At 45.4% G+C, this 72089-nt stretch overlaps 1 long non-coding RNA gene across 1 annotated transcript; it reads right to left on the reverse strand.

Annotated features, from left to right (window-relative positions):
• Positions 1-29779: 29779 nt before the first annotated feature.
• On the reverse strand, positions 29780-35735 carry LOC143267312 (uncharacterized). The gene is made up of 2 exons (XR_013042311.1): positions 35596-35735; positions 29780-35027 (listed from the first exon to the last, which is right to left on the reverse strand). It is a non-coding gene; the product is annotated as an uncharacterized LOC143267312 (long non-coding RNA).
• Between the last annotated feature and the right edge of the window lie 36354 nt (positions 35736-72089).

The following is a 72089-nucleotide window of genomic DNA, read 5'->3' on the forward strand; positions in this document are numbered from 1 at the left end:
CAGAACTCATGGAGGGGTGGCTCACAACTGCCTGTAACTCCAGCTCCAGAGAGTATCTGATACCTCTGGTCTCGACAGGCACCTGTACTCATGTACACAAACACCCACACAGACACATACACATCATTTTGTAAAAGTAAAAGGAGTCTTTTTGATTATACTTTCATGCTGGGTATTCAAGAGCACATTGATGTCTAAAATTAGCCATTTTTCATTAAGTCTGGTTGAGGTCCTCAGGGGTCATTTTGGTCTAGAGAGAAGTAGGCCTCTTTTAGCCACATGACTTCTAACCCTCTATTATCTACTTGACCTTAGAGGGCCAGGGCAAAATATAGCCCCCCTCCTTTTGTCCCTGTGACTATGTTAACATAGGCCTCCAGGTTATTGAACACCTAGAAGATAAGTTACACCAACGAGGAACTTCTAACTTCTGGGTAACATTTTAGGTAAAGCGTGGGCAAAAGCCAAACACATTTAAATAAATCCCGATTACACATACACTTTTGTTCTCTGTAAGAAATGGGTCTGCAATCTCAAGAAAATGGTCACACAACCCCACGTAGTTGGGTAAAACAAAAAAGCTTTACTTCTGCCAAAGGTGCCACGCCAAACCAAGGGAGCAAGGAAGCACAAGCAGCAGAGGCCCTGCGGGGTTTCTATTCCAAGTCCAAAGGGGTCCTAGCTCTGGGTGGTCAGAGCTCAGCCTCATATTCTTACGTGATCGGCTGGCTTCAAGAGGCCAGCGGATAAGCAGAATGCAATTTTTAGTCCCAAGTGCAACCTTGAGCACGTATTTGGATTTCAAGGAATGCTGACCCTGAAGAAATTTGAATTTCTGCCAAATGACTTCTTTACAATTCTTTAAAATGAAGCTTTGCCTCGTGTAATCCTCTGATCGAAAAGACAGTACATTTCTTTCCTACTGCTCACATTTTCTAAGCCAGTGTTAGCCAGCACATGCTGTCAAGAGCTGGTGCAATCGTGGCTCAGTGTTGTGGGAGTAACCAGCCACTCTCTGATTGGATGTAAGGCCCACTCCAAGAAATGGAGCCCATGCCGGCCACCCGACATCTGACACCTAACATTGCTTAGGTGGCTAAGAACCTGAGACTAGATAGGTCATGGACCTAGGGAAAAACCAAATACTATTGTTCTGCTAAAGGCACCTAACAATAGAATGACTCCTGACAACATTCTGCTATAGCCACAGATGAGTGCCTCACTCAGCCATCATCAGAGAAGCTTACTCTTCAGTGGATGGGAACAAATACCGAGACTCACAACTGGACAGTGTGCAGGGAGCGAGAGATTTTGGAACATTCAGTTCAGTTCTAAATGGGATGTCAACACCAACCCCCCCCACCCCTCCCCACCCCCACCCCCCACCCCACTCTCTCAGAGCTCGGAGAGCTATGTAGAAGATGACACAGAAAGATTCTAAGAGCCAGAGGGGATGGACTACACCAGGGAGAGGAGACAGTGTCTTTCAGACACAGCAGGACTGATGCACATTGGAACTCGCTGAGACTGTGACTGTACGTACAGTGCCTGCCTGGGTTCAAGCCAGATGGGGTCCCAGCGCTGAGCGGTGGAAGTGGACACAAACTCTCATCCCTAACTATGAAGCCGTCTCCAATTGACATTCACTTGCAAAGGAACAATTCGTTTTCTCCAATGGAGTCTCACTGGATGTATTACCACACTTAAAGGTAGGCCCCATGCCCAGGGCAGCACAGAATTACCCGAGTGGTGCTTTTGAAGACTTTTTGTCTTATGTTGCTCTGTTTGAACATTTCTTTTTTTGTCTTACTGGTCTTTTGCTTGTATATTGTAGTTTCTGATTTTGTGTTTTTATGGGGTTTGTTTTTATGTGTGTTTCTTGTGTTTTACTTTTTCTTTTTAATCTGTTTTTTGTTTGTTTGCTTGTTTTTTGTTTGTTTGTTTGTTTGTTTTCCTGAAGAGAGAAAGAGGGAAAAAAAAGGTCATGGAGTTAGATGATTGGGGGAATCGGGGGAAGCTATGATCACAATATGTTGCCTGGGGAAAAAAAAAAGTCTACATAATGAGTTCTGGTCCAGCCACGGCTACATAGAGAGAGAGGGTTGTTTTAAAGAAAGAAGGAAAGGGCCAGTACAGATTTGTCTAGATGTGTCCTATTATCTGTTGGATCATGGTTGGAAACAGAGATTGACAAAGGTCAATAATGATCTCCCTCCCTGCCTCAGGGTGCTCTCAGGGAGGGAACACTTAATTTGGGAGGGTCATGTTTTGATACCTTCACATCTTATCAGGTCATGGGTATGGATGGCTCCCATAATCAAGAAGGAACAAGCTGATAGAGGCATATGCCTTTACCTGTGCCTACCCACTGGCTACACTTGCTTATTTAAAAACTGGTAGCCGTAATCAACATGTGCCTTTAAATGGAGGCTGGGGACCTGGTAAATTCCACTAATACCCCCCCTCCCTCTCATAAACAGATAAAGTTGTGGCATGGATAATATTTGATATCTCCCTCTTCCCTCTAAAGGCCATTTTCCTTTCTTTTTTCTTTTTCTTTCTTTCTTTTTTTTTTTTTTTGCCTCCAAATTTAGATCAGGCTCAAGGGCAGAGAAAAAAGAAATGTCAAACTAACGTAGCTCAGGGGAGTCTAGTTCTTTAGGATGTATGTTAGGTTCAATTTTGGAGGCATTGGAATCCATCTGTAAGAGGAAATGAGGGGACAGGGCTGGAGAGATGGCTCAGCAGTTAAGAGCATTGGCTAAAAGCAGAGGACACTGGTTTGATTCCCAGCACCACAACTATCTATAACTCTAGTTCCAGGGAACTGGACACCCTCCTCTGGCCTCCTCCATCACCAGGCACTCACAGAGTGCACAGACATACAATCAGGCAAGACACCCATACATATGCAATTTTAAAAATTGAGAGGAGATGGAACTAGGGGCACTCCCTCCAGTTCTGGGTCCATTTCTGGAGGAGATTACTCTTAGTGTGGCCTAATACATCTCCCTGGGGGACCTTTACTGAGTGTTGGAAATATCCATATCTCAAGGGCCAGGCCCCTGCTGTCTTCGTTTGTAGTTTAAGTTGGCAAGCACTTTTACCTAATTAATTCTCATTTGCCTGTGCAGGACCCACCATCCATTAAAAAAAAAAATCTCTGGAGTAAATATAAAGCCTCACATGTCAGAGTAGTTAATCAGCTGTTAATGATTAGATGAGGGAATCTTCGCTTCCTCGTGGGTTGAGCATTCAACATTCCCCTCAGTTTCCCTCGGCCCTTTCTTTCAAACTTATTAACTCTTAGTCCATATGCATGCCCCAGTCTAGCTAGGATGTAATCAAAATAGAGCTTAGGGTGAATGTCTCATTAGAGATGTCAAAGGGGGGGCTACCTCAGGCTCCTTGGCCTATCAGGCTGCTTGTCTTAGGAGAACCTCTTTGTAATTTGCCGTTTGTATCTTGGATGCAAGAGCCTGCAATCTAGCAAAGAAAATATAAGCATAGGGGAAAAAAAATGCCTCCATGAGAACTCAGGTGGAAGTGGTATCGAAACATTTTTTTTCTTAGTCTGTCCATGTCACAGCACTGGATGTGGGCCCTTTTACTGAATGTAAAAGCAAGGGTACTCAAGGCATGATGGAGCAGAAGGAAGAGTGGGCAGTAAGGCTGCCACATCAAAGGGGACCATACTAATTAGATTTTTTTTGTCAATTTGATGCAAGCTAGAGTCATTTGGGAAGAGGAAACCTCTACTGAGACGATGGCTATAGTCATATGTCCTGTAGGCGAGTTTGTGGGGGAACTTTTTAAATTAATGTTTGCTGTGGGAGGCCCCAGACCATCGTGGGCAGTGGCACCCTGGGCAAGGGCTATAAGAAAACAGACAGAGGAAGCCATGAGGTGCAAGCCAGTAAGCACCACACTTCCGTGGACCCTACTTCAGTTCCTGCCTCCAGGGTACTGCCCCCGAGTTCCTGCCCTGACTTCTTCCCTCAGTCATGGATGTGACTTGAGAATTGTGTGATGAAATAACCCCTGGTCATGGTGTTTTATCACAGCTATAGAAAACAAGCTAGGCTAGGGAATGAATATACTGTAGAGTAAAAGCCTGCAGGACCAAAGACATTGGGCAGAGAGGGCAAATATCAAGTCACAGAAGAACTGGTCCCCTGCTTCTCTTTTCTGAACAGGCTGATCACAGCCCTCTCACTAGTGATGCTTGTCCAACATCCAGCCAATTATCTTTTGGGATCCCAGGCAAGATCTGTACCTAAACACAGATACCTAACCAGCTGTGGGGTTGAAGCCTGATATTAAGTCAGCATACCCAGGGTTGTCCCTTTCTTTTTAGTGACAAACTGGGCTAGAGAAGCTAGTTGGCTCAGCCCACCGCTGACTCATCCTTCCCACTAGCTCATCTATCTTTGAGGCAAGGGTCATTTAAGGGGGGGAGTGGGACTTTGGCTTCTAGTTGATGTCTCTGAAACTTCACAAATGACTAAAGTAGAGGTTTCCCTGGAAGCAGGTAAGATACAGAGAGAAATGGTGCTCCAGGGTTTGTCCTGAGAGTCCTTGAGCAGTGGCCTTATGCTTTAATTGGGGCCCGGGAGAGGACAAGAGAGCCAAAATTTGGTGTTCAGGATCTATAAGGGAGGCGACATGGTGCTTTTCCACTCACTGTCAAGATTGTATGGGATTCTTCAAGATAGATGGGCGAGACAGGACCCTGGAGTGGGGCTCATTGTTGTCCTTCAGGAAGAGAGGACCCATGGCAGAAAGACTGTGGGCACATCTGTCTAGCCTTCTCATGGTTCCTCTTGCAAGCCAGACAGGACCCAGGACCAGGGCTCTCTCTGCTCTGAGCTTCACAACAGAAGCACATTCTTGGGTTGGGATCAGCTCCTTGTATGGAAAAGACCTGATCTAGCAGGTTCTGTCTGCATGGTGGTCAAGAGTCTCCAATGCTGCTCACCCCACCCCGCACCTCCATCCCCACCTTTTCTTTTTCTGGTTCCAGTTGTAGAAAACTTCATGGCAGCTTGGACCAATGATTTGCCTGGTTTAACCATCAGTTTTTGGGGAGCTTTCTATGAATACTGAGGCAGACTAGGTTAACAATGAGTTATAGAGTTTATGACTCCTGGCAAAGCACCACAGACACAATCCAATTATAAACAAGTTTTTTATTCGATGCTAGCAGGACCAATGATCTCTGAGCCAAATTTAAGGTGACAGTGAAAGAAGGCTATGGGAAAGATTTTTTAAAGAGAAAACCACACAAAGACCTTCAACAACTGGGCAAGCAAGCAAAAACTATTCTGTTCTGCCAAGTTAACTGGTTAAGGCAACTCAAAATCATCTTTGGGTATCTGTGTAAGCAAGTTACAGAAGCAAAAAAAGCAGTTAGCCATATCATAAGAAGTAGATGGTCATGGCTGTACATTTTGGGTCAGGGGTCATTGAGTCAGGGTTCCTGGGAACTTATCTTCCAGGGACTGGAGTCAGAGACAAATGGCTGTTGGGTACCAAGATGGATGCCTGGGTTTCTTTGGCCATCACAAATGTCTTTGAAGAACAGACTTCGGACCAGTGTTCACCTGAGTCTATCATGCCTTATCTGCTCTTAGCTCATTGCAGCGTCTGGAGGGAAGTCACCCTCGGTTCCTTTTTCTCCTAACACATTGTCACAAGTTAGGCATGGTTTATGGTCATGATCTTCAATTTTTTTATCCCTTCTACAATGCAATATAATAAATGGCACCGGGCGGCGGTGGCACACACCTTTAATCCCAGCACTCGGGAGGCAGAGGCAGGTGGATCTCTGTGAGTTTGGGACCAGCCTGGTCTACAGAGTGAGTTCCAGGACAGCCAGGGCTACACAGAGAAACCTTGTCTCGGAACAAACAAACAAACCACAAACAAACAAACACACAAAAGAAATGATTCATTCTCTAGTCCCCATTGGCACCGTAGTGGTTCCCAGCTGAGGTCCTCTAAGGAGACTTGCCTGCTGGCCCATGGGAACATTGTCACTGGGCAGATAGTAATGTTGTTTGGACATATTGGCCAGGATTATCAGTGGAATTTTGTAAGTCCTTATTTAATTTCTTTGAGCTTAGATAGAGAAAATGAGTTATATGTTCTTGCTCAGGCCCCCAGAATCAGTCTCCTTACGAGGGTATATCCCCTTTGAGAGAACTTGGGGTCCAGAGTGAGGATGATTACAGCTTGGTTGGGAATCTCTATGTCGAGTGCAATGATATTACAAATTGTAGATAAGTGAGTCAGCATGTTGTACCCAGAGTCCCCCAAAGACCACCAAGGGACCGAATCCAATGGAAAAGTGAAGAGTCTTTTTTATTGTTTCCAGTTAACTCCGGCCTCTCCGTCTGTCTGACACAGCAGCAGAGCAGGAGATACCCTGAGTAGCAAAGGGGCAGGGTTTTTATTATGGTTAGGGTACGGGATCTGGGGGAATTCCAACTCTGTATAGGTACAAGGTCAGGATTAGTTAGATTGCTTACTTGAGGTTAGAGACGCTTGGTTGGAACTGATTGGTGAGTTGCAGTTGCAAGGAAATTGCCATCTCCTCTAGCAGTTTATGTCATTGCATCTACATCGTCAACAAATCCATATCCTCAGACAGTTAGACACCCCATGTTTATCTGTCGGAAACTCATTCCCTCCGGCAACTATGGTATATAATCCATAACAGCAGAACACATCCCACCGGGCATACCTGGTGCTCTGTTTATTATGCCAGTTATGCTATATCATATCCTTTAGGTTATGGCAGGCAATGCCTGGAACTCGTTTTTTGTGTAGCTCCTAATTGTCCGGGTCTAGGGGTGGAGGGCAGCACATCCTCCGGTGGGTTGTTTTTTATTTTTTAGAATAATTTATCCAAGGGCCTGCTGCCCCCTGTCTGACTCTTCTCTAAAATCGCTGCTACCCTGTCATCCTCTCAAGCAGATGCCCCAGAAAGGGACAGAAGTTGTCCACATTGGGATAACCGTGTATCTCTTCTGGTCCAGGGGATTGAATGTGCGGAAAGGACAAGGAACCTGAAGAGAGCAGACAGCCTTTCAAATCTCCAGAGCTGGCCTCCTGAGGACACAGTCATTAGAAGAAACTTAATATTTAAGATCGTAATAAAGTGGAAAATCTGCTTGGGAGTTCAGCTGAGACTCATTTAAGAAATGAGGAGGAGTATAAAAGATCTCAGGTTGGTAGGCTTTCAACTCCCTGTAGCTCATTATGGGAGAGAAAGAGAATCTGCCAGGAGCCCGTCGTGCTGATCAGTTTTCCTCCCCGGGTCTGGACCCCTAAAGAGAATGCTGGGCATTCCTGGTTGTTTCTCCTGATTCCATGTCAGTTAGGCTCAATCATTACCGATGACGACAACGATGTTGGTGTCCCAGATAAGCATCTCGGGTCCCTTGCTGAGTGTCAAGAGGACACTGGCTAGCAGTTGTGTTCTTATGCTCCATCAGTTAATGAATTAAAAACAAAACAAACAAACAACCCCCCCCCCCAAAAAAAAAGAAGCATTGAGGGCAAAGCAAAAGTAAAGTTACCAGCAAATACTACAGACTCCTTCAAGCTGGGGAAGGGTTCCCAGAGCTGACCACGGTTTTAAAGGGACAGTGTGGGGGGGGGGGGCGGGGGAGGCGCTACTCTCTTACTGGATTTTCTTCCAATCTCCTCTTGGCTCTAAGAAGCTCATGTGTCTCCTCTGATGGAGGGATTGGGTCTCCCACTTTTACCCATGGACATGGAAAAGTTACAGGACCCCCTGTCTTGGAGCACGGTTACAGAAGCAACTGCTGATTGGTTGGGTTAGACCAGCAGCACCCCGGATTCCCCATCACTCTCCCTTTCCTTTTCAGTGTGATGGTGAGACAGGGACTTGCTTCTGGGGAAATGAAACTTACCGGAGGGAACAGCAACAAGAAGGAAACAGACAGAGGGAACGGGTCACCCTTTCTCCTGTCTCTCCTCCTAGGGCCCCGTGGCCGCACTACGGTGGTGATCTTGGGTGCGGCCCCTTTTGCTGCTTGCAGGTCCTTATTAGGCTAGGGTCAGTCTGCTAACCTAGAACCAGGAAGGTCGGGGTTTATTTGTGTTTCTCGAGAGGCCGTATCTGGTCTTAGCCCATCTCCTGGACCCCTCATCTCTCTAGCTCTCCTTCAGTGTCCAGCACCAAGAACCCTGTGGCCTGGACCTGATCCACAGGTCCTTAAGTGACTTCTCTGAGAACGCCCACCACTCCAGCTTTGCCCTCCAGCAGCCCCTGGGGAACTACCACAGGTGCCCACATCCCAGTACCCTCATGGTGGTCCCTCTCTTCCTAGGGCTGAGCCCAGCCCCCTCCCACCCACCCAGAAATCAGCTATCTGTTATATCTAAACTGTGCTCAAAGCCCCCGGCTTTCACCTGAAGCTTCTGTGGGGGCTGTGCATTGTCCTAAACAACCCCTTGGACATCCTTTTTCTCCCTGTCCCTGAGGGCTTTTTTTTTTCCATTCTGGTTAGCCTCTGGCTGTTTATTCCAAGAAAATGTATGCCTGGAGACACTCATGTTGCCTAGTAGTAAGATCCTGGGGGAACGCTTCATGGGCTGGGAAGAGGAGAGCAGGTACCTGTATCACTGAGGTTCTTGTCAAGCTTTTGATCTGGAAATGAGGCATGTGCTCCTATTCTGGAACATTCCTGGCACTGTCTCATTGAAATCCTGTTAATGCCAAGTGACAATGGTAAGAACTAGGGAACCCCTCCAGTGCCTGGCCTCTCTCGGGTCCCCTGGGCACGGCTTCTAGTCATCCCGGTTGGTGAGTGAATGTTTGCTGAACCTGGCCCTCACCTGTTGCTGTGAGGACATGAGACGAAATGGAGCCCCGTGGCAAGGGTGCAGGTCATGTGATGAGATCCACGCAGAGCCCATGTATAGATGGCAGATTCAAAAGAGCTCCCCCACCCCTATCCCACCCCAAATGTGGAATCTCTCCTGTCACCCCTGAGCAGCAATACCTTGTCCTCATGTCACCAACCTCAGACCTCAGCCTCACCATTGCCCAGAATTGGTGTCAACTCTGCATCCACCCCAAGAGGAGCAGAGAAAGGACAAGCCAGTGTGCATGAGTGCCTGTGGCTGGGGAAACTGATTCAACAGCACATCTGGATTGGTGGTAGGGGCTTGGCGGTGGAAGTAAAAATGTCGGGAAAGCACTGTTTACATTGGAAATAGGACCCTGGTGCCTGTAATTTGGGTCTCCCAGCATCCAGTGGAGGGTCTTGCTTAGCATATCACTTTTATATCGCATGGGATATTTTCTTTTTCAGTAGCTATGGCCTGCCTGGCCTAGCAGGAAGGTAGGCTGTGGGACATTTACCCACCAACCCCACAGCTCCCTAGGGTATTCTTGAGTGCGAGCAGCAGGAAATATTAGATAGAAGGATTTAGATTGTGGAGATAAACAGATAGAAAATAAAGGATAGTCTCAAGAGGGCCTGGAACCTATTCCAATGAGCCCTAACTGTCTCTGCCCCAGGGTTTTTATAGAGACGCCAAGGGGTGACGCAGAAGACCTCCCCCCAGCACAGCCAAGTGCAGACCACCTCAGACACCTGCACTCAGGCCCATGGTCCTGATCATCCTCTCTATGTGGACCTGCTGGGTAAAGCCAGGAGGAACCTGAAAACGGGCTCCCATAGTAGGCCACATGTAGAAGTAGCGACAGGTATCTGCTGGCCAGCAGGGACAGAAGTTCCAGACACCCAGAAGGAAGCAGGTGTTCCACAGTAGCCACATTGTGTAGTCTGGGCCTGGCTTATCACTCAGGTAAAGATTTCTACCTGCAGACAGAACCGTTGGCCCTCTGGGTTTCCAGACACCCATCGGGAGGATGCTACAGGCCTTTTTCACCATGTGAGTCTCCAGCCAGCTGTGGCTTTTCTCTGCACGGCACATTCTTGCAGTACTTAAGGACTGTCTGTATCTTCCACAGTAAATATCTGAGAAGGAATCTCTGTTCATGAGTCAGTCCAAGATAATGACTGGGCCTATAAATCAGACTTCATAACCCTCTACCTGCTCTGAGGGCCTTATCATTGGTCCTACCCCTAAGTATAGAAGGTAGGTAGAGGAGGTCTACCCTGCCTTCCTTGCTTCTCAGTAAGTTTGAGTCCCTTCTGTTCCCCGATGCTGAAGCATAATGGGTCATCAGACAACCTCAGCAAGCTGTATGACACCACCATGGGCAAGCTGGGGGTAGCCAAAGACTACATTGCCCTGTGAAAAGAAGTATAGCAGGAAGGTCATCATGTATACCTCAGATCTGAGTTTCCTGGAGTCACTGGGGAGAGCCAGAGCCTATTGAAGCAGACAGAGATGCTGACCCTGCAGAGGGACACGGAGCTTTGCTGTGTACTCTTTCAGAGGAGGTAGGAAACCCAGGCTAGAAGGAAGAAGAGGAAGGAAGCCTAATAGGTCTTCTCTGTCCATTACCCTTATCCTTTATGGCTTCCGATCATCTTCACGGCTCTCAGTCACAGCCAGGGGGAAAACACACCTCAGAATATTGTGCTGGTTCAGTCACCAAGAACTTCTGCCCAAGAAACATTTTGTTTGGCCCTTAACCCATCTTGTATTTATGTACCTTTCCACCAAGCTGAGCTCCCTGTGTGTTCTGAGCATCCAGTCTCTTAGATCTCACCCAAAACCTTTCCCTCTGTAGTGGCTGTCCACCTAGTAGTTGGGAAAGCTAATTGTCAGAGTAGTGCATCTCCTGGAATTTCATTTCTATTCAGGAACATCGCCTTCAGAGATGTGATGCCCATCCTCAGGCCGTTTTACATACACTGAATTCCTACATAGACTAGGCTCTCCTCTTGGAAAAATTATTAGTGTTCCCCCTGAGAAGCATTCTCTAGGTAGGTATAGGCTTGGGGAACTGATAGCTTGAACCTTCTCAGAGCCTTCACTGGGGTGTCATGCAGCTGACTTTCCTAGAGGGCCAGGGTGCAATTTCCCAAACTCAAGTCCTCACAGAACACTACCATTTTTGATGCTGGACTCCATGCAGGATCAGTGCTGTCAAGCACACATTTGGGGAAATGCTGTTCTAAGTGCGTGGCAGTCTACATCTTGCATGTTGTCTGGGCACCTAGAACTCCGTAGCTGGAAGAACTAAAGAAAAACCTCCAAGACCCCCGTGTATATAAGGCTATATGCTATCACTGTCTGCAAAATGAGGAGGTTGGACAGTAAATCTGGAGAGTGGAGCAGATGTTGCCAAAGAGGGGATGCTTTTCATGGGACGAATGATCACCTGCAAGAGCGATACAAGGTGTTCTGCCAAGACAGAGCAAGCTGCCTGCCGCGTGTAGACAGGCAACCTTGAGCAAGAAGTCATGGGCATTGTACTTCGTGAATGTTTGAAAGAAAGAGAAGTTTTTTTTCCCTGATAAGTGCTGAGATACAGCCTCAGGGAATGCTATAGAAAATCAGGAAGAGCAGAACAGTCTAGGAAGGGAGTGAGGGTTATTTCTATTGCTGTTGCACATAACCACAGCACTTAAGCATCTCTTAGTATTCCTCAATGTGTGAACGCCTATAACGGACAGTTTTCCAAGAATGATATCTGTGAGACTTGTTTTTAAATCATGTGTGTGTGTGTGTGTGTGTGTGTGTGTGTGTGTGTGTGTTAAGACAAGGTCTTGCTATGTCTCCCAGGCTAGATTGAAACTCTTGAGCTCAGGCTATCTTTCTGCCTCAGACTCCTCCTGAGTAGCTAGGACCACAGATGAGCATCACTACACCCAATTTAACAATCTGACAGGAGGCAACAACTCCATAGAGGGTAGGCAGATCCTCATACCATACACGTTCCAGGCCACTTCCTCACCCAGCTTAGAGGTAATCCACCAAGAACTGACTAAGGCCATAGCCTACAATAAGGACCTGTTGTGGGAACTGGAGCTACTACAGTCAGAACTGACAGAGCTGGGGACCAAACCGCAGTACATCCAAATATCAGTACAGGTAGAGGAATACAAAAGAGGCGTGGGCACATGTGTATACATCAGATGCAAGCTCAGAACAAACTAGAGTCACCAGGTTATCCTTGAGTCAGGCAAAGCTGCAAACAGGGGTGGAGATCAATGATAATGTGACAAGGTATCCTAGGAGGACCAATGGAAGATTCTGGAAATTTGTCCAATAGCAGTGCAAAGTACTGTGCTGGAGGCTGAAGGAAACTCTCACCATACCTAGAGGTAAATATGGCCAAGTGCAAGGACTGGGCCTTTCAGGAGGGTGACATGTTGTTGTAAATCATGATAGCATGTGATACAGGTGCCCTTAGGCAGCGGTGGGCCTGCATCTAGTGGGAACATCACATAGGCCATGTGTCCAGGTAAGGAGGCATCCGTAGTTCTTCCCTTCTGTCCCCTAGTCGATACTTGCCTGGCCTCTTGGCTTTAGAGTTTGGAAGTACATTGTTTTCTGTGTATTTTCTGAGTACCTACTGTGCCAGTGTCTTAGATTCCCTAAGCAACAAAAGTTGGGGAGAGATCCCAGTAAGTCTGTGATGCCTATGAAGAGTACTGGGCCAAAGATCAAGATAGATGATGATAGGAAAAGAACAACGTGATGTTCAGGGCCTCAGTCAGGGCTGAGACTGGATGCTCCAGACACTCAGGGTGTGACGAGGTCTCCCAAGAACAGATGCCATTTGAGTCAGCACTTGAAGCATGAGTGGAGGTTCTGCAGACCAAGTAAGGAAAAACTACTTGGGGACTCATGAGATGACAAGGGGAGCCAGATGCACACAAGCACAGTTCACCGTAAACTCATAAAAAACCAATGTGACTGGGTCACCCTCTAGCTGGACAGGCTATGACTGGATGTGGAGAACAGAGTCACCGGGCAGTGGGCTTGAGAAAGCTTTGGAAACCCTTTGAAAACATTGCAAGACATTGTGTCAAGGACTGAAAGAAGCCCTGTAGGAGGCTGTTACAACCTGGCCCGTGTGTGTGTGTGTGTGTGTGTGTGTGTGTGTGTGTGTGTGTGTGTGTTAACAAGATTATTGCAGGTTGCTGCAGTGTCAGCCATGGCTACCCTATGGGTAGATGTCTGTCCCTCTCTTGTTCCAGCCACCTCCCTCTGGTTGGCCAAGAGGGTAAGACTACAGCCAAACAGCGTACTGAAGTTGGAGGTGGAGCTGTTGTGGTTGGAGCAGGCTGAATTGATGACCGAGCTGGAGAAAAATGTAAAATCTAGCTGGACAATGTGTTCCTAAGTGCCAGCAAGTGAGTGGGTAGCCAAACCAAGTCCTCTCAGAGCTGGACACTCTGCAGACAAGAATGGAGCTAACCAAGTTCCACCTCAAGAGCAGAACATCTGAAAAAAGTCAGGCGGTGAGGAGATGGAGGCTTTTGAGTTCATCTGCCTTAGTGCGGTGGGCTCCTTATTGTTGGCTGTGGGGCCTTACCTAGGTCTCTTCTGACCTCACACTTCACGACTGGCTTTAGTCTGGGTTCCAGAGGGGAAGTGGGTGAGTGTCCAGCCATGGTCCTGGACTTCTAAGAAGAGCGTCAGAGGGCTTACATGGTTGCTTATTACATTAAAACCTGCATTCCATAATCACAGACCATCTTGTGCTGAACAAGAGTCAGTGATGTCTCTTCTCCCATGGTCTCCACTTCAGTTTATGTCCCAGGTTCCCGCCATAGTCAGCTTGCTTTAGTGACAGACTATGGCCTGAAGATGAAATAAGCCATTTTTTCCTCAAAAAAAAAAAAAAAAAAGTCAGTGATGTCTTAGTGACTCTCTGTGAACAAGACCCAAGGCCCAGTTCTTGGCTCTATAGACCTAGTGGCTTCAAAAGAGCACCCTCGCCCAAGGCATTGTTTACCAGCCTCATGTGCTCTCAGTAGGTCTGCTCTTCTTTGACAGGGGTGTTCCAGGCTTTGTCTGGCACCATGGCTTGAGAAACAGCCCCTGGAGCGGCTGCATACTGTGTCTACATCTATTTCTAACATTTCTCCACCAGATGAAATGTAAGAGAGGCGAGGTCCTGGGTAGGGGTTGAATCCAAATTTGAAGGGAAGTTATATAGCAGAGCTAAAGACAATTGCAGGAGACACAGAACTCCATATGATGTCCTGAAGAAGCAGTGATCTTAACAATAGCCATGTGACCTTTATTATGTGTCAGGCATCCCCCCCCACCCCAACACTGTCTCAACAATCATTCCAACCCTGTAGGCTCCATTATCCTCCTTAAGGATGGAGATACTGAGGCACAAAGAGGCTGAGGAACTTGCCTCATGTCATACACACAGTAGCAGGGCCAGGGTCTTCACTGCTCTCCTAGGATGCCTGCCAGGGCAGCTAAGGTGGCAGCTATCCTTGGATGGCAGTGCGGAGCCTAGAAGGGTCCCAGCATCTTCAGAACGGGCCAGGTATGTTGATCCCCAGTGGCCACTGCAAAAGGAAGTCACAGGAAAGGAGCTACCCATCAGAACCAGGGCCCTGTCCTTGAACTCAGCTAGTCTCAATGAGGGACAATGGACTCTGAAGCGTGCCCATGACTGGCCCTTATGACAAGGGACCAGTTGCCTTTGCAGCCACCTTTGTGCTCCCATTACCCAGGGAGCACCGTCCTGGGCTGTCAAGGCAGTTTCTGTGCTGGCTGGCTAATGTCATGGTCAGAGGCCAGGGGTTAGCCCCCTGCAGCATGGGGGAGGCAGGGTAGCCATTAGGGAGTTGGTGTGGCACCGTGCTGTGACTCAGTGTCCTAGTAATGTTGGTGCAGTCCACATCCTGCAGAGTGAGAGGCCGTCCCAATCAGACCGCTGACGCAGTTAGGACAACAATGAGAGTTTAATTATCTTACAACAGGCACTCAGCTTTGGGCAGCTTGCTGGGCCTGATACCCTCTCCTTTCCTGCCACTCTAGTATCCTCCCCCAACAGTACTTGTTTTCACAGTGGGTACTGCTGACTGTCAGTGAACGAGGGTTCTAAATAGCTTTCCCACAAGCTTAATTCCAGAAGTCTGTGTTAGACTCTATTGGGCCAAGGTCACTAGCTATCCACACAGACAGGCCTTCTGGCTGTGGAGATGTTCTTTTCAAACTATCAACAAAGTTCCAGTATTCCAACACCGTGCTACTTCTGGGTATAGGTTGGATCCTGAGATAAGATCTTTGACTATAGGAGAATGCCTGGAGGAAAAGCCTCTCTTAGATGTCTCCATGTGAAATGAGAAGGCAGCCTCACCTTGCATGTCAGTCAAAAGTCTTGGGCAAAGTTCTGAGCTCATGGAGGCAGGTCAGTATGATTCTTCCTGGGAGGCAAGCTTCCCTTGGGTTGAGTCCTAGGCCTTACAGCTGAGTACCACAGCAAAGAAAGGTTACTCAGGGAGGTGATGCACTAAAGGGGCTTTGGCTGGTACCCCAGAAGAGCCGAGAAGACAAAGTATCAAAGGGACTGTGGTGCACTTTGTAATCTTGTTGGGGGGATCTGAACCATCAAGAACACCATCCTATTTGTGAGGAAGAGTTAGGGGTTGGCTGTTAGCGGTTGATGGTGAACCAGGAACACAGCTCCAAAGCATCTCTGGGTCGTATTCCCGGCCTAAGGCATGGCTGCTGAAATCTATTTACTGCTTAGCTTTTGTGCCAGGGGATGCAAGAGGCTCAATGATTTCCCCAGGAAAAACAAGGCTGAGGTATCTTTGGACAACTGAAGAACACCAGGGAGTCTCCAGGAATGCCCCTGGATCTGTGGACTAATAATTTTGTATGCAGAAGGCTCAGTGGCTTTAAATCAAACACAAAGTGCACGGTGAGGCTATGCCCAAAGTGCACAACTGACCCCCAAGTAATGCCACAAACCATTAAATGCCTCAAAGCATTTTAGGGAGATGAGTGAAACGCTCCAAATATCCAAAGTCCCATCAGAGTGCCTCCCCAGCTCCAGTCCAGTTCCTGTCTGGATTGTCAGGGGAACCACAAAGACCCTGGAGCACCTGCCTGCCTGCCCCTCACTGGCTATTTTCAAGTAGGCAACTCTTTTCTGGGATATGTGGCACTATACGTTTGTGCCTCACAGCCCTTCTGTTGTCTCATCCTGGCCATCCAGTGCCATTCCAGTTCTTCCAGCACTGGCCCCTGGGAATATGAGTTTGAGTAGGTTGAGACCAGCCCTGCTGGGAAGAGATCAAGACCATGTCCTAAGATGGCCGCTGAACATCATACATGTTACAACTAAAACATCGTCTTAAGTTCTAATTTAACTTTCATTTCTCAATGAAGTGATTGAAAAGCAGGAGAAATGGTGACAGAAAGGGCTGCTGGTGAGCTGCCTCCCAAGGCTTCCTGCCTGAGAGATCCACAGAGCCACACTGTGGCTTCCTCAGTAACTCTGTAAGCCAGTCTGGGAAGTTCCAGGGGGCTCTGACTGTGCCTAGGGCATGGCCACATCGGAACCAACTGCATTTGCTGCTTTGAATGTAGTATCAGAATTTCTTCCTGGTGCTGAATCCCTAGGGAGGCAGTGATGAGGGGTCCTCCTTGTGCATACAAGGAATCGGCTAGCTTGGGAATCCCTTCTGCAAAGACAAAACAAGGAATGCTTTCTTTAGGATGTGGAAAGGCCCAGAAATGCTCCCAAGGAGAGCATCCACTTTGTCTGGGGAGTTCAAGGCTGCATGGAGTTCACTGAGGAACACTTCTGAGGTGGCATCAGACTGCTTCCAGCTCAGGCTCTTTTGGCCTGCATGTGAATCACTGACAGTCAATGGGAAGGCAGTGATTCTCAGTCTGGTCTGGGTCTGGCTGAGGTAGGTTTCTGGGAACAGTTGCTCATGGGTGAGCTGGTAGCATTCTCAGTGTGCAGTCAGACTGGAAGCTCAATGTCTGCCTCTACACCCCAACTAGGTCCAGTGTCCCATACTCTGCTCCAGAGCACCGAGGGCACATCATTAGGTCCCCACTGCTTCTGCAAAAGACTCTTCCCATAACCTTTGTGAGCCATGGTGGGGCTTCTTCTCCAGTGGGTAGGCCCCTTAGGCCAAAGCAGAATAGAATCATGACTTTTTTTTTAACGACTAAAACAAGAACATTGGGCATTTTATAAAAACATTTCTCTGCCCAGACTATTCTGTCCAGCCTAGCAAAGAATAATCTCTGACCCAGGAGACAGTTTGTGTCAAACATTTCTCTCTCTGAACCCGTGGCAGCATAGCCTGAGTCCACTGGTTTTCCTTTTCTAATTTTTTTTGAAATGGGAATTTTAGACTATAATGGTAATATATACCTGTTGTGAGGAATTCAGACAACATAAAATAGAAAGAGCCAAAGGTAAGAAGTAAGTCCCCTGCTGTTCCAGAACCTTTCAGCAAACACCCTTCTTTCTCAGCAGGGTTGTTGAACCTGCCCAAATCTTTCTCAGTGTAGGCAGACATATTTTTTTCTATACAAACACAGGATTGTACTGTGTACACAAACTCAGTTTATGTGAACTTACTGCAGTAAGAGTGTAGCACTGTGGCAAAGTTTTGGTGTCTCAGAAGGAGAGAGACAGGTTAGATAACAGGAGCTTGCAGCGGAGCAGGGGAGTATCTGGGTTCGTGTGTGTGCATGGCAAAGGTCTGAGTAGCATTGTTTCAAATTGGTCAGCAGACGTGGTCTGGGTAAGCAAATGGCTTGCTCAGGTGTGTGAGCCAGTGACTTGGAGAAATGTTCCTCTCCTGCTCACACCCTGTTCTCTTGTGCGGATCCCTATTTCCATGTGATGTTATGTTCCTCCTGCCTGAACAATTTTCTTCAGTCTTTCCTACAGTGTAGGTCTTGGGCAATGACTTTGCTCAGCCCGTAGTCATTGGAAAGCTTTTCCTTTCATTCTTTTTAAATATATGTGTGGTGGTGAGTGTCTTCAATCCAGCACTGCATAGCAGAGATGGGTGGATCTCTGGAGTTCCATACCAGGCTCTCTACACGGGGAAGTTCTAAGCCAGCTAGGGAAGGCATCAAAAGACCCTGTTTCAAATATATATTTAGATTGTCTCCCAACTCTTTGATACTCGTTTGTGAGTCACTTTTTTTTCTTTACCAATTTAGATTTTCTTTTCTTCCCCCCCCCTTTTTTTTTGTGTGTGTGTGTGTGAGAGAGAGAGAGAGTGTGTGTGTTAGGGACAGACACCAGAGTGCTTTGAATGTTAAGCTCCTTCACTGAACTACACCCCAACCCCTCAAAGTAGATAATTCCCCTTGATCTAGTCTTAGAGATCGTGATTTCCTGCTTTCTTTCATGTCTTCTACTGATGAGCTGCTCAAACCATTCATCTCAGACATTAAATTTATGACACCCAGTATTTTTTTGGTTCTCTTCCCCTCTCTGAGCTTCTGGCAATACCCTCTTCTAATCCTGTACAAGTGGGTTTTGCTTGGTTGTTTCTTTTTTTAGACAGGGTTTCTCTCTATGTAGCCCTGGATATCCAGGAACTTGTTCTGTAGACCAGGCTGGCCTTGAACTCACAGAGATCCACCTGCTTCTGCTGGAATTTAAGGCCTGTCCTACCGTGCTGGGCTCAAGTGGATTATTTAGCACATCCCTCCCAGCATTTCCATATCTCTGTCTGATAGTTACAAGGAGTCAGTCACCTTGAAGTTCAATTCTGTTGATTGTTTTATCTTTTAAAAAATAAAAAAATGAAATTTTATTGTAAGTAACTTGCCAATAAAAAGCATCATGTATCAAGATTAGCTAGACCCAGTATCCATCCACCCACCCATCCATCCATCCATCCATCCATCCATCCATCCATCCATCCACCCATCCACCCATCCATCCACCTATCCATCTCAATGAATTTCTATTCAGTTAAGAGTAAACATTTAAAATTTTAAACCTTTTTTTTGTGACTGTGTATGTGTGTATATGGGGGGGTATATGCATGAGAATGCAGGTGTCCCCAGAAGTCAGAAGTGAAAGGTTCCCTTGGAGCTAGAGTTATAGGTGGTTGAGGTCCAGATGTGGGTACCGCGGACTGAACTCTTGTCCTGTGCAAAAGCAGTGCCTGCTCTGAATTGTCAAGCCATTTTTTCATCCCCCGAGTTATCTTTTGACAGTCAATTATCTTGTAATTGTCATTAAATGTGGCTCATCAATTTAGACTGGAGAACTGAAGAAATGGTGTTTGTGTCCTGAGATGGGCATGCCTCTTTTGTCAGCTGTTCGTGTGGTGGGCTGGACTAGCTTCCCCTAGTGTCTTCCCCTCAGCAGACCACAGGCTTCAAAGTCCAAGTGGCAGGCTGCTGTTAGCTTGTGCTTTGATGGACACTGGGGTGCGAAGGGCATCATCATGCACCCCAGCCTTCTGTAGCCCTGTTATACCTACAACCACACGTGCATGCTTTCTTTCCCTTCAGGGGCAGTTGGCTGCTTCCCCTTGCCTAACTCTGTCTAGTGTTAGGAGTACGAGTGGGTTCTCCCTGATCCTCTTGGTCTTAGGCAGGCAGGCCTTGTATGTATATGTCTTTGACTTGGCCTCCCCCAGCCCTGGTATTTCTGCTCTTCTTGCCCATGGTAGCCAATCTCTGTTTCGTATGTGTGACTGGCCATGGGCAAGGCTAGTTTCTGCTGTTCTTCCCATGATGGTAGACCTGAGTTTGGTATAGGCATAGGACCTGGAGTTCAAATGTTTTTATTTTTTTATTGCTGACTATTATACCAATAGTTTTGTGTGTTACAGTCTACTTAGTGGTTTCCCTGCTGATGGCCATGCCTGGATAAGATGCTACATTATTGGCACTCAATTCAAATAATTAAAAGAGCTCTGATTAAAACTTACACACAAAAAAAGAGGATTCCATGCCTTAAGCCTGTCTGATGTCCTTATCACATCTTCTGAAGCTCTGACTTCTCCCTTGTCACCCTCCCTGGTGAAGACTGAAGCTTCAGGTCACAGCCACAGCCCAGAGCCCAGAGCCTGGATCCTGCCCTCCACACACCTAGTTCCCTTTGCTTCCTTGTACTATGCTCTGAATTCTTCATGCCACATCTCTGTGACAGTGATGGACAGGTGCAGGCCTGATTAAAATCTCCCATGGTAGTATTTGTTACTTTTGCAGTATGGAGTATTGAACCCAGGACATCGAGCGTACTAGACAAATGCTGTACTACCATGAGCCACAGCCCTCAATGTTGTTTCTATGATTTAAACTAGTGATTTTTTTCAATTTATTTTATTTTATTTTTTACTTATGTGCATGTTTGTTTGTGTGTTTTGCTTATGTGTGTATGCATGTGAGGGTGAGAGTGCCTTGGAGGCCAGAAGAGGGCATTGGATCCTCTAGAGCTGGAGTTACAGATGGCTGTGAGCCGCTTGGGTTCTCTGTAAGAGCAGCCAGTGCACTGAACTGCTGAGTCACATCTCCAACTCCAGTTCTTCAAATTCTTAAGAGAAACCATAGAATGTCTTACTCATATAGAAGTCGAGAATATTTAGTGACACTATTTGTTTAGACAACTTTTCATTATCTGAAGTAGTCAAAAGGAATTGGAAAAAAAATGTTTTATAAGGGTTGAAAATGGATATTCTGAATCCATTTGTTAGATGAGATATTGCATACAGAACCCCTGCCAGGCCCTTGGATGGCATTTGATTCTTAGTGTTAATCATTATTTATTTGTTTCACATGCCAAAAAGTTGGGTGAGGTGTTGGCAAGGACTGTTTCGGGTTCATTCTAAGCTCTACAACAGCACTGTAGACAGAATGCAGACTAGAGAGAGAGACAATTCAGGCCCTCTGGCTTGCAGGGGACCTACCTGTTTGCACCTTGCTTACTTGCAGCAGGAGTGGTACCACTGGGGAGGTCAGGGTGGGCAGTGGCAGTGAGCACACATGGCTGCCTCTATTTGACCTAATGACAATCTAGTCAGTGCCTGCTGTCTTTTGTCTATTCTGGGCCTGTCATGTGCTAGGCATTGCACACATATTATTGCAGCCTCACAATGACTTTGAAAAATAACTGTTCTTTATTGTCATTTCATTAATGAAACCTATGGAGTCAGAGCTAACTTGATCCTAGGTCACTTCTTAGAGTAGGAGAGAGGTGTGAAACCAGTACAGGTTTCCCCTACTCTAGCACTGTGGTTTGGAAAAGGAAGAAACTGACTGAAGTGTTGTGGAATATTAGTTTAAGACGTCTTACATCCATTTATGCTGTGGCATGTTTGTTTAGTGATGCAAAGATGTGTTGCATTCTTTTATGTTGCGTTTGTTTAACTCTGTAAAGCTGTGTTACTGGCCTGTTTAAAACACCTGATTGGTTTAATAAAGAGCTGAACAGCCAATAAGCTAGGCAGAAGAGAGGGATAGGTGGGTCTTCCAGGCAAAGAGAATACATAGAAGGAGAAATCTAGGTTGGAGAGAAAAGTTAGGAGTGAGAAAAGGAGAAGGAGAGGAGGATACCAGGGGCCAGCCACCAACCACATAACCAGCCCTAGAGTAAGAAGAAAAAAAAAGATGTATGGAATAAAGAAAGGTAAAAAAAACCCAGAGGCAAAATGGAGAAGAAGAGAAATGGGTTAGTTTAAGTTGGAAAAGCTGGCTAGAAACAAGCCAAGCTAAAGCTGGGCATTCATAAGAAAGAATAAATCTCTGTATTTATTTGGGTGGCAGGCCCCTGGTTGCAGCAGGGTGGGGGATGATGGTGGAAACTCCACTGAAGGGTATCAATTCCTGAAATGGGGAAGCAGGGGCATCGCTTGGACCTGCAGGTAGGTCTCCTCAGAGGCCCAGATACTCTACCTAGAGGTCTGGACTTCTCTGTTTATTAGAGAGACAGCTACTGACTGCCTGTGCCCTTGTCCTGTGTCAGAGGCTAGGGAGTGGGAATAGACAGGAGAAACCTGAGGGTTTTTTTTAACCTCTAGAATCCCAGCATCAACTGTGAAGACAAGACAAACCCACAGGAAATACGAGGGCACTTACATTCTTTGGCTATTCGATTGTGTTACTTTTGTCTCCCAGCAAAAGGTCCTGTGTCCTTTCTAGAGACATGGGCAGTGGTGCAGGGCCTCAAGTAGATGGGCCCACGCAGGCAGAATGGATTCAAAGTCTTGCTCCACAGCCTTGTCTCAGACAAGAGGATCGGATGAGAGTCTGTTTCCAGAAAGGAAGCAGCAGAAGCCAATGGCCTTCTGCTTGGGCTCCTAGAAACCCTGACTTCATACTGAGCCAGTGGGTTGCTGTTGTCACTCAAATCCCCATCTCAGGATACAGGGAGTCACGGGCTTGACCTGGTCTAGCTGCCTTGACAGGCGAGCATCATAGGCTTTATTTTAGGTTAGAGTCTGTGCCTCCTGGGGTACCCTGTGCCTATCAGTTCCTGAGAAACTGTGGTGCTTCTTTGGGCAGTGGAGCATTTAGGCTGCCCGTGTTTCTCTGTGTTTCCTAGAAGTCAGTGAGCCTATCAAAGTTTGGCTGGACAATTAGTCTTAGACATTAATCTTGTGTACCTTGTGTAAATTGCAAATATCATCATATCCTAGTAACTACCATTGTATTCTGTTTCTGTTAAGGGTATAAGATGTCTGATTGCTTACAATAAACTTTTCTCAGTCTCAGTCTAGCTGAGGATCCCACCCCCCAACCCAGGCCTGGTTTTCATCCCCACCAATCATAATCAGGAGACCCTGGCCAGGTAAGTAAGTGCTGGCACTTACACCAAGGGACGGGGGCCACCTGGGCTATGTCCATTTCCACTGGCCACTCCTGGACCTTGGGTGTCATTTGTTGCTTTTCCCCCTTACACACATGGTGTGTGCCAGGTACAGGGGCCAAAAGTAAGTCATGGTCTCTGTCCTAAGAGGCTTATGGTCTTGGATAGGGGCAATACACCAGCAATTGGCTGTGCTTCCAAGGCCTAGCATCTGTCCCAGGCTCCCAGGCCTCTCACCTCCTCTATTTCACAGAGATCTTCAGCTTGGCATATGCTGTCTGGGATTCGAAGCTTCTTCCTCTTTCCCAGATGAAATGGGAGGGTCGTTTCTATTTTAGGGTTTCCATGCTCTTGCATTCTAGACATGGGACAAGTAGCCGAGGTCTAAGGTGGTCAATCTCAGGGATGGGGGTAGGGATGGGGTTCCCCAATGCTTATTGGCATAGGATTCAGTCAGAGAACCAGACAAAAGAGAAAACACTTTAGGGGCAAAGAGTGGTTGGGGAATGATGTGGCCTCCTCTATGGAGTCCCCACTTTGTTACCCGACCCCCGCCCCCCGCCCCGTGGTGGGCTCCACAGCAGGTGGGGAAGGGCTGACATGGAGTGTGGTAGTGAGTTGCTTGGCTGGGAAAGGACAGAGGCTCCTACTGTCATGTCAGTTGAGAGGGTCTTGGTTAGGGGCAGCTCTTGGAGCATTCTGATGCCCTGAGAAAGGCCACCTGTCAGGGCAATGTTGACATCATGTCTCTATTTGAAGTTGCACCATGGTCCTCCAGTGATGAGTTCTGTGTGAAGGGGATGCCATCCCCTTCATGACCAAAAAAAAAAAAAAAAAAACCAAAGGGAGTCTAGTAATTAGTCTTCGGATGTGGGGATGGATTCGAGGAAGTAGGAAGATCGGTGATGTTTCCACTCCTTCACCTTTTACTGAAAGTGGGCATGAAATTTGACAGCCATGACTTTATACAAGCAGTTTTGAGATTTGAGGGGCTTCTGGCACGGGGAGCTAATGCTTACATCTATTGAGATGTCACAGCTCATAAGTGCTCCCCCGTTTCCCTTCCGGCTGTGCCCCCTTCTCTTTCAGCCCCCAGTATTAAAATGGTTTTTGAAAGGTCTGTGTACAATTTTGTTCACAGAGCAACAATTGCTACAGAACTAGTCAGAACTAGTTGAGGGCGTCCCAGGTCTAGTGAGCATGGGTGCTTCTAGCAACAAGAGGCTCTGTGCTGCATTCCCACTACCCACCCTGCTGCGTTTCAGCCTCTGTGGGCTTCTTCATGTGTCTCTAAACACTCACCATCATCAGGGCCATCATGTCCATGACTGGAAATGCATGTGTAGGCATGTCAGTGGAGCAAGCTTGGGGAGACTAGTGTTATAGCATGAGTGAATCCTACCTCAGAAGAGCCTTGTGGGTGTGTGAGCCATGAGAGAGGTGTGTGCTGTCCACGGTACCTAATTCCAGGGTCTCCCAGGACTCTGCTAGCTCTGCTCTGGCTACCCATGGCTGTGGCATTCAGTGCTCTCCACTGTGTTTCAGTTAGCTCTCTTCTCCTCATCCCTGCTTCCTTGGATGTGGGTTTTCTGAGATGTATGTATGGGCCACACTGGGTCTGGGGAATAATGGCCCCATGCCTGGTGCTTCTCATCAGACTTGGTTTGATTGCCTGGGATAAACCTTGACCATCCAACAGTGCTCCTGGGCACCAAGTGCTCGAGAATCAGACATCAGCTCTGCCCTTCAGATGCTGACTGTCATCTAGAGATACCAATGCCCTCTAGGGAGCCCATCATTTCACACCCAGAGCAAGGGGTGAGCATCCAGTGTGTCAAAAAATGCACTCCATTTAACAGAAAGCTCCCAGCAAAATGAGAATGAGAGAAAGAGAGAGGCCACTTTCTTTATACTGTTATTTTTTCCTGTACCCTTTACGTTTACCATCTCTGGGCTTTTCAGATTCTGAGTGGTGTAAGAGATTCTCACTGGTCCTTTTTGGCCCACATTTTGAACCCCAGGATTCGGTCCCTATCCCCACCCCATTCTCTACCTGAACCATATATTCAATGAACAGTTAAATGATAACCATCCATTGAAGGTTATCAGTCTTGGGCATCAGTCATAGCTTTAAAGAGCTTGACTTCTCCCCAGAGGCTTTCTCTCAGACATGGTTGGCATGCTGTCGGAGAAGCAGATGGGGCTACATGCATCGTGTATGTTGGCTGAAAGAAAGAAAGAAGCAAAAATAAGTCAAAAGAGTAAGAGCTAGGAGGCTTGTACCCTAGTCTTGACTCCAGCATGAGGTGGTTCCTGGGCTTTCTCTGCGAGCGGCATCAGTAAACACGAGGCTACAAATGAGGGTCTGTGTTGCATATATAGTGACTCTATGCAGTCTGAAGTGCAAAAACATGTGTGGGAACTGCAAAGAATTCAGTGGCCCCTTTTGTGGAAAAAAAAAAAAAAGGAACACAATTCTTAAGAGTGGACTTCTGCTTTGTGACAAACACAGTCTGTACTGAGTAGCAATATCTACTTGGGAAGAAAATACCAGCCAAGGGTAGGTTATGTAAGTATGCTTCTTTCTCCCTGGGTGTGAGCTCCTGTTTAAGTCAGAGCTTTATCTGTGGGACTCCTGTGAGGCCAGGTGTATGAGTGGGCCCTCTAGAGGTTTCTGTTCACTTTTATCTGGCTCCCTAGGATATTATAACCACAAAGGACCCTCTCTGAGAGAGACTTCCCTACCCAGAACCCATGCTAAGACAGATACATTCTTATTTCCCCGTGTGAACCTTTAAAAATCTCTTTTTTTTTTTTTTTTTTTTTTTTTTTTTTTTTTTTTTGTCTCAGAGTATTGCTCTGATTGAGCTCCAACTTCACGTGCCTGAGTGAGGGACGTTTTAGCTCCAACAAGGCCCCACCCTACGCGAGAGGCTTTAGTCTTCTCCCCGGGTCTGTATTCAAGGTCAAGGACTCCATAATGATGGCTCCACTCCTGCACACTTCCTCTTTTCTTCTCTCCCGCTCTCCTTAGGCAGCTGTCCAAAGCTGCTTACACTGAGCTGCCTGTAGTTCTCGTTCCTTCTCCTGTCTGGCTCCCAAGTAGGTTAGCCATCTTTCTGCTCAGCTATGCATTGAAGTTATGTTATTTAAGTCATACCCCAACATTTGGCAGTCTTTTATTGGGGGAAAGATGAGAAGTTGCCATACCTGCCCTGATGGCAGAGCGGCAGCCTCCTGGGCTTCAGCAGCACTGGGACTGTAGACAGTGAACACAACTAGAAGAAGGAGCTAGTGACCTTTGCTAGAGTGATTTAGGGGGTGCATGGGCACTCAGTCTCCACAATCTTCATGTTCAATAAACAAAAGAGCCTTGTTATCTGACCAGGGCCCCTTTTTCTGTTTCCAGTTGAGAACAGCTGTAAGTATTTGCATACATTTCTATTTTGTGTTCTGACTTTACTGCTGGGCGATAATTCACCCACCAAAACCCTAGGGAGCTGTAGCCCCTTACTTCAGGATGGATGCCTTTGAACTTATTCAACACTTGGAATAGTGACTACCATTCCTGAAGACCCCTCCTGAAGTATCAAGGTGACTCTTGCCTTGTTACCAGTCCAACCTCTAGATATAGAAGTGAGTGGGAGGAAGTTTGCCCTGTCCACCTACCTGGCCCCCTGATAACCGTGACCCTTTTTGTCACCAAGGAATGAGACGCAAGAGGTCATCAGAGAGCTGTATGGTAGACCTATGGCCAGGCTGGAGGTGGTCAAAATACACTATGACATGCTGCTGAAGAAGGTTGCCATGGTTGCCAGGCACAACTCAACCTGAGCTGCCTGCATCAGACAGAGATGCTGACCTGAGAGAGGGACAAGCCATCCGGCTGCAGCACCAGTGTGCCCTCTTCCCAAGGATGTTAAGAGAGGGCTGGAGAAGGGACAGGGAGTCAAATGGGTCCTCTTTGCCTGACGCCCCCGTCCTGTGTGGGTGTCTGGTCATTCTGTAAGGCCCTCAGTCACAGCCAGGAAAAGAACGCCTTGGAGTATTGCACTGGTTCAGTGACCAAGAACTTCTCTCTAGGAAACAATATGTCTGGTACTTAGTGTGCCCCCTTCCCCACTTCTGAGCTCTTTGGTGTGTTCTGGGTGCCCTGTCTCTTAGGTCTCCCCTGTTGTGGCTGCCCACCTAGCAGGAGGGGAAATTGCTCAGGGCAGTGTCTCCTGAAATTTCACTTTTACTCAGGAACATCTTTAGATGCAATTCCCACCCTTAGACGGCATCACAGCACATCCTTGCAGAGCATAAACTTCTTGAAGTGTTTGTCAGTCTCCAGAGAGAAGCATTTTGGGTATAAGGTTTGGGAATCCCCAGGCTGAACCCTGGCAGATGTCCCTGCTGTGGGCTAAAGCAATGCTTTCACTGTAGCATTGTCCCAAGAGGACCAGGATGTAGTAGTTCCAAACTCAAGTCCTGAGGGGACATGTCCAGTTTTGTCTGGTGTTGGTGCCCCCGCAGGACTGGTGTTCTCGTGCACACATTGCATGAAATGCTGCACTAGAGTTACAGGCTCTGACTTAACGTGTTGCCTGGGGGTGAGGTGCCTCCAGGCAGAAGGACCTCACCAGCTTCAGGACCTGGCCGGTTGCCCGGGTTACAAAGCTCTAGCACTGCTGTCCACAGAATGAGCTGTTGGATAGCACATCTCAAGAAAAGCGTGGATGCTGCCAAAATCTTGCTATCAAAGACTCCTTTATCATGGGAGACAAAATGGTTGTGATGAGTCTCCAGGCCAGGACAAGCTGTCTGCCCCATGTAGACAGGGAACCTTGAGTGAGCAGTCATGGGTAGCATTTTTATGACCCCCCCTCTGTTCATGGGCATTGTGCTATGTAAACATTGAAATAATTTTTTCTTTAAAAAATAAAGTGTGTCCCTGATAGTGTTTAGATATCACAGCAGTGGATGCTGTAGAAAGTTAGGAAGAAGAGCAAAACCTAGGAAGTGAGATTTTTTTTGTATACAGCCATACACAGATTGACAATGGAAATCTCCTACGTGGTCCTCAATGTATGAGTGTCTGTGATAGTTCTTAAAAAAATGAGCAACCATGTGATTTCTTTTTCAATGTGTGTGTGTGTGTACGTGTGTTGTTCTTACTCAGACTCGAGCAGCCAAGATTCCAAGTGTGTGTCACTACGCTTGGCTTAAAATCTGGGAGATAGCAGCCCCTGAGCTGACATGGCAAGTCTCTACCCTTCCCACATCCCAGCTGCCTTCCTGGACCCAACTTTATATAATAGAGCATCTGAACAAGGCCATGGCCCCTAATCAGGATCTGCTTCAGTTCAGAACTGACAGAAACTAAGACCAAGCCAATAGACAGTCCCAAGGACTCACAGAGTACAAGGAGAAGCAGAATGCTGCATGTAGCAAGTACAAGATCATTGTGAGTGAGCGAGTGTGACCAGGTTATCTCCAAGCTGGATAAGTCGCAGAGAGAGGGGAGGTCAAAGACACACGTGAGTGTGGACTTCTGGCAAAGCTAAAGGAAGTGAGAGCGTTTAAAAAAAAAAAAAAAAACAATTCAAGGCACTGTGCCAGGAGCGGAAGGAAACACTCCATAAGGTGCCTGTGGCCAAGTGCTGGTGCAACGGGGTCTTTGGGGAGTACGACAAAATTGTGGCAGAACATGACAACATCTAATATGGTTGTTCTTGGGAGCGCATAGGCTTGCATTTCCCCCATGTGCACCAAGGACTGTGGTGTGTGGGGGGACACTTTGTTAGCTACATGTAGAGGGGACCTTGGTGCCTGTATGCAATGATGTTGGGGTCTGAACTATCAAGAACATCATCCTATTTGTAAGAAAGAGTTTTTAGGAGCTTGCTGTTCTTTGTTGAGAGTGAGCCAAGAACACGACTTAGAAGCAGCTGTAGGTCGTGTTGATGACCATGGCAGCTGAAATCTCTGAACTGCTCGACTTTCTCACTGTGGAAAGTAAAGGGCTCATTCTTTTTCTCCCCAGGGAAAATAAGACTGAGGGCCCTTGGGCAACTAAAGAGTCCTGGAGAGTCTCCAGGAATGATTTTGGACCTTTGTACTAATTGGGGACTAAGAAGGAAGGCCCAGTGGGTTTAATTCCAACAGAATATACTACTCAATGTAGAGTGCTGCTCACATGGGCATCAGCAATGAAGTTCCAGGGGCCTTGAGATGGCCCTCCAGTGGTTTTGAGCCACACAGACCCTTCAAGGAACCCTGTGATTAGGAATGAGATAATCACTACAAATACCCAAAGGCTCATCTGATCCCCTCCTCCATACTCCAGCTTCTGTCTGGGTCTTTCAAGTCTAAGAGATTCACAAGGGCTCCATTGCCTCCATGCTTTGCACTGCACTGACTATTTTCAAATAGACAACTTTTCACCAGGGATTCACGGTGCCTCCCTGTCTTACCCTGGCCATTCAGGGCAGAAACACAGGGCATTCCAGGTCTCCCAGCCTTGGAGCTTGGCAACATGAATTTGAATGGGTGGAGATCATCTCTCCTAGGAAGAGATCAAGACCATGTCCGAAATGGATGTGCAAGAGAGGGTACCATCTGAGTTAGAGCTTGAGGCATGAGTGGGGCTCCTGTAGAAGACCAACCAAGTGAAAACTGCTTGGATCAGAGGAGGAACAGGACAGACGTATGTATAAGTTCCTGAGGACTAAAACCAACGGGTCTCCTCCAAGCCGGATGGACTGCAGACACAGGTGGAGATCAAAGATGGTGGTGGTAACAGGCCCCGGGAGAACCAGCAAACAGTTTCTGGAAATCTTGGGAGAGCAGCGCACGGTGCTGTGCTGAGAGCTGCAGGAAACCCTCCATGAGGTGGATGTGGCACAGGGCCAGCAAAACTGGGTCTTTAAGGACTGTGACAGGCAGGACTTCTGCTGAGCACCACAGGTGATACTGTTTTGCTTTGTTGTTACTGTTTCAAAACAATGAAGCTGAACCCTGGGAGAAACTAGTGGAGTAGAAGGCATGCAGTCCTCAGTGAAACTTCTGGCATTTATTCAAGGTTAAAATAAAAAAAAAAAATCAGACCCAGGGCACAGTGACCACTCTCCCTTGAGGGTACAGACTCCAGCTAAAAGATCATTATTGGCCATCCAGCACTGTGGAGCTTGGTGGAGGTAAAAATTTGACAACTGACAAGACAGGCCCCCACCTTTCCCACATCCCTGTTGCCTTTCATCTAGGTTTTGGGACATTCATCAGAAATTAAGGCCACAGCCCACAACGATATTCTCTGGTTAGAGATGCTGCTGCTGCTGCTGCTGCTGCTGCTGCTGCTGCTCCTGCTGCTGCTACTGTTGCTCCTGTTGCTGTTGCAGTAGGAACTGACTGAACTGAGGACTGAGTTGGCGAAAAACAGCAGACAAATACAAAAAAAAAAAAATACAAACAACATCCAAAAAAAAGTAGACAGAGAAATAAAAGATCTCGCTGGACAATGTAAACAGCAAATGCAAATAAATTATGGGCTAGCAGGACCAAGTTCTCTCAGGTCTCCATACTGAGAATGGAAGAGGAGCTGGCTAAGTCTAAGCTTAAGAGTAGCACGTTTCAAAAGAAGATAGTCATCAAGGAGATGGATGCCCCTCGGCAAAGTAAACAGTGGCTCAGTAGTCCCAGAGTGCACCAGGGGCTGCAGGAGGAGGCCCAAGTCAGAGTAGGGGCTTCTCACTGTAGGCCAAATGTTCAATGGGCTATGAGACATCACCCAGGCTCAGTGTCTTTCTTCAAAGGGAGAAAGTGGGAGGCGGGGAGTGTGTCCATCCATAGTCCTTCCAGGAAGGCCTTCAGAAGACATACACAATTACATCCCAACATATACCTGAGAAATCACAGACTATTTTGAAGTCACTGATCTGATATCTCAGACAGATTCTCTGTGAACAAGATCCCAAGGCTAAGTTCTTATAGGTCTAATGGCCTTGTGGGTTTAGAAAAGCACCTCCAGAAGGCATTGTCTACTAGCCTCGGCCACATGGAAGTTCACTGTTAAGTGGCAGCAAGATGGCATTAGGGTACCCTCCAGCTCCAGGCTGCTTGGCCTGTGTGAGGGTCGCTGACATTCAGTGGCAAGGTAGAGATGTATTATAGCCTAGACTGGGCCTGGCTGTAGGGTCTTGGGGACAGTTGCTTGGAGGATGAGCCAGTAGCATCCTTAGTGTGCAATCAGGTCAAGAAGCTCAGTGTCTGCTCACAGCCTCGGCATGCCAGCTGGAGCCAGTGTCCAGTTCTCTGATTCAAAATAGCGGAGGCGTACCTTTCAGCCTTTACTGACTCCACTCCCTCCTTGTAGCCTCAGTGCAAAAGGGGTGGGACTTCCTTACAGGCACTGGGGACATTTTTTAGAAAGGATTCCAAACTGAAAGGGGGAAATTTCCAGTGACCTTTGCTAATGCTATATTGAGGGTGCTTGGCCCTTGAATACTTTCATATTCAGTAAACTAAGGGACCTGCTTGCAACTGAGGTCCTTTTCTGTTGCTGGTTGAGAAGAGCTGTAGGTGTGGAGGCAAACGTTGGTCTTCCCCAGAGGAGGGCGGCATGCTTTGATGTGTGGATGAGAAGCTTTACTGCGCAGATGTTGGACAAGGCTTCACTCACCAAATCTCTGGGCAACTACAGCCATTTACTTCAGGCTGGATGCCTGTGAGCTTATTCAGCACTTGGCCTAGGGAACACTACTCTTCAAGACCCCCCTGAGGGCCCAAGGCCCAAGGTGACTCCTGCCTTGTCACTAGTCCACCCTCTTAGACAGGGAGGGAGGAGGAGATCTGCTCTGCTCACCCTGCCTACCAGGAAGCTTGAGCCCTCTGGTTCCCAGGCACAGAAGAAGCACAATGATGATCGATAGATCTTCAAGCTATGTGACAAGGCCATAGTCCAGTCCTTTGATGCTGCTGAGGAGGCACACTGAGAAGGTTGCCGTGTACAGCTCAGACCTGAGCCACCAGGAGCAAATGGAGGGGAGCCAGTCTCTGCTGAAGTAGACAGGATGCTGACCCAACAGAGGAACAGGACCACCCAGGTAGCATCAATGTGTTCTTTCTCTGGAGTGGGTCCACTCTTCTCATCTTGCCCCTTGGTAGACCAGTGGCCAGAGCTATGTAGAGGGCCCAATGACCATTCATTCAGTTGACTTAAATATTTCAGTTGAAAATTTCAGTCACTTTAAATAGTCCATGAGGGACCTAACTGCGTGATTAAGATCCTTTTTTGTTTCTGGTAGAGCACAGTCCTAAGTGTTTGGTCTCATTTCAGTCTGCAGAGAGTCGACGTGGGATTCTTTGGTGTGAGAGCTTTTCAGTGATCAAGACAGAGTTTTGATGCATTAATAATGAACAGTAAGTCACTTGGCAAAACCCTGGGGGACTACAGTCCCTTCCTTAAGAGACTGAATGTCTGTGAGCATATCCAGCAGTTGACACAGGGAGTCTCAGTGACCCCAAAGCAAACCAGTTCTTCTTGCCAGATGGGCCCTCTTATCCATCAGTATAACAAAGGTTGGGGGAGAGGGGACTGTGACCATTTATAAAGATGACTACCAATCCAGTTCATGTTCTCCACATCCTATTATGTGGTGGTGGTGGTGGTGGTTAAGTGGGAATAAGCAGCCAGGTTAGCTTGATCAGTGTCTGTTTGCTCTATGAAGCCAAGGAAAATTCCTACAACATCAAAGACAGTCAAAAAGAGATTGGAAGTTACAACAGTACAGATTCGGTACCTGGGGGGTGAAAACCATCTCTAAGTTAGGCTTTGGAGCAGATTACAGGCAGTTTTTCTCAGAAGCATGTGACCTGCTGATTGGTGTCAGTTTATTTAAAAGGTTGTCAAGCCTTGTGAGATTTCAGATTAGTCTCAGTCACTAATTTTTAATCTGACATGCCTCCAATGAACACTACATAGCACAAACTGTATTATGCACATTCAGGCAAGTTCAAAAGGCTATTCTGAAGCATACAATCCCCTAAAAGGGAATGGAAGAATACGCTTTGGTGGTAGAAATTAAAATACACACACAACTTAAAGGATGTCTTCACAGGCAAGATGAGAAAAAAAGGTTTTCCATAGTTTGATGCCTAGAAAAGGTTAACACGTGGGGGTATGGGGTTCAGGTCCACTTGATTGTCCTGGACTTGTTGTCCATTCCTCTCGTGGCCAACCCACCTCTCTTCCACCCACCTCTCCTCCTGGCCTCATCCTCAACCTCCTCTTCATCTTCTGATGCTCAGTAAAATTCATCTCAGACAAAGTGTATAGTGTAAGGAAGATCTTAGGATCACTTGGGACCTACTCTCTATATCCTCCCTGTTAACACCACCAATGAAAACATGGTCCTCTAGGGAGGATGGGAGAGTTTCCCCTCCTGCCCCTCCATTATCTGGACCACTCGTTTTCCTCAAGGCTGCCTGACCAAAGGACACTGGTGACCTCTAAGGACGCTATTCTCTTCAGATGAGTCTGCTGTTTGCAGAGAAACACAGTGGAATAGGAGAGAAGAGGGCATGTGGTAAGTCAGGCCAGCCGTATACACACTGGAAGGATGGTGAGTCACAGAGTCCACAGTGCCTCTCCTGGATCAATAATTCATTTGCCCAGTGGCCAGTCGTGGGCCAGGTCCTACATTTGCCTCTGTCTTTTCTCACTTGAGAGCCTACATTTAATTCTCCAAAATGAGGTACCACCCATCTTTTATATCCTTTTTGATACCTAACATAAGGCTGAATATGCCAGAGGTTACCAACAAGTGTGTGTTGAATGAATAAATGAATTCCCCTCTAGCCCTGCATTCTCAGGCATCAGGCGACCGTCTCAAATGCCCAAGTGTCTCAGGTCATCTTATTCCAATTTTCTTTCAAATATGCCCCACTCCTCAACCTTTCTACTCTCCTAGTGCTTTAGTGATTCTCTGACACTCAGCAGGAAACCCACCATCCTGGAGTCCTTTCCCTTCTCAGTCCCCAAGCGCCCCAATCCCATGTACTTGGTTATTTTTATTTTCACTCACATGGCCACAATCTGGCTTTCCTCTGCTCTCTGAGTTTCAGGCCCTTCTCCTAGGCTAGTCTTTGTAATAAACCCATCTTGCTCCATTGCCTTGCATCATCCAATCAGTCTAACAGCTTATAAAACTTCTGAAAATCCAAATCACTGGATTACAGTTAAAAACAAGGTCCACAGCTCCTGGAATCAGCAAAATGTAACTGACACACATCCAGTCTGTTCAGTGGGTGTCAGGATCACCTAGCCTTCCTTGGTATAGCTGATCTTTAGAAAGTCTCCATCCGGTTGGTCTGGTTTGCTCACTGGCTCCCCTGTAAACCTCTGTTGTCCTTTAAGCTCTGTATTCCTCCTGCCACAGCTGCCCTTTTTATTTGGTCTTTCCAAATCCTCTGAGTCTTCTAGAGTTGATCTAGATGGAGTCTTATTTGATACCCTTGCTAGTCACCTGCTAAGACCAGTTTATTTGCCCTGAACATTCTTGTATCAACTGCCAGGACCCCATACTCCCCAAGTCCTGGATTTTATTTTTGTATTTGTATCACTATATGTTTATCATTTTTAGGGTTCCAATCCCCTCCACCATCCTCCAGAAGATCTTCCAGTATATGAACAAATTCCACAAAAACTTGTGCCCACCCCTGCTCCTGATAACAGTTGCTACTGATCACAGCAGTGTTGTAATTCCTTGTGTCTTCTCTGCCCACTTGGATCAAATTCCCAGCGGCTAATTGAGCGCATATCTTGTGCAAGATTTAAGACCTTCCAGATGCCGAAACAGGGAGCACTTGGCCCTTGGCATCAAGACACACATTTGTGGAGTGTTCTGTACCAATGGCTGTGTAAGGAGACCGAGACCAATGACTTTAAAGAAGTCGAAGTCAAAATATCTCCCAACCTAACTTTCCACATGCCATGTGCAGGGTACAGCACTCGCTGTTTTAAAATCCTCACTCGTGCAGGTGAATTGAGTCTCCAAACCCAATTGAAAGAAAAAAAGCTTTAAATATATAGAATTTGCCCAGGGGAGAGGCGGACACAAAAAGGAAAGAGACTCCAGGGGCCCCAAGTCTAGAGGTTTGAGGTCAAGGTTCATTAGCAATGAGGCCTTGACTTTTGATCAATCTCATTCTTTTGAGCTGAACTTTCTCTGTTCTTTGTTTGGTACTCAAACCAGCATCACTGTGCAGTCATCGTTCCCTTTGCGATAGATGCTGACCACTGTGTCTGGTGGGAAGAAACACAAGGGGAAGCCGTGGTTCATGCCTTACTCAGAACTCGGGAGGGTAGTTTCTTTTCCTTAAAAAAAAAAAAAAAAAAAGGTACCAAGGCTTCATTTTGCTAATCAAGGAGTCCAGTGTTACTCATCTGGTCTCGTCTCTGTCTTGGCTGCCAGTGAGACCTGAGCTGCACTCACTGTGCATAGCAACTTCCACCTCCTGAAGCTACTTCTTCAAACGCATTTCTCTACTCCCTCTCCACTGCCTGACTTTGATTTTCTGTTACAAACTTTGGTCCCATAGTATCTTAGAGTATTCTTATAGATCATATTCAAGCATTGCTGAATCCTCATGTCACAAACAAACTGTGGTGGACTAGCTTTCCCTTCAGCCTATCCTCAATTGTGGCCCCCGAGGCAGCTCCTCTCAGGCCTGTCAGTAGTAGCCCAGAGACCTCCTGCTGACCTAGACTCTGAAAGATGTCCCACAAAGCTTCGGTGTTTCCTGGATGGCTGTTGAGGTCTGATCCCCTAAACCCCTGAAGGTGTGTGTGGGGGAACAACTGCTTTTCCTACCAACTCAGCAACCTCCTTCAGGGAGGGGGAGCAGCACCCCAAACTCCCCTTGGTAGCTCTTTCTTGTCCTCTGCTCTTTTCTACATCCAAGCAGCTTTGCTTATGAACTTGAGAGGTGGTGCCAGTGCCTGCCAAACCAGGTTGCCCAGCAACAGAGGTGGGGCTAAGCCTACTAACTGCCAATGAATGATTAACAGTTATTCAAGAACTTTCAGTTGCTGGTCACCCTTCAGGAAGGTGACCAGGCAGTGACTGTTTAACTGTATCCTTTAGTCAAGGGGTGTGGCTTGGTCAGCATCATTTAAACTGGCACAGTGATAGCCTTTCTCTGAACTCATTTGTGGTCCTCCACATTCTATTCTTGGCCACTCCCAGCTTCAGTGCCACTCTCAACCCTATATTGGGAATGGTGGGTTTGAGGGGATCTCAGAGCCCAGGCTAGATGCATGAACTTGACTTGCTTCTAGATTTAGCGGTAGACATCACATAGGGCAAGTTTTCCAAAGTGTGCTCAGAAGGACCTGAGTTAGGTTCCTTCAAGATTGCTTGTTTGAAATCCGAGTCCCAGGCCCTTCTACATACCAAATTTGGGAAGGGGGAGGTGTTGAGTCTGAGAAGATGAGTTTTGAAACAGGTCCCTCAGGTGATACCATGATTATATGGAACAAATAGAGAAGGAGAAAGTCATATTTGTAGTTAACTTTTGTTCAACAATTTTTTGAAGTGTTGCAAACTAAACTCTTATCACTGAGCTACATATCCAACCCTTATTTATTTTTAGGGACTTTCTATGTAGTTCAGGCTGGCCTCCAATTTAGGATCCTTCTGCCTCAGCCTATTGAGTGCTGGTAAGGCATGTGCTACCATGCCTGGCCTATGTTTAAAAATGTTTTAAACATCAGTTTATCTGGGTGCAATTTATATACAACAAAATATGTCCATCAAAAATGTACCATTTGCTGGGAAGTGGTGGTGCACACCTTTAACCCCAGCACTTGGGAGGCAGAGGCAGGCGGATCTCTGTGAGTTCAAGGCCAGCCTGGTCTATAGAGCGAGATCCAGGACAGGCACCAAAACTACAGAGAAACCCTGTCTCGAAAAAAGATTAAAAAAAAAAAGGAAAAAAGTACCATTTGAGGGGGCTGGAGAGATGGTTCAGAGGTTAAGAGTACTGACTGCTCAGGTTTGATTTTTAGTACCCACAAGTGACCTGCAACTACCTGTAATTCTAGTTCCAGGGGATTGGACACTTTTCTGGCCTCTGTGGGCACCAGGCATGCAAGCGGTACCTAGATATACATGCAGGCAAAACACCCATACACATAAAATAAATCTTAAGAAATTGTACCATTTGAAAACTTTTGACAAATATTTTTACAACCCTCATCCCAATTGGGATAATCCCTTTGCAGTAATGTCCCCCAGCCACCACTAAGGACATTGCCCTTCCTAGGACCTCACAAACGGAATTATACAGTCTTTTTATTATTGACTTTTAGTTGATATATAAAATCTGGGTTTCATCTGTCAGAAGTTTTAAAAAAAAATTGTGTGTGTGCATGTCACATTTTCAACCAGATTTAATTGTATATGTAGGGGCATATTTTGCCTGCATGCGTGCCTGTCTACTGTGTGCATGCTGGTGCCTTCAGAGGCCAGAGGAGGGCATTAGGTCTCCTGGAGCTGGTGGTTGTGAGTAGTCCCATGTACACTCAGGTCCTCGGGAAGAACAGCAAATGCTCCTAACTGCTGATCCACCTCTCTAGTTCAGAAGTCCTCTTTTGGGTCTGACTTTGACATTCTTCATGTCACCTGTCAATAGTTTACCCCTTGTTTGCTAAGTGACGTTCTACTGATCCTACACATGGCTGTTTATCTGTTCACTTAGCGTGGCTTGGGGTGCTCCCAGTGTGTACAGCTATGAGTATAGTTAGAAACACATCTCAAATTAATGCTCATGTGAGATAAATAAAGGTTGAGATTAAAAAAATAATAATTCTGCATATGGTGTTCCAGTACCAGTTATTGAAGTATCTTGGTACCTTTTGCAGCACATGATTATACATATTTGGGGTCCATTTGGAGACTGTGTATTCTTCTAACTGCATGGCTATCCTCAGTCCTCTCTCCACTCTAAGTACTCTAAATTTACATTAATTCTCAAGGTCAGGTTGTGTAAAGCATAGCATGCGAGCTGGGGCCCGAGGTTCATAGGTTTGAAGCCAGCTTGGTCTACAGAGAGTTCCAGGCTAACCATGGTTACATAGTGAGACCTTATCTAAAATAACATAAAATAAATCAGTTAGTATTTATCTTCCAAATGATATTCTAGGTTCTTTATATGAATTTGAAAATCAGGTTGTTCATTACTACATAAAACCCTCTAAGGGTTTGGTAGGTATTGCATTGAGTCCATAGGTCAATTTGGGGGAAATTGATGACAAAAATTTGATCCTCTAGTCCATAAATATATTCCTAAATGTATCTATCTAACATTTTAAATTTTTTCATGGAAGTTTTGTAGAAGTCCAGTGTGCAGATCTTGCTTATATTTTAGATCATTTAGGAATAATTCCTGTTTGGCTGCTGTTGTACCGTTGAACACAATTGCTTATTATTAAATGTGTGTCACAATAAGAAATGCAATGGCTTTTTGTATATTGGCCTTGCATCCTGTAAACCTGTTTAACTGTAGTTGCTCTGCACATGTCCTTTAGGACTTCATCATATTCAAGCACACCAATGATGACTAAAGACAGTTTTCTCTTTTTATAATCTGATACCTTTTCATGTCTTACTGTGGAAGCCAGGACTTGCTGTGGACTGGCAAATGGAGCTGATGATCTCCCAATTTTAGGGAAGGGAACATTCTTTCACCATTGTATGGTGCTGTCTCTAGGCTTTCCAAACATAATAAATGACATAATTCAGGAAATTAACCTGAGTTCAGCACTATTCAGGAATCTAAGGCCTTATTCAAATTCCATCAGTTTCTCTTCTAATGTTATCTTTCAGATTCAGGGTCCCAATCTGTGACCCCATATTCTACCCAGTCATTGTACTTCCTTAATATCTTTTTACTTTGACCCAAGTGACACATTATTTTGCATCGTTCCTCAATGTGGCCTTGTCTGGAATTTTCTCATGATTAGACTGAGGTTACGCAATTCTGGCAAGAGCACCACAGAGAGTCACTTTGCGCTCCTCTCAGTGCCTCCTGTCAAGGGTACAGATGTCAATACTCAATACGTCAACACTGTGAAGTCAACTTTGATTTCTAATGATTGGGGTTTTAGTTTTCTGACATGAAGCCATTGTGCATCCTCCAAACCACATCCACTGATGGAATAAGTAAAACATGATCTTCCCCCCAAATAATAAAATGCAAGGAAAAATTTAGGTCACAGAAAAAAAAGGTCTTATACCTCTGCCAAGTGCCTGACAATAATGAACATTCCAAACCATGATACCAGGTGATGGTGGAAGTCATCACCCTCTGAGAGTCAGTGTATTATAGGTTATAGTCTGGGTTATAGGTTATAGGCTCAGCACTTTGCAGAATATTTAGCTCCCTTACCTTGGAGATTTGGGGGAAGGCTTGCCCTGGAAGCAAATTTAGGTCATAGGACCTGGAACCCATTAAAGGTAGTTGCTTATGGTCCCCTTCCCCTAGCTCAGCTACTAAAAGGTATAAATTCTTGAGTGGAATTGAATGTGAGGGATACTTTATGGGGGTATAGGGGCATTTCTGGAGAGGACTTTGGCAGGGAAGAAAGTACATTGAACTCTAGGAAGATGTTCTTCCCATTGGCTCATGCCTGCTCTGTACACCTGCTCTGCACACACACCTGCTCTGCACACATATCTGCCCTGCACACACACCTGCTCTGCACACATACCTGCTCTGCACACACACCTGCTCTGCACACACACCTGCTCTGCACACACACCTGCTCTGCACACACACCTGCTCTGCACACATACCTGCTCTGCACACATACCTGCTCTGCACACACACCTGCTCTGCACACATACCTGCTCTGTACACCTGCTCTGCACACATACCTGCTCTGCACACACACCTGCTCTGCACACACACCTGCTCTGCACACACACCTGCTCTGCACACACACCTGCTCTGCACACACACCTGCTCTGCACACATACCTGCTCTGCATACATACCTGCTCTGCACACATACCTGCTCTGCACACATACCTGCTCTGCACACCAGCCTTCACACACACCTGCTCTGCACACATACCTGCTCTGCACACCTGCTTTGTCATGTTTGGTTTGCTGCCATCTCTGGGTACGCTTTGGAACAGGGCTGCATTTGTTACTGCTTTCCTATTTGAAGGGGTTAGCCACCTCCTGTGGAGTTCTCTTGCTGCTAATTTCATGTAGGTCCATCAACCAATGGGGAGCTGTTGCATACAGTAATCCCCTCTGAGCTGCACTTCTTATTCTTGCCTTTCTTCTTTTTAAAAATTGCTGTTGTTGTAGGGTGGGGGCACTGGTATCACAGCACAGATGTGGAGTCAGAAGACACCTTTTTGTATTGGTTCTTTCCCTCCACCAGATGTTGCACCTGACCAACTCAGGTCACCAGGCTTGTCCGCACCCTTTATCCTCCCCACCGAGCATTTTAACCACCGAGAGATCTCACAGCACCCTCCCCCCATTGTGTTTATCATCAGTTTTTGGCTTTATCACTGGGATCCACTTGCAGTGTCACCAAAGGTCATCCACCTGCTCCATTTCTGCACTTTCTCCTGACTGCTGTGACCCTCCTAACAGCCCCTTTGGCCAGGCTCCTGGTATCTGTTGGAACCTACCTGCCTGCATGGTTTGGGCCAGGTAAGTAATGTTGTGGGTGGCATCCAATGATCCTACTAGGGCTCTCTGGAGCAAAATGTGCACACATCTGCTCACTCACACACTCATAGAATTTGCAATAACTTAAACATTCATATTTTTATTTACGTGTGCTTTTCTGTGTGTGCATATGTGTGTAGTTGCTCACAGAGGCCTGAAGAGGGCGCAGGATCCCCTGGAGTTGAAGTACAGGTGGTTGTAAGTGGTGCAACGTGGATGCTAGGCCTCAAATTCAGGCCCTCTACGAGGGCAGCCAGTGCTTTTAACCACTGAGCCATCTCTCCAGCCCCCGAAGTAATCTTTCTTAAATTGTGCAGAATTTATTTTATCTAGCTGAATGTAGCCGCTCTCCATTCTTAGAGCCAAAAGAAAGTGGAATCAGCCTATTTTAATACTGCGCCAGTTGAATAAAAAACATGCTGTATACATAATCTTTGATTTTAGTAACCAACACAAATTCCTAGAGTCAACATCTTATCTAAGAAAAGAGGAAGTTGGTACCTCCCACTCCCCTAAGCTCTCTTTCCTCTAACCCTTGTCCTTCATTACCCCACCCCCACCCCCAGTTTGTTCATGTAGATCTCATCCATTTTTCTGTCATTGGGCGATTCCTGTGTCTGTCTCAGGGTCCTCTTTACTAGGTAGCCTCCCTGGAGTTGTGAGTTGCAGTCTGGTTATCCTTTGCTTTACATCTAGTATCCACTTATGAGTGAGTACATACCATGTTTGTCTTTCTGAGGGAGGAAAGGGAAATCCATGGCTGATATGTGAAATCAAGTTAATTATAAAATAAAAATATATAAGAAATAAAAAAAAGAAAAGAGGAAGAATACCCTGGGATTTAGCCATAAGTCATTCCAATCTTTCTGCCAAGTGCAAACACACATTCATAAAATCAGCTAAATAAACTCCCGCAAACAACTCCAAAAGTTAGGGTTGAGTTTCAAACTAATGAAGTGGAACAATGCCAAGAATCCATTGTAAGCCTCGGGTCTTTATCAGCTCACATCTGCTCCATTCGATGTTGCATTAAATAGACCGAATGACTTTCATTTACTTAAGAACCCAAGATTTCAGATGGGCTCACTGACAATCCATGCCCTCTTAGGAACTTATCAGTTGTCTGTCTCCAGGGTGGCCCTGACGGGCAGGTACAGGTGGCCCATCGAGCAGGTGGACAGTTTCCAACTTCAAGTACAGGGAATGATTAAGGATACGTAGTGGCACATGATCACAGCTTACCAAAGCAGCAGATAAGCAGTTCTTCAACCTTGGCCATCAGCTGCCAGTAAAATCTTGTGCACAATCTCAGGGCATACATCAGCTCTTCTCTAATCCACTTGCTTCTGAGCTGATGCAGGGCAATGAGACTAGCTCTTGCTATCCTAGCTAACGAATTCATTAGATTTTTTTTTATACCAAAAGCCGGCAATAAGAATAGATGTTTCAAAACCATGTATCCCATGATATTGTAAAATTGTAGTAATCCTGTACTGATTGAGTCATTTTATATCATAGGAACCGACATAGTTACGGCTGTAAGCCAATGTTTATGACGAGGTGCAATGGTTAGTTTTAATTGTCCACTCAACAGTGTAGAATCATTTGGGAAGGGAGTCTCAACGAGGATTGCCTGGGTTGGGTTGGCCTGTGAACAGGCCCCTGAGAGATTTTTCCTTCATCAGGGTAATTGAGGTGGGAAGAGTCACCCTGAATGTGGGCAGCCCAGTTTCATCAGTGCGTCCTTGATCTGCACGAGAGTAGCAAAAGCAAGCTAGACAAGAAGCAGGCCTGAGTTCATTTCCCACTGCCCTTGACCGTGGATATGATGTAATTAGCTGCTGCAAGCTCCCACAGATATGACTGCCCTTCGGTGACTGACCTGGGATTGTAAGCTAAAAATGAACACATTTTGTTGGGATATTTTTATCACAGTAGCAGATAGGAAACTAGGATACAGGATGGGCTGAATTTTCAGTTTTCCGAATCAGAGCCTGCTGTACATTGCAAGGGCTCTTTTGCAAGAAGCCCCCAAAAGGAACAGCATAAAAATGAATGTCTCTACTGGAGCTCCTTTATCTCTGCTGATCATAGCTTGTTTAAAAAGCAGCTGTAGGCTGGGCATCGGTGCCGCACGCTTTTAATCCCAGCACTTGGGAGGCAGAGCCAGGCAGATTCTGTGAGTTCAAGGCCAGCCTGGTCTACAGAGCAAGCTCCAGGACAGGCACCAAAACTACACAGAGAAACTGTCTCAAAAAACAAAAACAAACAAACAAAAAGCAGCTGTAGTTTTGGAACATAAGGTCTGAGACAGTCCAAGAAGGTGTTATGAACTCATATGAAAATAACCTATGGTTGAACCCCAGCCAGGCCCAGAGGGAGTGGAATCTGAGGGTGCTTAACTCACAATACTACTCCCAGGTCTGAGTGGATGGCACCTGGTCCTACAGGCTGGGCAGGTAGATTTCAAAGCCGCCCAGACAGCCACCTTTTGGTCATGTCATTGCTTCCTCATCTGCCCAGCCTGCTTTTCACTATTTTCCTGCTGTGGATATTCTGTTGTCCGTGAGCTAGCTGTATCTGGGCTTGGACTGATGGAGAGAAATGGAGGAGGGAAGGAGGGGCCAGTGTACCCAGTACCATTTCGGCTTCTTTCCCTCTCCATGTAGGGGAAAGGGCAAGCTGGAGGCCAAACGTGCCTGCCTGGCACACTGGCTGCCCTGTTGCATTTCTTTTTAGTGTTTGTCTCAGCAGGCAGGGGAGAGCCTTACACACCAGAGGCCGCTGAGTTCCCGGTGCGCGGGCTACACGTGGTTGTGAGCTGCGTGAGATGGGAACAGAACTAGGTGTCTCTGCAAGAGCAGCAAGTGTTCTTAACCTGAGAACCATCTCTCTGGTATTCTCCTCCCATTATACTTTGATTGACAGATCTAATAACTTTACCCCACCTTCAGTCATACAGACTTCAAGGTTTTTTTTGTTGTTGTTGTTTTAAATTTATGACCTGCTTTAAGTTAAGGTTTGCACGCTTATGCTGGCTGGAGGCTATTCGTAGCCATCCTTCGCTGAGGAAGTTCCCTTCAAGTACTCGAAGAGCATCTATCCTAAGGGGAAACTCTGAATTTTGTAAAACGCTTTTCTCACTCCAGCAGATTAACAATGACTTCTGTAGCTGGTCTCAAAACAACAGACCCTACTGATTGATCTTCAACTATAGATCAGCTTTTGTTTCGGTGGAACGAATCCCACTTGATGATGCTGTGCATATATTTTTAACATTATTTAGTTACTTTTGTTACATATTTTTCTTGTCTATTCTGTGCAACAGTGTGACCAAAAAGCCGCCTTCTGGGCAGCCTTGAAATCTACCTGCCCACCCTGTAGGACCTGGTGCCATCCACTCAGACCTTGGAGTAGCGCTGTGAGTTAAGCATCCTGTTCTATAGTCTCTACCCATTTTCTCATTTTTTTTTTTTTTTGGTAATACCAAAGCAGTGCCAGTTTTATAAAAGGAATTAAGAAGCATTCCTTGAGCTTCTGCTTTCTGGAAAAAAATCATTAGTGTAAAACTGCTATCAATTTTCTTTGTTAGAATTCACTAGTGAAACCATCCTGGGCCTGGAGATTTATTTGCGGGGGGTGGGGGGGTGGGGGGGTAGGGGGGGTGGGGGTGGGGGTGGAGAGTTCTAAAGTTATGAGTTTTTTTTTTAACCAGTTATAGGACATTCAAATGACATCAGCTGAGTTGAGGTGACCTGTGCTCTGAGTTTGTTAGCCCTCCACCACTGTGACAAGTGAGGGGGACAGTTTTAAGGAAAATTTATTGGGGTTCACATTTCTGATGCTTCAGTTAATTGTGAGGAGCAGGGTGACTGGGAAGTGAGCCCCAGGGCCTATGCTGGTCTGGCTTTCTTCTTGGCCTCCATTTATTCTATCTGGTCAACTTGGCCTTAGGACAGTGGTGTACACACTCGGGGCATGCCTCTCCCTCGTATTGCCCCGTGAGAAGCTCACACAGACACACCCAGTAACCTCAGGGATGCTTCTCAGTCCAATCAAACTGAGAGCATTAGCCACCACAAATCCACCCCTTGTCAACTTGATACCCAAACACATGTCCTTAAACCATCACATTCCGCCCCTAGGCTTCAGAAGGCTCACGTACATCTTAAATGCAAAGCACAATTTAGTACATCTCCAAGACTCCCCACTAGCTTAACAGATCCAATGTTTCTCAAAAGCTCGAGTCGAGGCCTCTTCTGGGATTCGAGGCAAACTCTCAGGAACGTATTTTGTTATGCTCACCGTCAGAAGCATCACCTCTACCATCCTTTGCCCGCTCCCACTCCCTTACACTTGGCCCCTGCGGTAAAGGATCTTCTGGGGAAGGCTGAGCCTGGGCTGGACCTGGAGCCCTAAGGCCTGGGTATCCTGGCAGTGTCTGCCAGGTTTCCCACGTACTCTGACCACTTCCTCTTGGAGAATCAGGCCTACCTGTATGTCTTGGGTGCTTTTGACCTTGTCCTACTTCCCCATCTCGGTGACAACCGCCACGTGTTGGGTGTTGTGCCTGAAGCCACTGGCCCTCTCACATCTCTCCCAGGCAGGAAACAGCCTCAGACAAGCTGCCTGCGCCAGCTTGGGTGAAGATTTGGGATGGAAGCGAACCAGAGAGCGTCAGTACCTCTTTCTACCAGGTGGGGGAGCCAGCCTGCAGGCTAGATAGCGGCTGGAGGCAAGCTCACCAGTTTCTGAGGCAAACCATGGGGCAAGAACAAGGGGATCGGGCCTAGGGATGAGAGACAAGACTTTAGCAGAGGGTGTGGGTATTCATGAGCTCTGCTTCGAAATGCACCAAGGAGGCAAGCTTGGGTCCTGCTTTTTTGGGATAGCCAGGGTGACTATGAAAGCAGGACTTTCCAAATCAGCAGGACTCAGGGCTGTGCTACTCTGGGCCAGGCATGGGGACTTTCTGAGATTCAGATGTTCTAACACAGTGGACACTATGTATGAGGACAGTAAAAACAAATAAACAAAACAGAATAGACAAACAAACAAAATCCCAGCAGCTGTGGCTTCTCATAACCTGGAGAGGCAGGGACAGCTCTTCAAACAGGACCCCAGCTACTTAAATTTCGAATATAGTTTCCAGACCACAGCATGGGTACGACCAGGGATTTTACCTGATGGGATACGAGATGCACAGGCTAACACAATTTCACCTGTCAAAACACAGGCATTTAGAATACAGCATGGCAGCTGGTGTGACTGAGTGCCAGAGCATATTGTAGCATATGTGAAGCCCCGGGTCTTGTACCCCAACCCCCCTCCTCCCCACCCCTAACTCCATACAGAAAAAAATGGAAGGCATGCAGTATTCTCAGTAGCCGGTTACCAGAGTTAGCTTCAGCTGGCAACTTGACACAAACCCCGAGCCACCTTGAAAAAATTGGAACTTCAGATGAGGAATTGCCTCCGTCACTTCGGTTTATGAGCATGTCTGTAAGACATTTTCTTAATTGCTAATTGATGTAGGGGAGCCCAGCCCACCATGGGCAATGCCATCTCTAGGCAGGTGGGCCTGGTCTATATGAGAAAAGTCATTGAGCAAGCCAGCAGGCAGAGTTCCTCTACAATGAGAGCTTCAAGCACCTGCCTCGACTCCCTCGATGATGGACTGCAACCTGTAAGCCAAACCAACTTTTTCCATTCCCGAGTCTCTTTGGGCCATGGTGTTTATCACAGCAACAGAAGTCTACCTATAACTCCGGTTAAGATGATTCTTCGAATCTGTATTGACAGGGTGCCTTGGAAGACAAGAAGCCTGAGCCTCCAGTTACCTCTCAGAGCGTGCAGGACCAGTGCCCTCTGCTGCCCATCCCTTGCTCTGCAAAAGGAAACTGGAGAACCAGTGTTTGCCTGTATCTGTCTTCCCTGGGGACTGTAGCTTCTGTCACCTGTAAACTCATTCAAGTGACTTCTAAGCTCCCCTCCAGCTCCATTTTCTTAAGAATGAAGTGTTCAACAACAAAGGCAAAAAGAGAAAGGTAGCACTCTCCTCCACGATACGGGCAATCTGATAGCAGCCCACTGCTATTCATGTATTCTTTCAGGATGAGTTGAGCACCACAGCATGCCAGGTACCTCAGCAGCATCTAAAGATGAAGCAGAGGACCCAACAGACACGTGGTACTGATCCCGCAGCATCTGAGCCCCGGAGCACACTGACAATGAAGTCACAAACAAGCAACAGAGCCAAACTATCACTGCTTGTAGACAAAGGGGTTCCTCACGTACATGGGGAGCCTGGGTGAGAGCCTGTAGGTTAGAGGCAGGTGGTCCTACTGTCTCTATTTAGGCAAACATCTCCTCTTCCGAGCCATCGCCCCACTAACGGTTCATGTATTTCTGCTGACTTGTGTGTTTGAACTGACTGGTGTAGAGATGCCCAGGAGGGTGGGCGGAGCCCTGGCTCCTCTCTTTGCTCCCGGTAGGCTGGCTTATCTCCTGCAGGTACCTTTCTGTTTCTCTGTGAGCCACAACCCCCATTCTCTCCTTCCTCAAGTCTCCAGGATGCCATGGTTGGGTGACAATGGTTGGGGTAAGCTGTGTCTGCTGGTGTTCTTTATGCGGCAAACTCCGATGACTTCTCTGGAAGGATGACACATGTGGACAGACTCCCAGCACATACAGTCTTGGGTCATCACCTCAAGCATCCTCTCTAGACCTCAGCATTTAATCAGTGAGGGCATCAGCTGCTATGACTTCGGTGATGGCTAATTTTATTCCTTGGTGGGATAGGATTAAACAAAACAAAACAAAACAAAACACCCTGAGGGACTGGAAACACTATTCTATTGATGTAACTAACCGTCTTATTAAATAAGAAACACAGAAAAAATGTAAAGGAGAAAGCCGAGAGGTCAGAGCTCAGAGCTAAAATCTCACCCTTCCTCCTGCTGTCCCAGCTTCGCGAAAGAGACCTACTTCCTGTCTGTTCGTTTTTTTTTTTTAGTATGTTGTTCTGCCTTCTCATTGGTTGTAAACCCAAACACATGACTGCCTCGTCACTGTCTGAATGTACAGCCCCCTAGGTCTTAAAGGCATATGTCTCCAATGCTGGCTATATCCCTGAACACACAGATATCTATGGGATTAAAGGCGTGTGCCACCACTGCCACACTCTTGCTATGGCTCTAATAGCTCTGACCCCCGGACAACTTTATTTATTAACATACAATCAAAATAATATTTCAGTACAATTAGATTACCACCACATTTCCCCTTTTCTATTTTAATAAAAAGAAAAAAAAGCAAAAGGTTATAACTAACAAAAGAAAAACTATATACAAAAGTACAATAACTATATACAATATATACAAGTAATAAATACCTAAACAGGTATTTGACAAATCAGAGAAAATAATTCCATTATCTATCCTATTTTGGTAATTCCAAGATGTATCTAATGTACTTTCTATCCTAATTAATTTTCAACTATAACTAACTAATCTTCAACCATAACTAACTAATCTTCAACTCCCTCAGAGACCCAAGAAGGAAATAATATCAGCTAACAAAAATAAAAACAGGAAGTGCATGCAAGCAACTTCCAAAAAATTTGTGAGTTGACAGAAACAGCCAGCTGCCTGGGCAGTCACCTGAGGTTTCTCTGAAGTGTTGGGGCATCATCTTCAGCCTATAGGCTTAGTGTATCTGACAGACTCATTTGTGATGTAGAATGTACACAAGGTCAACAGTTCAACCTCACATTGGGTGAGAGCAGTCCATGTACCAGAAACACCTGAATTCCACTAGTGTCCTGTCATGATTCAGGATTTTAAATTCTGAAAATTGTTGACAGTTTTTAAATTCAGCTGTCCATTCTTCTTGGCTGTGTATATATGGCTTCATCTCAGCATCCCCTTCTTCTCCACATCCCTCTATTAAATGCCAGTCTACTTTTGAGAGGCATGAGCTTTCAGCTGCTGTTCCATTGTACAACAGAATCCATCGGCCCTCTGCCTGTTAAGCTGCCTTCAAAGAAAAGGGCACCGTACCTTTTCCGGATGCGAAGGCCACTTCAGGGATGGAGCCATATTGTCCTGGCCTCAGAAGATGCCTTTTGATAAAGCCATAACCACACTTGTTTTGGCAAGAATCAGTAGTCCCTTGTTTCGTGATCTGTCTGTCCATTTTGTCCTGTTGATTCGAGGATACTTTGTTGTCCAGTGGCTAACTTTTACCAAAATGAAAGTTGACTCCATATGCAGTTTCTTCAATGCCCATATTTTCTCTAAAGTAGATTGGTACTGCCAGGAGCCGACATGTCTCAAAAAAGAAAAATTTTCTAAGTTATTAAAACATTTTAAATGCCATATTCTGTAGATCTCTGAAGGGTTTGAAGATGACCTGTCTAAAACATCTCTGCTCAATTTTTAAAACATATCTAATATGACTACAAGTTCTATGATAATGTCTAACTACTAGCGTTCATTTCTTTATATCCTAATAGTTGATAATAATAACATTCAAGGATCAGAAATTTGCATTACATTGTTAAATGAATGGTATAAATACAATTAGAAATATACATATAGCATTTTCTAACAATATCAGTTTCAAATTTGTATACAATATAAAACAATCCAATCCAATGTAAAGTATTTAAAATTAGTAATTGTCTTTTTCTTTTCTTTCTTTCTTTTTCTTTTTTTTTAAACAAGAACCTTAAATCTAATTTCCTTTGCTTAGCCTTTTTCCTAACCCTTGACAATAACTTGTAACCAACCCCCCTAAACACTGAAAATTATCCCAGACCCAAAACCCATTAAAAAGACCAAAAAACCACCTGCCCCACATCACCTCTTTGGGAATGTGGGCGTCGTATTCTTAAAATTGCTTCCTGCTGGGTATGGGCGAAGTTTTCTTTATCCTGAAAGAAAAATTTTAGGTTAATTGTCAAATTCTAGGAGAGGTAACTATATCCTTCATTATCCAGTCTGTGTATAATGCCAAAGTTCAGGGTTTATCTCAAGTCCTTATTCAAGTAGTCTTTGAGACTGGATCATCTCAGCTAGTCATCTCAAAATTGCTCTGAGCACCTTGTAGTTCAAAGCTGATCTGTGGATGATGTTTGTCAGCTTAATGATATTATTATTGTCCACGTGGAATTGTTGTTGTTGTGGGGCCCCATCTTCTTTCTGGAGACTTCAGTTGATGTTAGGCCTGGCCGTGATTTCCTGCAGAAAACTGATAAGAGACTCGAACACAAAAACATATATATGCAGCTAGCCTTTTTTTCTAGAATTAGTTAGTACTCTATGTGACCATTCATATCTTAACAAAGTTTAAAATGTATATATATATATATTAATCTTGTAAATTTTGATATAAAATTTATACTTTAAGAAAAGTTTAAAGAATCAGAATAGAATCAAAAGAGTTGAGATTAGTAATAGAATAGTCCCTTAATTAATTTTGCTTTTGTCCTGTACCATAGCAGAAGATGGCTCTTATTCTGGCATGATACAGGGAGTTTGCATTTTCCTTTTAACAACATGCTTGAGTTTAAAGAAGGAGAGAGCCATTCTCCAACTCCAAAGTCAGCTTTAAATTTTAATTGAACTGGGACTATTAGAAAACCAATAGTGTTAAATCTTTAGAGAAAAGCAGAAACAAACATTTAGGAAGACATAAAAAATTTTTTAGATAATATATACCCATACACCGTTTCACTCTGTTACTTGGGATAGATGATTTGTCCCTTTTCTTCAGTTGTCTCATTTGTCCAGTGTTCTTCATATTCCTTAACCTTCATTCTCCTAAAAGACAAAAACAAAAACCTTTCCCCAAGACTAATTTTGGGGATGTTTCCTTTTGACAAGTTATTATCTGATTAAATGAAAAGGCATGTGTTATTGATACAAGTTAGTTTAAATTGGATGTTCATGATGGTTGATGAACTATCACCTCCTCTAATTAAGAGGTCTCTCTTGTTCAAATCGAACCTTTATCAATTTTGATGGTACCCACAGCTTATCTTCTCCTGTAGAAACAAAAGCAAAACCTCGTCCCCAATGTAATACATACCCTGGTTTCCATTCTGAGGTCAGCACATCCTTAAAGTATATAGGCTGATTTAATTCTGTAGTTTTTTCTATTATCCAATGTCTCTCTGCAGCTGTTGTTCCTTTCTCATTGGCATTCAGAAAATTCAAAGTTAGAAGAGCATTATGCAGTCTATTTCTGGGGGTTTTTGTTACCCATTTCTGTTTATTTAGCATATCCTTTAGAGTTCTGTTTGATCTTTCTATAACTGCTTGACCTGTAGGATTATGTGGTATGCCTGTAATATGCTTTATATTGTAATAAGCAAAAAACTGTTTCATTTTAACAGAGACATATGATGGAGCATTGTCAGTTTTGATTTGTGCAGGTATACCCATGATGGCCATAACTTCTAGCAAATGAGTGATTACAGAATCAGCTTTTTCAGAACTCAAAGCAGTTGCCCATTGAAATCCTGAATAAGTATCGATAGTGTGGTGTACATATTTCAATTTTCCAAATTCTGCAAAGTGAAACACGTCCATCTGCCAGATTTCATTTCTCTGAGTACCCTTTGGGTTACATCCTGCTGGTAATGGCGTCTGATTGTAGAAGGAACAAGTAGGACATTTCTTTTACTATTTCTTTGGCTTGTTGCCAGGTTATGGAAAAATCCTTTTTTAAACCTTTACTATTAACGTGATGTTTTTTATGAAATTCTGAGGCCTCCAGCACATTTCCTATCAATAATTTATCAATCTCATCATTGCCTTGTGCTAGAGGGCCTGGCACACCAGTATGGGATCGAATGTGAGTTATATATAAAGGATGATTCCTTTTCCTGATTGTATCTTGTAATTGAATAAATAGTGAAGTTAATTCTGAAGCATCAGGGATAAATTCTGCAGTCTCAATATGTAACACCACTCTTTCAGCATACTGAGAGTCAGTTACTATGTTGAGAGGTTCTGAAAAATCCATGAATACCAACAGAATAGCATACAATTCTGATTTTTGAACTGAATTATACGGACTTTGAACCACTTTACTTAAATTTTCTGATTTGTAACCTGCCTTTCCTTCTTTGTTGGCATCTGTATAAAATGTACGAACTCCAGATATGGGTTTTTGCCGTACAATTCGAGGCAAGATCCAATCAGCTCTCTTTATAAGATCAATTCTATTGCTTTTGGGATATTTACTGTTAATTTCTCCCAAAAAATTACTGCAAGCTCTTTGCCAAGGTTCACTTTCTGTCCATAATTTTTCAATGTCCTCCTTAGTTAATGGTACGACAATTTCTGCTGGGTCTATGCCTGCTAATTGACGAAGTCTCAGTTTTCCTTTGTAAATCAAGTCAGAGATTTTTTCCACATAAGTTTTTAATTTTTTATTTGGTTTATTTGGTAAAAATATCCATTCCAATATAATATCTTCCCTCTGCATTAATATTCCAGTAGGAGAACGCCTAGAAGGTAAAATAACCAAAATGCAATCCAGCTTTGGATCAATACGATCCACGTGTCCTTCATGCACTTTCTTTTCTACCAAGGCCAATTCTTTCTCAGCTTCAGGTGATAATTCTCTTGGACTATTTAAGTCCTTGTCACCTTCTAAGGTTCTGAACAAATTAGTCAGTTCATCATTTTTTACCCCAACAATAGTTCGTAGATGAGAAATATCTCCAAATAATCTTTGAAAGTCATTAAGAGTCTGTAGTCTATCTCTCCGAATTTGCACCTTTTGGGGTCTAATTTTTTGTAGCTCTATTTTATATCCTAAATAATTAATAGAATCTCCTCTTTGTATCTTTTCAGGAGCAATTTGTAATCCCCAGCAAGGCAAAATTTTCTTTACTTCTTCAAATATTATTTCTAAAGTATCTGCATTTGAGTCAGCTAGTAAAATATCATCCATATAATGATAAATTATAGATTTAGGAAATTTTTTACGTATCACTTCCAATGGCTGTTGTACAAAATATTGGCACAGAGTTGGGCTATTCAACATTCCCTGAGGGAGGACCCTCCATTGAAATCTTTTAACTGGTTGAGAATTATTATAAGTAGGCACTGTAAAAGCAAATCTTTCTTTGTCTTTTTCTTGTAAGGGTATTGAAAAGAAACAGTCTTTTAAATCAATAACTATGAGAGGCCATCCTTTTGGTAACAGAGTAGGCAAAGGCATCCCAGATTTTAGAGAGCCCATTGGCTGAATTACTTTGTTAATTGCTCTAAGGTCTGTTACCATTCTCCATTTACCAGATTTCTTTTTAATAACAAATACAGGAGAATTCCAAGGACTGGTTGATTCTTCAATATGCTGAGCATTTAACTGTTCTTCTACCAGCTCTTCTAAAGCCTGGAGTTTCTCTGTTGTTAAAGGCCATTGCTGGACCCATACAGGCTTGTCTGTTAACCATTTTAAAGGTAGAGCTGTTGGTGTCTTTGGAAGATCATCAGTTATTGTGCCCTGTTCTTGTATAATATGGATGGCTGGTGACCACTCATTAGAACAATATCTTCTAATATTTCTCTCAGTAACATGTGCTAGTTTATGATTTGTTTCTGAGATTGGAGGGATGTTAATCTGAGTATTCCATTGTTGCAACAAGTCTCGACCCCACAGGTTCATAGTTATATTAGCCACATACGGTTTTAATTTTCCTCTCTGTCCTTCTGGACCTATATATTTGAGCCATCTTGCACTCTGTTTCACCTGAGATAATGTCCCAATTCCTAACAGTTGAACGTTTACCTCCTGAAGAGGCCAAGTTGGATGCCAAAATTCTGGTGCAATTATGGTAACGTCCGCACCTGTGTCTACCAGACCAGACAACAAAACACCATTTATTTTTATTGTTAATTTTGGTCTTTGTTCATTAATAGAAGTTTGCCAAAAAATTTTCTTTATGTTTTCTCCTGAATTTTCTATTCTCTCTGTTTCATCATCCTGACCAGCATGATTTATTCCAATAGGCATTTGGTTATTTAATCGCTCTCCAGAGCAGGCATTTCCTCTATGGCTGCAGGAAAAGTTTGAACTGGATTTGCACTGGGGGCCTGCGCGAGGCCCCTCTGGGAGTTTCCCGAAGACTGAGGCAAAGGATTACCCTGTCTGTCCTTTGTTGATCTACATTCGTTGGTCCAGTGTTTTCCCTTACCACACCTTCTGCATACTCCAGAAGGAAGGGGCATTCTGCTGCCATTGTTCCTTGAAGAAACATTGTTTCTGGGAATGACCTGTCTACTGTCCCTTTTCAAATGTCCTTGCTTTCCACATCCAAAACATCTAACACTCCTCAAACCTTTTGAAATTACTTCTCCTACCCACGTATCATCATGCTCATCAGCTTCAACATTAATTGTTTCTCTAATCCAATCTTCCATAGGTGCAGATCTTGCCCTTAATGGCCTGATTATTCTTTTGCATGCTGCATTCGCATTCTCAAAGGCCAAAGATTCAATTATTGCCTTACCAGCTTCTGATCCCGAGACCATTCTCTTTACTGCTGAAGCCAGTCTTTGTAAAAAATCTGTAAAAGACTCTTTTGGGCCTTGCATCACCTTTGTAAATGACTCAGATTTTTTTCCTGGTTCCTCAACTCTGTCCCATGCATTCAAGGCTGCCGTTCGACATAAAATTAGGGTTTGGACATCATATAAACATTGTGTTTGTGCTGAAGCATATTGGCCTTCACCAATAAGCTGATCCTGGCAAACTGGTATTCCTTTATCCCTCCATTGGTTTTCTATGTTTTTAGCCTCCTCCTTAAACCAAGTCAGAAATTGAAGTCTCTGGCTGGGTTCCAGAACACCTTGTGCAAGGTCCCGCCAGTCCTGTGGTACTATCCTATTATATGTTGACCAAGAGTTTAACATTTGCTTTACATATGGGGAATGCATGCCATAAGATACTATTGCCTCCTTAAACCTTTTTAAATCCAACATTTCAATTGGAGCCCAATTATTTTGTGTAGCCATTTGATCAGGCATCTGCTGTACGGTTACAGGATAAATTAAGGGTGACTGTGTGAAAACAGGCTTTCTTTCTGCAACCTTATGATCCTGACTTGAAACAACTTCACTGTTAATTTCATCTGTCTGAATTTTTACAGGTTTAACAAGTTCTTCTAAAGCTGTTATCCTGGCACTTAAATTGACTATCTTTTTAAATATTAAAATGTGGATTAGTATAGTGATAAGGTGCATAATTCCACCAATACTAATATTATATAGTTGTTCCATTATCAGACTGCCTAAAATTTCAAACAAAAACCAATTTTCTTCCAATGTACACATAAAACCCATTTGTTTTTTAATGTGGAAAAAATTCTCTTTTAGATAGTTTCCTTTAAAACATCTGATATGTTATGACTTACCAAATCTGCGTAGAACAGTAGAAATCCGAGGGGATTTTCAAAGCAGCCACCTAGTGTCCCAGGTGTAAATCCAGAGAGAGAGAGAGAGAGAGAGAGAGAGAGAGAGAGAGAGAGAGAGAGAGAGAAAAGAGAGAATGCACAAGAAAGCATAGCCGGCTAAAGGTTAAATGCAGCCACGTGTTCCCTCTTGTGCCGAGTCAAGGCTTGGGTCTGGCTTCCTTAAGCTCCGACCACGTGCGTTGGCTTTACAGGCAGAGCCCTGTTTGGCAGGGCAGGTCTAAGTTGTTTGTAGCACCGGCTTTAAGCAAGCTGCTCACAGACCTAGGCCCGGGCTAGAAGCTGCCACCCGGACTAGGAAGCCGGCAGCTCAGACTAGGAAGCCGGCAGCTCGGACTAGGAAGTCGGCCGCTTCCTGCCGCTTCCTCCGCTGCCTGCCGCTCTTGCGGGAAAGCGGACCTGCCGTCAAGCCAAGCGGTTTTTAATGGATTCTTGTCACGTTGGGCGCCAGATATTGATGTAACTAACCGTCTTATTAAATAAGAAACACAGAAAAAATGTAAAGGAGAAAGCCGAGAGGTCAGAGCTCAGAGCTAAAATCTCACCCTTCCTCCTGCTGTCCCAGCTTCGCGAAAGAGACCTACTTCCTGTCTGTTCGTTTTTTTTTTTTAGTATGTTGTTCTGCCTTCTCATTGGTTGTAAACCCAAACACATGACTGCCTCGTCACTGTCTGAATGTACAGCCCCCTAGGTCTTAAAGGCATATGTCTCCAATGCTGGCTATATCCCTGAACACACAGATATCTATGGGATTAAAGGCGTGTGCCACCACCGCCACACTCTTGCTATGGCTCTAATAGCTCTGACCCCCGGACAACTTTATTTATTAACATACAATCAAAATAATATTTCAGTACAATTAGATTACCACCACACTGTTCCATGGCTACGAGCATTTGCTGTACAGCATGCGACCTATGTTCAAATCCCTAGCACCCAAAAAAGCCAAGCCAAGCCAGGCCACGTGTGCCTCTAATCCCAAAGCTTCAATGGTGTGAATGACAGAAGGATAGTTACGCCTTGCTGCCTGCTAGACGATCTGACAATCAAGGAGTTCCTGACTCGGTGAGAGACCCTGTCTCAAGAGAAGAAGGCAGGGGGACATTTACGAGAACACAGTCATCCTCTTCTAGCCTCCATATACACCTGCACACAAGCATACACCACACACAGGCACACAATACAGACACAGGTGGACACATGTGGACACACACAGATGCACAAAGATGAACACACAAGTACACATAGACTCACGCACACACAGACATGGACACAGGCACACAGATAGATGCAGAGGCATGCATACACACAGAGAGACACAGACACAAAGTCAAATGACTTAAGGTAACAGTATCCTGTTCTGACTCCATTTTGTGTTTGTGCTCCGTGGTTCTCCACCCTCCTAACTCAGTGACCCTTCAATACAGTTCCTCGGGTTTTGTTGCTACTTCATGACTGTAATTTTGCTGCTATTATGAATCATAATGTAAATATCTGATATGCAGACTATCTGATGTGTGTCCCCAAATGGGTTACAACCCACAGGTTGAGAATCACTGGCTTAGACAGTTCTCAGCCTCCCTATCTCCCTTCCTACAATAGTCATGTCTACCTAGCAACACATTTGACCTTTACATGGCCTTGACCACTATCCATATAGATTCACCAAAATAATTGGTAAGTTATGTCTAAAACAACTACTATGCTCTGTCAGGGACAAAGGTTTAAGGTTACTCTGACCTTCATCTAATTTTGATGGATCTTTGCCTTTAAAAACTCTGTATCCCTGAGCTTGGGTCCCAAGAGACATTTCAGAGGCTCAAGGCTGCTCTTGGTCTGACCATCAATGTAAAGGACTTTTCATTGGCTTTATCAGCATGGTTGTCAATAACTATCTCATGTGGATCAGAGAGAGAGAAGGCTTTAATGAAGCATACCTCCGTGTATGTCTGTTGGGGTGACTGAGGAAGGCAGAGAGCACTGTTCCCATGGTCTGGGGTCCTGGACTGAAGAGAATGGGGAAGAGAAGGTGAGGTAAGTACCACACATGGTTCCCACATCTCTACTTTCTGATCCTCTGAGAGGCACCGTCCCAGATGCATGCTCTCAATGCTATGGAGCCACCTGCCTCCACTCCTTCCCTGGCCTGATAACCTTACACCCCACCAAACCACAAGTCAAAACCACACCTGTCTTCCCCAAAGTTGCTTCTTGTCACCATATGCCATCTCAGCAATGCAGACAAGGTAATCATACCAGTCCCTAGGCTGCATCCAGCGAAGTGGCCTGGGAAGAATTGGTCAGAGGTCTGCCAGCCATGGAAGGCAGGAAAGAGGAACAGGCCAAGGGGCTGGTTGGGGGTGACGGGGAAGAGGGCAGCTATTATCACCAGCCCTCACAGAGGTGCCTCAGAATCACCCCAGACTTTGCTGAAAATGAGCTCCATCCTGATCCCCTGGGGGAACCAACCTGAGATGGGGAGTTACCCCCCAGGCGGTGGGCACAATGAGGGTGGAATCCAGTCCGAGGTGCAGTGTCTTCCGAAGCAGGAATTGAAACTCATCTGTTAACTATAAACACCTTTAGCTTTTGCTTTCTTTTCCCAGTTGGCATCGTTTTTACCTCAGGTGTGGTGGCTCATACTTGTAATCTTAGCACTTGAGAGGCTGAGGCAGGGGGATGGCAAATGTGAAGTCAGCCTGGGCTACATCTTAAGACTCCATTTCAAAACAAGCAAGCAAACAAACAGCAGGGGAATAAAGCAAAAACATAATTGTCTTTATGGCTAAGAAAAATCAGTGTAGAAATAAACTGAAATTCACCATCCAGTGAACAATCGTTAGCAGATGTCCTTCCAGAGTAACAATGCCCAAAGGTGTGTGTCTGTCTGTTATTTAACAGACATTTGGTCACAGTCTCTGTGGCGGTGTGTTATCTGTCAATTATGCATTCTCATTCTCCTTGGTAACAGGACTCTTGGCAATGTACCTAAGGGAAAAATTCATTCTCAGTGTTTCTTAACCGATAGGTGTGACCGGTACCATGTGCTTAGTGAGGTTCCTGCAACAGCAGTTGTGGCCTTCCCCCAGGATTCCCTTGTAATGAGGGCCAAAGAGAGCCCCCAAGATCGGGGTCCTTTAGAGTTCGCTTGGTTCCCGAGGGTCCCTCTTCCCCAGTCATCCCATGGCATCCTGGTATCCTTTCACACCTATGACAACCTTCTGGCTGTCACTTTCCCCAGACCAGGCTGGATTTCCAGTAGCCATAACTGGGCCTTGTAGGTGGTGGAGCGAGGGGACAAAGATCCTGAACTTCTGGTGAGTTCAAGGAGTTGACACAAGCTTGTGTCTATTTTATGAAGAGAACTAACCATTAGTTCATTTAAAACATGAGGCTTAAAAAATGTTCACCTGTGCATATTTTCTGCTAATACCTGAAAACTATTTTTTTTCTTTTGAGAGAGGGTCTCACTTTGTAGTCAAAGCTGGCTTTGGATCAGCAATCTATTTTTGGCTCAGTCTCCCAAGTACTGGGACTATAGATGAGTGCCACTACTCAGCAACATCAAAAAAATTTTAAGAGTTTAAATGCAGAATGTAATTCTGACTTCTTGAGATTATTAACATCCCAAAGTGATCATATTGGTCTTTAAAATATAGTCAGGAGGCCGGGGAGGCGGCTTAGTTAACCAAGTTCTTTCTGGGGAGGCATGAGGACCTGGGTTTGATTTCCTGGCCTTTAGAAAAACGGTCAGGCAGAGGAGTATGCCCTTGTCATGCCGGTGCCGAGGGGCAGAGACAAGAGGACCCCTGGTACCCTCTGGACACGCAGTTTATCCTGATTGGCAAGCGCCAAGCCAATGAAAAAAAATCCACTTCAGAGGAGTTATTGACAGTTGATAGCTTCTGGGGAGGGAGAGTTTTCTTTAGGGACACAGCCCGTAAGAGGCTTCCCATGCTCCAGTCCCACGTCCGTACTCATACAGGCAGTGACAGGTGTACCTCAGTGGAGAGAGGTAGGGAGAGTGGGTGACAGAGGGGGGCGGGAGAATGAATGAAGTTGGGAGGGAAAAGTAGAGGGAGGGATAGGAGAAAAGGGTGGATAAGATCCAAACACATTAATAAATAAATATTAAAACCATAGACGGTGCTTGATGAATGATACAGAGTTGTCTTCCATGGGAACACGTGTGCACAAGCCCCGTGTACACACAAGCACACAAAGTATTCAGAGAAATCTAGTATTTGTAGCAATTCAGTATTCACCATTGGCAATTTGACTACACACAATGTCTCAACAGCTTCATATTAAGCAGTTTGCATTCCTTTGTGAACTCTCCTGGAGTCTTTGTGTCATTGTGTATGTTATGGGGAAGTGTGTTTACATGTTTGTGTGTGCACATGTCTGTGGGGGCCAGGGGTTGATGTTAGGTGTCTTGAGCACCTTAGGTCTCATTTTTTTTGAGGCGGGGTCTCTCCCAGAACTGGAGCTCATTGATCAGGCTGGACAGGCTGGCCAGCAAGCCCCAGGGATCCGTTTCTACCTTCCCAGCACTGGGATTAGCAGGGTTTTATGTGGGAATCCGATCTCAGGACCCCATGCTTGCAGAGCAAGCGTTTTACTGATTGAGTCACCCTCCCCTCCCCCAGTACTCAGCCTCCGCATTTTACAGGATTCTTTTAGCTTACATTAGCTGGTGTGTCTGTAGTAAACCCACACACACCTGCATATTAAAACACTTTCCTAGTTCTTGAAATCATAAATCTTGAAGGATTCAGACTGTGTCTCAGGAGACCAGCAAGATGGCTCAGTGGGTAAAGGCAGCTGCCAAACCAGACAATGTGAGTCTGATCCTTGGGATCCACGTGGTAGAAAGAACGGACTCCCACACACTGTCTTCTGATCCCCGCCTGTACCATCACATGCATGTACACACACACACACACACACACACACACACACACACACACATGCAATTGAAAAATCCTTTTAAAAAGAATGTGTCTTGGATTGGGATATATTACAGCCTTCATGACTATACATAATCAAAACGATGTAAGTATATTTTAAAACTTTATTTAAAAAAAACCAAAAGAGGCAAAGTTAGAAAATGCATTGGCTAATCAGATGAGTGGGGAGCTTTCCCAAATACTGAGTTCATTTACCCTTTGTAGACTATAATTTGCTGCCAGACTAAGACAGGGTCTAGCTTTTTCCTCTTCCCATTGTTTTTATAGACACAAGCATGAAGAACCCTGCTCACAGAGAGAATGGGATATGCTTTGTCATGGCTGTATGGATTTTTAATCTCTATACTAAAATCACATAAGGTATCATTAAAACAGGTCCCTCAACTTGGTTAAAGCAAGGAAATCACTGATGTACAAAGCACTTATGAGCTAGTCAGAGTAATTCACACTCTTGATTTCTGGGTAGGATATCAAAAAGACTGTACACCATGTCTTGTCAAATGGCTACCAGTCACTCTCTCCTTCCTTTACAAAGAAGCACTGGCTTAGACTGCTACACACACACACACACACACACACACACACACACAAACAATGGTTGGGAAAATTCCAAACATGGATTTCAATTTGCTTTATCAGCATAGTATTTCTTTAAATGAAATGTTATAATGTGAGTGCAAGCCTTTTTTCTATTTCATCTAAACCTTGGAAAAAATCCACCCAATATTGTTGCTGGCAAAGCTAGCTCTCACGGCCGAGCCAGTTAGCCCTGTCAAGTTTGCTTATTTTGACAACTGGCACACATTCATAAAAATGCCCTAAGAAAACCCACACAGCTCAGTAAAGTGTGGGAAAGCAGCCACGGGCAATCACCTTCGTTTGCCAGCACCACACTAAACCCCTTTCATGTCCTTCAGAACAACACATATAGTCTTTCCTAATTGTGACCATTACATTTTTTTTGACGATTTCTTTCTAATTTTATGTGAGTATATGTGTTGAGGAGTATGAATGTGCACCACGTGCATGCAAGTGCTTGGGGAGGCCAGAAGAGGGCATCAGATCCCCTGGAACTGGAGCTACAGCTGGCTGGGAGCCGATGGCATCCAGTCTGCTGCTGGGAGGCCGCCTAACACTGTGGCTCTCTGTTTCCATGGATTCTGAAATACTAACTTTTTGTGTCATTGGTGACTCACAGCATAGCCTTTATAAAACCTTTTACTAGGCAATAAACTCACGACATAAATAGCCTTATTTATTTATACCTATTGCTAAACAGGAGCAGCAACACTGTGGTTGGCGGTGACAAACTCGATGGGCAGCTATGCTCACGACAGCCACCTGACGCCTAGAGCAATTCAAAGGTTTCACAGAATTAAAAATCCAGAACCGAGCTTCTGTGGATTGATAAAATATAATGTGTACTAGTATAATTACAGTAGCATTTCAATAACAAAAACCTCAAGTCTCTCATAGTGGCTAAGTTAATAAAGGAGAGTACCTTCGTAAGGGGTGTTGAGATTGTGTGAACTGGGGTAGAGATATATCCACAGAGGACTGTGAAACCAAAAGTTCTCAAAACAGAAAATCAAGATGTGGGGCGGGGGGAGGTGGTAGCAGAGAGAAATTAAGTATTTGGGTGCTATCCTGAAGTGTTTTTTTATTTTAGATACATCATAGAATGATGTCAGTTTTCACATACTCATTGTGAAGGTTAATATTGTGAACTCAGGGTCTAGAATCACCAGGAGGTAAGCCTCTGGGCACACCTGTGAGGGATCATCAAGATTAGTCTAGCCTCTGGGCCAGCCTATGAGGATTATCTAGATCAGGTTAATTGAGCTAAGAAGACCAACCTTAGCTGGGGGTGGTGCTGTAATATGGAGTCCCGGACTGAACGGAAAGTAGAAAGCCAGCCGAGCACTAGTATTTACATCTTTCTCTTTCCTGACCTTCTCCCTGCATCCCCTCCCCTCTCTTGTATGTGTACATGCATACGCCCACAGCACATATATGGAGGTCAGAGGACAATCTCTGTTGTTGATCCTCACCTTCCAGTTTGAGCATGGGTCTCTTGGTTGTTGTTGGTTATTTATAATGATAATAATAATAATAATAATAATAATTATTATTATTATGCTACCATGCCTTATACACAAGGCTAGCTGAACCATAGTGTATATACCAGTCTAGCTGGACCACAGCATGTACACCAGGCTAGCTGGACCATGGTATACACACCAGGCTAGCTGAACCAAAGTGTGTACACCAGGTTAGTGGGACCACAGTGTTCAGGGACTCTCCCATTTTGCTGGAAGGACACTGCTTTAACTGATTCTAGAGATTCAAACTCAGGTTCTCATATTTTGCATGGTGAATGCTTTACCCACTGAGCCATTTCCCCATCCCAGGACACAGCATTTTAAAGGTGTATCCAAAAAATGTCTTTAAAGCACGTAAGAACAAATTAGTAAAGGGGGAGAAAAACCCTAACCAATATGCAGATAAGACAGAATTCTAGAGGTGTGTGTGGTCCCTGGATATTGACACAACCCTCACATCTAAGAACAAAATACCCTATTTCAGTGTCTGTCTGTTCCTGTGTGTGCTGTGCTCTCCAGTGCATGCACGGGTAGATGTCAGAGGCTGACCTCAGGCATCTTCATCTATCATTTTCTACTTTATCTTTTGCGTTTTGTTGTTGTTTTGTTTTGTTTTGTTTTTCAAGACAGGATTTCTCTGTGTAGCCCTGGCTGACCAAGTTAGCCTTGAACTCAGAGGTCCGTCTGTCTGCCTCTGCTTCTGGAGTGCCGGGACTTAAGGTGTGCACCACCATGCCCTGCTAGTTAACCTTATTTTTCTGAGGCAGCATCTTTCAATAGATCCAGAGGTCACTGTTTCTGTGACATATATCAGCAGTTGGGATTTTATAGGTTGTGTGTTACAACAGCTAGTCTTATGTATTATTAAGAAAGAATATGAGCCCCCTCCCCCGGGGACCCCCAGTCTCTGTCTGGGGTGACAGGTGTGCACCACCATGCCTTACCTTTATGCAGATCTTGGGACTCCAAACTTAAATCCTCATGCCTGCTCTGCAAACGCTTTGCCCATCAAGCCATCTCAGGCCTGGGCTGTTTTATTTTTTATTTTTTACAAGAAGTCGATACACACAGCTTAACACTCCTCTGTGGTGATAAGAGGACAGAGGCAGATGCAGTGACTGGGACCTGACCTGACACAAATCAAGGTGGCTGTAATGTTTAAGTCCCTCAGAGGGTTAGGCCAAGTGGTACAACTTGATGGTGGCTATTTCTCAAACCCTGCAAGGTATTCTCAGATTCCAGAAAATTGTTTCCTCTGGTGGATTCAGATCTGACATATTTGTGAGGCAACTCACCTCCGTCAATAAATCTAAGGCTCAGGAAAAGGTTTTTTTTTTTCCCTCTCCTCTGACCACTCTGCAGACATTTAGTATTTCATCTTGTCACATTCATCTTAATGGGACTATGTTTAAGATGGTGTAAAGCAGTAAGTTATTGTCTGCGAATAGGAGCATTGGTTTATGGTACTTTGATGAAAAGAGACTTCATGAGGTTAGGAAGATAGCTTCGGGGGTAAGAGCGCTTGTCTGGCAAGCTGGAGGACCTAAGTTCAAATCCCTAGTCTCCTGTTAAAACTGGGCATGGCAGCCGGGCAACAGTGGTGCACGCCTTTAATCCCAGCACTCGGGAGGCAGAGGCACGTGGATCTCTGCGAGTGTGAGGCCATCCTGGTCTACAGAGTGAGATCCAGGACAGCCAGGGCTATACAGAGAAAGCCTGTCAAAAACGAACAAGCAAGCAAGCAAGCAAACAAACAAACAAACCTGGGCATGGCTACAAACAACCCCAGTAGTAGTGGGTGGAGAGGCAGGTTCTTGCAGCTTACTTGTCAGCCAACAAAGGCAAAATGGTGGGCTTCCTCCAGCCTCGTGAGAGACCCCCCCACTTCAGTTTCTGGCTCCAGGTTCCTGCCTTGGCTTCCCTCAGTGATGGACTATAAGTTGACACCTGAACTAAACCCTCCCTTCCCCAAAGTTGCTTTCGGTCGTCACAGCGACAGCAAGCAGGCTAGGGCATGGAACCAACCCCCGTTTTGTAGGGTTGTTTCAGAGGTGTAGTTCGACAGTGCCTCTAAGCCTCTTAGCAACTACTCCCTGGCACGTCATCAGAACACAGCAACTCAGCTGCAGATGGATGACTACTCATGGAGCCACTCATTCTGTGTTTGATGGCATCCTCCGCTAAAGTGGTGAAGAGGGGACTGCTGGCAGGGGCCAAGAAGACAAGCTGGCGAGGCCGGCTCCAACCTCGGCCCAGTCCTTGGCAGTTACGATGCTCTGAGCCTCAGTTTCATCATCATTGGTTTCTCTTTTCCTCTAGATTAGTCAAGACCTCGGGTGAATACATCATCACTCTGAAGTGCCTCAGAGTGTACAAAGAACCCCTAAGACATGTTTCCAGCCCCTGGCACTAAGATTGCTCCTCATATATTGGTCTTGACCCTCTACTGATCTTTCTCTCTAGTTGGTCAACTTGCCCTCAAGTCACAACTTGCTGACACACTGTAATTCTCCATTACAGGGTTGGGGAGGAGTTGAAGAAGGAGCTGGGGAAACGAGAACAGAAAAGCCCCTTGGAGCAAGAACAGCCCTCTCCCTGGAAGGGGCACTCTTTCCCAGTCTCCCAGGACACTGCTGCTTGACCACCCATTCCCAAATCTTTTGTAAGATGGTTCTGGGTAGCAGGCAGGAATAGCGTGAAAGAGTGTATGAGATGAGTCAAGTGATTGACTCTCATTGTTTATGTCTTTAGTTACCACCTACTCCAAGTCATAGTTAACCTTCCCAAGCTCCGTGTGGTTTTGTGTGATGGATACTTTCTGATTTGTCTCACATGTTATCTTTAAAGCCAGCTATCCTATGGAAGATATGGGACTACTGAATGAGATGAGGACATGACTGCTCCGAGGTCTGGTTGAGGAGAAGGTTTTTATTGTAGATATGTAGTATAGCCAGAGTCATCTGGAGGAGTCCAAAACAGGGAGAGAAAATTGTACACTGAACATGGCCAGCAGACTGAGCCAGGCTGGGTGTGGTGGGGTCAGGGACAAGAGAGGAAGAGAGGAGAGAGGGAGCAAAGGAGAAAGAGTAGAGCAAGAAAGCAGATGGCCAAATTGGCACTTATATAGGAATGAGAAACTGGGGAAAAAGAAGCCCATGGGCTGGAGAAGTTTAAGGTAGAGGGCAGGGAGAGAAGATCTGAGAGGAGCCAGGATGCCAGCATGGGACTATGTAACAAGTACTTGCTGAGAGAGCCAAAGGCCAGCTTGCACTTTGGTATGCTAACAGGGACCACAGTTAGCCATTTGGCCTTGAGTTTCTTTTGGACCTGATAAACTACTTCATCTTACAGATGTAGAAACTAAGGCTTGGAGACTTTTAGTAAATAGCTCTTTGTGGGAGGGCAAGAAGGGGCAGAGGGCTGTGAGCAGAGGCTCCTCACTATTCCTAGGACAAAGGTCCCTAATGAGCTGCCCTGCGCTAGCTGTCCAAGGCGGCCCATCTCCTGACAGGACCTGCTTCAGCACAGGTGGTTGAAGGGAATTGGCTGGGACCAGTATGAGTGTGCACACACACTGTGCTGTGGTTAGAGAAGCAGCATCTGGTAGACCACAAGTCATCACCAGCAACACCTCTGCCTCCACAAAAATCAAATACCCCTCGCTTCCTGTAGAAACACTTATGGACCACCCGCCCTGTGTTGAGGGCTGCTTGGAAGAGTCTCTGGAGGCTGTACTTCTGGAGATGGGCTCCAGAGAGCAGAGTGGGCTTTCAAGTTACAAGAGACAGAGCCCCCTATACTTCTTCAGCAGGTGGTCTGAGACCTAGAGAACAGAGTAAGGCAAGCATGGCTTCTCAGTTGAGCTCACGCGCTTGGGGGTTAGCAGTGGGGAACATGTTTATACTCATCTCTGTGGCAATGCTTACTACAGGGCTTGCTTACAGGTACCTACCAGCATGCCTGCAGTCAGGTTAGAGCTTTGGAAAGATGAACGGGTACATTAGACACTAGCTGTCTATTTGTCCATTGCATCTCTACTTCCTCGGATGTGGCAATGAGAACATACCTGAAAGTGTTATGCTGCAGATTTTATTGATGGGTCAGAAGGTGCCTGTTTGCCTGGTTCATCAGTGGGGGTATGAGTAACTGCTGGCCACTGTGCTGAATTGCAGGACTTTTAGAACTTACTTGACAGATGAGGAGAGTAGGTTTCGGAGAGGTGATGTGGCTAACCCAGGATATTTGGATGCTAAAGGATAGGGCGCCCCCTTCAAGTCCAGTGGCCTATATTTACCTTGGACCATGGGTCAAGGGTGTGACATGTACCAGCTACAAAATGCAGTGATAAAGTTAACCACTCAGAGATCAGCCTGGGATTTCTGTAGCTCAGAGACAAGGGCATTTTAGATGATTTCTATCACAGCAAAGACAAAAAACGTTATATAAAATAAAAACAGGGCCAGCATCTTCTGTTAGGGGAAGGTACTAGTAAATTAAACAAAGAGAAACTTCCTTTACATCCACCAACCAGCTAAGTTTCAAAGGTGTATTTTGTGTGCGTGTGCCTGGGTTCCAATCCTGGCTATCACTTTTGAGCCTGGCGGCCTTCTGGGAGGCATCGGCATCCTCACATGTTGGCTGATGACAGTGGCATCAATGCCACAGCCTTTCTTTTAATTAAGGTGAGGCTAAAGAGAGTGTACTCCATGGGGCAGTTAGAAAAGGGGCTGGTAGACTGGAAGGACTCCACAATGGCAGCTGTCACCATCATTAATACAGAATCTAAGTGATATTCAAGAGAGCGCCATTGCTGACAGCCGAAATAGAAGCAGATCGCTCTTCCCAGTTGTTACCAGCTGTGGGTCATGAATGGCGGTTCAGTCTGGAACTTCCAGAAGCCAGCTCCCCATGTCCTGTCTGTATCCTGCGGCAAGTCACTTCTTCCTCAGGCCCAGGGCTCGGCCCAGTGGGGTTCCCCCTAGAACTGAACGTTCCACTCATCACTGGGGCGGGGGTTAGGGAGGTGGGCTGCAAAGAGCATGGCTTGACCCTGCTGGGGCACAGAGTCTAGGGAAAGGAAGGACATGGGGCCTCAAAAGAAGGACAGCTGGGTGTGACTTCATCAGTGCCTTACTTAGTTAAGGGGCAGGGCATTCTAAAGAATCTTTTAGAAAAGTTTTTAGAAAATCTTTGATGGAATGATTATATCTCAAGAGAGCGTGATGATAGCTGATTCTGAATTGGCCATTTAGTGCTTCTCTGCCTCAATTTCATATAAAAACAGGAATTAAGAATATGTGCCTCACGGCCGGGCGGTGGTGGCGCACGCCTTTAATCCCAGCACTCGGGAGGCAGAGCCAGGCGGATCTCTGTGAGTTCGAGGCCAGCCTGGGCTACCAAGTGAGTTCCAGGAAAGGCGCAAAGCTACACAGAGAAACCCTGTCTCGAAAAACCAAATAAAAAAAAAAAAAAAAAAAAAGAATATGTGCCTCACTAGGGCTTTATGTGTTTTTTTTTTTTAAACATTTATTTTATTTGGGGGTGTAGCCAGGAAAGGCTCCAAAGGCTCCAAAGACAGAGAAACTCTGTCTCAAAAAAAGAGATATGACTGCATTGAAACTCTTTGTAAAGTACATGTAACATCTTCTGTAAGATAGGTTCTATAGATTATACATGTGACATCTTCTGTAGATTGACTACATGTGACACCTTCCATAAAACAGGTTCTATAGATTATGCATGTGACATCTTCTATAGATTGACTACATGTGATACCTTCCGTAAGATAGGTTCTATAGATTATGCATGTGACATCTTCTGTAGATTGACTACATGTGGCACCTTCTGTAAGATAGGTTCTATAGATTGATAAGCTCATGATAAGGGTCTGGGGGAGGACTTGGTGTGGTCTCTGGTCAGGGCCACACATAATGTGCAAAAGTCACCAGGCTATTAATGGCTTTAGCTCTCAGCCTTCTGAGCAGATAATAGGTTATGCATCCCTCCCTTTGAAGGAACAACCCTGTGTGTTTAACGTTCCTGGTTCTCCTAGTGCTTATCTGTGAGTTCAAGGACCACTGTGCCTCTCACAGCCTTAACTGCCTTCCAGTGGGTGAGGGAAGGGGTACTGTCCAGATGGAGGTGGGGGCAAGTACCCAGGGAACAAGAATAAATGTCATTGCTCAAGGCTTGAGACATGCTGAGCCATCAAAAAGGATGGAGTATGTTCAACCCCCAGTGGGATAAGCCTCATCTACAAGTCCTGGAGTCTACTGTGCCCTCCTGCCTGTAGTCTGCTCACTTTGATGTGCCCTGATTGGATTGGCAGATGGACAGGATGAAAGCAAAAGACACAGGGCAGCTGAGGACTCTGCAGCCAGAAAGGATGAGTCCCAGAGGGGTGCAGTCTTGAGAGAGACTCAAGGGGCTGCTAGAGATAATAGGTAGGACCCCTGAGGTTGATGGGAAAGAAATAAGTGGGATGGAGCAGGATCTAAAGAGTCACTCAGTACCAGAGGACTGTAGATGCCCCTGAAAATGCAAGTTAGTTGTCAGCAAGGCCAGAAAGTGATGGGCATTCTTCTCATGAGACATTCTTCTCATGTAGCAAGGGAGCCCTTGTGGGTCCACTAGACAGGGCCATGTGTATAGCATGCAGCAGAGAAAAGCAGGGGCTGACCCTGGAGCTCTAACATACTTCTGTACCAGAGCCCATGCTTGCTACTTTTTATGTCAACTTGACGTAGTCTAGAGTCATTTGGAAAGAAGGAACTTCAATAAGAACCCTGACCCCCATACCTGATTGGCCTGTGTTGTATTTTTCTTTATAATGTCGGAGGGCCCTCAGGTCAGTGCCGCCTTTTGGCTGGAGGTTCTGGGTGCCACAAGAAAGTAGGCTGAGCTAGCCATGAGGAGCAAGTCAGTAAGCAGCATTCCTCCATGGCTTCTGCTTCCGCTCCTGCCTCCATGTTCCTGTCTTGAGTTCCTTTCCTGAATGATGGACTACAAACTATAAGATGAAGTAACCCCTCCCCCCATTTGGTTTTGATTAGGGTATTAGAAACCTCAACTAACACAGAAAATTGGTGTGGTGGTTTGAATAAAAAAAATGGCCCCCATAGGTCCATAGGGAGTGGCACTATTAGGAGGTGTGGCCTTGTTGGAGTAGGTGTGGCTGTGTTGGAGGAAGTGTGTCACTAGGGGGTGGGCTTGAGGTCTCAGAAGCTCAAGCCAGGCCCAGTGGCTCACTTGTTCTTCCTGCTGTCTGCAGATTCAGATGTAGAACTCTCAGCCACCTCTCTAGCACCATGATTCCTGAGTCAAGTTGGGAGGAATGTAAGCTGCTAAAGCTCCTAGTAGTCCTCAAACCAGAGGCCATGCTGAGTGGCAGGAGGAACAATAGGCTGTAGACTGATGGGGGAATCTAAAGAACAAGTGGTCTGGTGGCAAATTGGCATGGTGTGGTGGCTAATCTTTGTCAGCTTGATATACCTGGGAGGCGGGGAAACTCACCTGAAAAACTGCCTCTGTCAGATTGGCCTGTGGCCATGTCTGTGAGGTATTTTCTTAATTGCTAACTGATAGAGGAGGGCCCAGCCCACTGTGGACTGTACCATCTCAGCAGGTGGGCTTGGGCTGTGTGAGAGAGGCAGCAGAGCAAGCCAGAGAGAACAAGCCCATAAGCAGCAGTGTTCCCCCATGGCTTGAGTTCTAGTATGGCTTTTCTTGATGGTGGATTGTAATCTGTAAGATGAAATGAACCTCCCCACAAGCTGCATTTGGTCATGGCATTTATCACAGAAACAGAGAAAACAAATCAGAACACATGGTGACCCACACGTGGAGTCAGTCACATAGGAAGGGGCCATTCACCTTTCAGCTCATTCCAGACACCTCAAATTGTCTAGAGAAGTCTTATTTGGAAAAAAGCCCTCATGTGGAGAGATCTGTTCTTAGAACTTAACATCAACTGTCTCTAGAATGGACTGCAGAGAAAGGCAGCAATATCATCCACCAGGACTGATAATGCTGTTCCAGTTTGTATAGGGGTGGTGACCTGAATTGTTGGTGTACTAGAATGGTACATAATTATTTAATAATAAAAATGATATAATAATACAAAATATACAACAGTATGTAACAGTACAATATACATAAAATATTACATATATGTAATATATAATATCAACAACATTATATATCATATGTCTTTTACACATATAATATAATAATCTTTAGTAATACACTCTTTGTACAAAAGTAAATACATGTTTTGGGAAACTAAAATCTATATCATAAAAGAAAGCCAGAATAATTGTGTCCTGACATTCGCGGCACACAGGCAGTTTACTGCATGCAGGGGTGGCCCCATGTGTTTCTCTCTCATCTCACTCTGCCTGAACCCATAGGGTTAGAAGTAGAGAAAGCTGTTTCCTTAGAGCTGGAGCCTTTCGGCTATCACACCATTTGTCCAACTAGGATTTGAACTCTTTTTTTTCCCTTTTATTGAAAAAATGTTTTTCTCATATATTTTATATATCCTGATTTATTTGATCTGGTTTCCCTTCCCTCTACTCCTCCCAGTTCCTCCCTGCCTCCCCTCCCATCTAGATCCACAGGCTTCTGGGGGATAATCATAAAGTTAAATAAGATAAAACAAATAGAAGGAAAAGAGCCCAAGAGAAGGCACTAGAAACAGAGGTTCACTCATTTGCACATTCAGGAATCCCCTAAAAACACTAAACTGGAAGTCATAATATATACACAAAGGACCTGTAGGGTAAAAAAAGAGAAGAAAAATATATGAATTATCTTAGGGTTACTATTGCTGTGATGAAACACCATGACCATAGCAACTTGGAAGGGAAAGTGTTATTTGGCTTACACTTCCATATCACTGTTCATCACTGAAGGAAGGCAGGACAGGAACTCAAGCAGGGCAGGAAACTGGAGGCAGGAGCTGATGCAGAGGCCATGGAGGGGAGCTGCTTGCTGGCTGGCTTCCCATGGCTTGCTTAGCTTGCATGGTTATAGAACCCAGAACCCACAATGGGCTGGGCCCCTTCCCCATCAATCACTAATTAAGAAAATGCCCTACAGGCTTGCCTGCAGCCTGATCTTATGGATGCATTTTCTTAATTGAGCTTTCCTCCTCTCAAATAACTTTAGCTTGTGTGTCAAGTTGACATAAAACTATCAAGTACATAAATAAAATAAAAAAGATAAAATTAAAAAACAAAAACAAATGCATATACACAACAAACAAACAAAAAGCCCTGACAAAACATAATGGACAAGGAACCACCAAAGATGCTGTTGAGTTTGTTTTCTGCTGGCACCGGGCCCACCCTTAAGAGTAGTTTGCTTCCCCAGCAAGACTCCTTTGGAAGAAACTAAACTTTCAGTTGCAAGTGGTTATCAATCGGAGATAGCTTCTGGGTTAGGGATGAGGGCATGTGTCCACTTCTCTCTGCTCTAGGGCCCCATCTGGTACCGACCTGTGCAGGCCCTGTGCATGCTGCCTTAGTCTCTGTGAGTTCATAGCATCAGTCATGTTGATTTAGAGGGCCTTGTTTTCTTGGTGTCCTCCATCTCCCTGGCTCTTACACCCTTTCTGCTTTTTCCTCCACAGGATTCCCTGAGCCCTGAGCCCTGATGGGAAGGATTTGTTGGAGACATCCACCTCTCGATCTCTGCATATTGTCTGGCTGTGGGTCTCCATTTGTTCCCATCTGCTGCAGGAGGAAGCTTCTCTGATGATGGCTGAGCAAGGTACTGATCTATGAATATAGCAGAATGTCATTAGGAGTCATTTTATTATTACGGGTTTTTTTTTCTTTGTAGAATAGTAGGGTTCGGTTTTCCCTCAGGTTCCTGGGCTATCTAGTCCAAGGTTCCCTGTCACCCAAGCAGTGCAGGGTGTGGGTTCCTCTTGTGGAGTGGGTCTTCAGTCAAGGATGTAAAGTCGTTACTGGGCACTAACTACCTGGGGTGCTCAGCTCTAGATACGCCAGGAAAGGATGGTCAGATTCTGATGCGCAACACAGTGCAGGGTCG

Source organism: Peromyscus maniculatus, chromosome 9, assembly GCF_049852395.1.
Source record: "Peromyscus maniculatus bairdii isolate BWxNUB_F1_BW_parent chromosome 9, HU_Pman_BW_mat_3.1, whole genome shotgun sequence".
In the NCBI taxonomy this organism is placed as follows: domain Eukaryota; kingdom Metazoa; phylum Chordata; class Mammalia; order Rodentia; family Cricetidae; genus Peromyscus; species Peromyscus maniculatus.